The following is a 72089-nucleotide window of genomic DNA, read 5'->3' on the forward strand; positions in this document are numbered from 1 at the left end:
CCATGGCGGTCAAATACCGCCAGGCCCAAAACGACGGGAGCACCACCAACAGGCTGGCGGTGCCTCCCGGCGTATTTGGACCGTGGCGGTAGCGCCGCAGTCGCACCGCCGTGGCCGGCGGTATACCGCCATTTTAGCCCCGGCGGTGATAATCCGCCAGGGCAGCGCTGCAATCAGCGCTGCCCTGGGGATTATGACTCCCCTTTGCACCGCCAGGAATTGGCTGGCGGTAAGGGGACTCAGGGGGCCCCTGCACTGCCCATGCACTTGGCATGGGCAGTGCAGGGGCCTCCAGGCAGAGCCCCGTCGTGCATTTCACTGCCCGAATTTCGGGCAGTGAAATGCGCGACGGGTGCTACTGCACCCGCTGCACATCAGCATTGCCGCCGGCTCAATTACAAGCCGGCGGCAATGTTAATGTGACTTTTCCACTGGCCCAGCAGAAATGTCAAAATAGGGAGCCAGCCATACCGCCAGCAATTGCGGTATTCTGGCGCCCGCAACCTCGAGGTCTGCCATTCAGACCGCCGAGGTTGTAATGACCCCCATAGTCAGTTAGTTATTACCATCTAGCATAACTAGGTCTCTGTGATATTATGATCTATTATGATCTAATATTTTGTCATCTATGAGATAAATGCTATATAGAGAAGTACTTATTTATGTATTTATTTATATTTAATGAGCTTTATTTATTTTGTCTTGAATTATCTCCATACTTGAAAGAGAATATAATATGCAGTCCTGTTTCTATGTTTTTACCTGGTGGGTATTTAAACTTGGTGTACATTGGTTGAATTATACACATGATCAAGGCTGCTTGCCAGCTGAAACGCGTTGTGTTAATAAACACTATTAGCTTTTGTGAATTCCTGAGTGTGCGTCTTTTCTGTGGAAGTTTTTGCATTTTTTATATATATATATATATATATATATATATATATATATATATATGTTTATATATATATATATATATATATATATATATATATATATATATATATATATATATTTATATAAATAAATGTATTATTTTTTTCTGGAAATAACAAGAAAACGCGCACTCATAACTCCAAAAGTGGTGAAAGTTAATTGCCCCAGTTGACGCATCTCAGCCCTTCGGTAACATCTCACCATACATCCATATACGTGTGTTATAAGTGCACTCAGTGTTAACAGAAACAGAGAAAGAACTGACATCCCAGAGTGCTGCTATTGAAGGAAAAATGCTGGCGCCATTTTGACATAAGAATGTGGTAAAGAAAATGCAAACTGCAATAACAACATACCAACCCTCCTAATAGAAAGGATTCCCCACATTTATATTGGATTGTGAATAAAATAAGAAAACATTAATCAAATGTTTCCATATTCATATATGAACTTGTATAGACTAAATTTGTTCAGTGCAGATATCGTTCTTATTGTACAAAGAACAATAAACTAATGATAATTTGACTGTCCTTGGGAATGGAAGAATACAAAAGTAATACTTCCTAGGTTCTAAATATTTGTAAACAGAAAGAAATCAGTGCACATACGATACTTCCATTATCTATTCTGGACTTATGTTAGAATAAAACACAATATTTTTACCATAAGTAGGCATCATACTAACTAACTCTCATCTTAACCTTCAAATAGGCAGTCTTTAGGCAAGATATGTAAATTCCACCAAATTCAAGCAACAAGTTATGTCCCTATGCCCAAAACATAATATATCAGTCAAAATGTACGGACAAATAAATAAAATACTGTCTTAGCTTCTGGTAGCATCAGCATCAGTCCTTTCAAAGAAGAAAAGGGTAGGGGTACTAGAACCGTGGTCCAAGTGAGGGTTAAAAGCAATGGAAGCATTCAACTATGAAGCATACAATGCAAACATCATTAGGAATCACCAAGCTAATTATTCTCCTATGTGTACTTTACGCTCTTCTTCAGTGTTGAAACCTGTTGGATTCTTTTTCTCCCATTTCTATTATATATATGGATTCTATCCTATGTAATTTAAGAGATCTAGGTTTTCATTTAATCTGATCAATATTGAAAAATTCAAGCAAATTCCTATTGCTATAACGGTATTCTGCAAAGTTACAGGCTACCACATAATATTTATCTCTGTTATCAATTGCCCTCATGTGCTCTAAAATACGCTTTTTCACAGGATGAATGGTACTGCCAATGTACTGTTTCCCACAGGGACATTCCAGAACATGTACTACAAAATCAGAGTTACAATTGAAGGACAAATATATAGAATTGACTCCCATCCCAAAGGGGATTAACAATTCTTTCAAGGTGTTACTTTTTCTGCAAGCTTTACATCTCCTGCAGGGAGAAAAAGCTTTTACTTCCTGACCTTTGGGCTCACGGTTGATTTTTAATTTACTGTGCCTAACGAGGTCTTTCAATGATTGTCCCTTTCTGTATCTTATGCTAGGAAAGTCACTGATTACATTCTGAAAAACAGGATCACATTTTAGCATCTGCTAATTTTTTTAAATAAATCTTTTCACTTCTTTAGAAGCTTCCTTAAACATTTTTCCTTCAATAGCAGCAGTCTGGGATTTCAGTCCTTTCCCTGTTTGTATAAACACTGAGTGCACTTATAACATGTATATGGTGAGAGCTTACCACTGTGAACGAAATCGAAGGGTTGAAACTTATCAATTGGGGTGATAAACTTTCACCTCCTTTAGAGTTCTGAGTGTGGGTTTTCTTGTTCTTTCAAGAAATATTTTTATGTCATTCCCGTACCTCCACCGGGAATGAGCCACCCCGTGGGGCAGCAGTCACGGAGCATTTAAGTGGTTGTATATGTGTATATATATTTATACATATGTATATACACACACACACACATGAACACTTGATCTATCATTTTTTCACAAATCTAGTAGTTCCAGATTTTCAGATAAATTAGCTGTAAAGTTTGTTTCATGAGCAAATGAGTAAAAGGACTGCTAACAAGAACCAACATCACTAACACCTCAGCATGTGCTTGTAAAGTTAGCCATTCCAAGCATAATATCAATATGACATGAGTAAAGATGACAGGTGGTTTTGTTTCATCAAATACAAAGATCTTTGAGCATTTGTAATGAACACAATGATATTTCTGAAATATATTGTTCCTTTATAATCTTTTGTTTTGGTAGCAACTTTCATATTATTATATTTAAAGGCTAAGTGAAACAACAGTTTTGTAGCATACTGACAGACCGATTGTGCATTGAACGCCAAGATAACTTGTTGCTGGCTTGAAACTTTTAACTTACTGTTACAACACAACACTCAGACACTCCTACCCATGATCCCTGCATGCCCACAACCACCCCCACAGATAACTATCCAGCCCCCTGTGCACTATCACCAACCCAGGCATGAAATGGCAGGAGCACTACAACACCAATAATCCAACACTCCCCCCTCACTAAATGCTTCCAAAAGAACACAAAGGGCCCCAGCATGCTACCACATGGTAATGGAACCACCAATAACTCCTAAGCAGTGCTGCAAGGGACATGTAAGTGCAGGACACCCACATCTCTATTCCCTCACACACAGGCACCACCATCCATGCCACCCGGATGGGAAAGTCAAGGTGTGCCAGTCCTCCACCTGAAGACAAAGGCCCCACTCAGGAGATTGCAGAGGGGTGCCTGGACACAGACGAAATTCCTGGGCCATCCCACAGTGCTGGTCAGTCACCCTCCAGAAGCACCACCCAGGACACCACTGACACCCCCACCACTCAGTCACCACGAGAAGCTCTGGCATAACGCCCTCCACCAGTGTCTCCAGGCCACGGACTGGCTGCCCACAAGTACAAAGGCCCGAGTCTCCACCCACCACAAGGCAGGACGATGAAGGGCCCAGTTCAAGTAGGACTGGTAGACCAGTGCAGGGGACACAGGTACAGGGGGCTAGGGCCAGTGGGTCAGGGCGGTGGCCCAAGGAGCGATGCTGCTGCCCAGGATGCCATTGCTGAAGTCCTGGGAGCATACCACCATTCCCAGGACTGGATGTCCCAGATCCTGGCCACACTGGAGGAGAATCAGAGGCTGCATGTAGCACACCATTAGGAGGCCATGGAGTGATGAAAACAGCTCACTGCTATCATGGCCTCCATTGCAGGGGTGCTGCAGTGCTAGTACCACAGCCAGCCTGAGTACACCACCCACCTGCAGGCCCTTTCCACTAGCCAGGACAATGCCCTGCCATCCACATCTGCAGCTGCTAGCGGACTGGTGGCACTGCCAGAGGACTCACAGGACACCAGCACCTCTTCCCCTACAGCCTCACTTCCCCCTTGCAAACGTGGCCTCAGAATCTGACATCCCTGTGTCAGATCAAGACCAAGGCCACCGGCAGGAAGTGACTTTGCCCTGAACTGTCTCCCTTGTGTGCCACTGAGCTACCTTGTCGACATGCCACTGCCATAATACCATCTTCCAATGGGCCCATGGATTATGCCCCTGTGCTACCAACAGCTGTGGAAATGTAGCTGGGATATTGTTCGCCATGTGCTCACTCCCTTCCACTGTCCCATCCCTCATGGATGTCTTGTCTGAGAATAAATACACTTGTGCACTCAAAAATCTCTGTCCTTCATTAATATGACCACTCAAATGGAAATGTGAATATATTAGCCAGTTACCATCATAATGCCGTTTTCATTGCATGAGGGAGTCCAACAAACTGCAGTGTTTGAAGTATGTCACACTGTACATTCCATTGCTGTAACACACATCTCCCCCTTCATACACGAATTTTACACATCACTGGTAAGGGACACTTCTGCACTTTGCACCTGAGTCACCATGAAATGCAGTAGACCCACTGGCATCATAGAACAGTACCTGAGAATCACTGGAAGTATAGCCAGATTAGCTGGCTCCTGGAGTTGATGTCTTGGCCCTCCTCTTCCCCATCACTCTCATCCATCCTCTCAGGTGACAGGGGTGGTTTGACAGCATCATCCTCATCCAGTAGTGGGATAGCTTTCCTCAAAGCCAATTTGTGCAGCATGCATCTGGCCACCACTATCTGTCACACCTTGTCAGGGACATAGTAAAAGGATTATCCAGAGAGATGGAGGCAACAAAATCTTGCCTTCAGGAGTCCTAAGGTCCGCTCAATGACCTGTCTAGTGCGCCCATGTGCCTCATTATAATGGATTTCTGCATCTGTTCTAGGATTCCTCACAGGTGTCAGGATCCATTGCATGTTTGGGTAGCCGGATTACCCCGGAAAAGAGGGTGAAAGGGGGTTGAAACACACACTATCTACTTGCATATAGCCTGCCTGTCAGCTATCTAACTGATTTAGTGCCATACCCACTCACATATGAGCCAAGCTCTGTCCCCCTATAGTTGTCCCATCATGTGTGGCACATTGCTGTTTCTCAGGACAAAGGAGTCATGGACTGATCCTGGGAACCTTGTATTGACATGAGTAATGGACTGATCACCAGTACACACTAATTGGACATTCATGGAGTGAAAGCTTTTACAATTTTTGAACACCTGTCCATTTACTCTTTGGGGTATGAGGACTATGTGGGTACCATCAATGGCACCTATCACATGGGGAATATTTGCAAACTCATAGAATCCAGATTTGATGGAAGTGAGATAATCCCTTTGGGGAAACTGGACATAACTTTGCAGGTGTTGCATGAAGGAATTGATAAAATTAGACAGGATGTTTCTGAACATTGGCTGAGATACCACGGCTGCCATGCCCACTGTAACTTGGAATGAGCCTGAGGCCAGAAAATGTAGCACAGATAGTACCTGCACAGTTGTAGGTATGGCATGGGGATTCCTATTAGCCGGCATCAGAACAGACTCCATTTATGCACAGAGTTACAGGATTGTGGCTCAATTGAGGCGGTAAGTGATGATGATGTGACGTTCCTCAATAGTGGCCAGATCAACCAGGGGTCTGTAAACAGATGGGGCCCTCCCTCGCCACATTGGGTCTGCACTTATGGGGGTAGAAGAGAGACACATTGAGTTGCGACAAACACTTCAATGGCATTGTTTCACCATTCATCTTGTGCATGCAACACTATTGCCCCTCACGCAGATGCAGAGAACATGATAATCCTGTCAGGGTAATGTCTGGTGAGGTGTGTATGTGTCATTACACCAAAGTGTCAGCACACTTCCCACTATGATTCTATGAGGAAGATCACTGATCATACCAGTAGTCGACGAATTGGAGAGGGAATGGAACCGTGGATTAGGACCCCGGACAGGCTATGAAGGCGTGGTGGGTGCAAAATGGCAGCCCCCTGTCCTACAGATAGTGTAGTGCAGGAAGTAACTTCAATCCACTGTCATTATTCGTCATAGCAGTAGGCGGTGATCACCACCATAAACATGTTCATTGAATATCATTGGAATCTATGGAGAAGCAGGGCCAATCACGATCACCGCCGGCGGTGACGGTGCACACTGCTGAGGGACATACCACCATTTTGATTTGCCCTTGCCACTTGACTCCTGCACCTCGAGAGGGACGAACTCCACTGCGTGAGCTGCTGTGTCCTGACTCTGGTCCTCAAGATGGCACGTGCTACAGGGAAACAGGCCCCGGCCTTCACCACGGAGGAGCTGGAGAAGCTGGTGGACAGGGTCCTACCCCTGTATGCAAAGCTGTATGGACAATAAGAAGCTCAGGTAAGTTGTTATTTGACATCCAGAAATATGTGTGAATGTGACAGATGCACATAGGTGTTTTTGTTGCCTGTGTGGATGCTTACCCAAAATGTGTCTGGCAGTTGTTTGCTTGGCTATTGTCAATATGTGTGTCTCCATGGGCCATGTCAGGTCGAAATGGCATGGCATTTGTGTATGGGGTACCCACACTGACGTCTGTTGCCTTACTCTGTGTGTCCCATGCAGGTCAGCAACCATCAGAAGAAAGGATTGTCGCAAGCCATCACCAAGAAAGTGTGGACCCTGGGGGTCTGCAACCAGTGGAGCACCCACTGCAGGTAGCGGTGGGAGGACCTGCGGTGCTGGGCCAGGAAGACTGGAGAGGTGAAATGAACCTTCAAGTCAGACAAGTCAGGCTGGGTCGCAGTTGAGGCAAGCCGGCTAGACTTGCTGTGATGGGTAGGTCCCTTTATGGAGCTTTTTCCAAAAAGTTATCTAAACTTCTGTCTCTTCTTCCAGAAGGTCTTTGAGGTGAGGTGTTTTGAGAATATCTGAACATCATTTGAGACATAGAAGCTTTGTGATTTAAAAGCTTCATTTGAGAGACTAGAAATAAAAGGTGGGAGGTGCAGTGTTTCATGGATCTAGTTTATTCATGTGACATAGGCCGATATCATACAAGCAATAGGCACTTAGCCTTTACTGCAGTAGTAAGTAGTCAAGTTGACAGATCTCGCTCATTTAGGTTGAGCTTATTTTAGAGCATAGGTACATAGCCATCTGATGATGTTAAGTAACATATCATGTCATTAATGATGCACAAACACCCTGCCATATGTAAAATGTGGAAATCGTTATAAGTCTCTCAAAAAATATGTGAATTTAGATTTATGTCTACCAATATACATAATAGCACATTTGTAATTTTTTGCGTTTTTTTGTGAATGTCTTTTGTGTGTAATTTCCGTATTGGTAACTACGATGTCGAGAATGCATCATGTTGAGCAGGACGGAATTTTACTATTTAAAGAAAACAGTAGAAGGACTTGCTAGCCGTGAACAAATCTTGCAATAAGTCGAAACACATTGGTGGTTACTGACTGCTTGTAATAAATGTGATACAGGACCCTGTGGAGTGGATTGAATTTCTTTGTATAATAAGTATTCCGAGGGTGGTCTGTTCCGTCACCAGCACCGGCAACAACAGTGCGCGACTGAAAACTGCTTCAGACCCATTACTTTGATAAATTTATTGCATGGCAGCACCCGATACTTCAATCGGTGTGAAGGGCAAACCGGTACAATTTCACGAAGATTTACAGAGTACTGTTCAAAATATCATTGTGGTTTCATTTTTCTGCAACAACGGGAAACACGGGCCCCGTTTGATACAAATTGGATTTTAAAATGCAGAACACTAAATGGATTGAAAGGGAACAGAGGACAAAGGGATTTTTGTTCAGGACGGCTATTACGGTACTGGGGTAGAATACTGCGAAAACACAGCTGAATGACGCTAAGGAATGCGGAAATCCTCCCAGGTAAAAGCCACTTCAAAATTCCCCCTCTCTTATTTCTTGAACTGATTAATGATAAACGAACATGAACTCTGGCGTTTCCTAGAAGTATCGAAGCAGCCTATACATATAAAAGGCCTTAGGCGTCTGTTGAAATGTTATTAAGCACAGTTTCAGTACCTTTTTGAGTTTACTAATTTGAAAATCATACTGCTATGATGGAAGCGAGAGCAGCTAAATGGGCTCAAAAGGCTGAGGTAATATTCTCCACCTCTCAATCAGCAAATGTGGGTGATGATAGAACGAATGAACAAAATAGCTCCACAGCTATACAATCTTTGTTCTTTAAATTGGAAAAATTGTACTAGAAGAAGATCAGTAAGAGTTGGGAGATTTTAATGTTACAAAAGTATGTGGAGATGGGGAGAGTACCGCGAGATCACCGCATTTTCACATTACCTGATCACCCTGACATTAAACCGGAACTATTTCTTGAATGGGGAGAAAATAACATGACCTGCTCATGCAACTTGATGCTTATCTTGATCAAATATCAAAAATAGATATAGAGGAAATAACAGTTGCAGTAAAGGAAATTGAAGATAAATTAATTGTGAAATACCCAAAGGATGAAGCTAGTGAATGGAGACAAAAAATTTAAGAAAAATTGGACAAACATGAGTCAGATATAGAGGCATGGAAACAGAGGAGGTTTCTGAGAGATGAAAATGACTATAAGAATGAAACAATCTTAACGTTTTGTGAAAACAAGTTGATGTGATTAAAAACCTATTCACATCAGGTTCCAAAATCAACATCCCTCTAACACTGGAGGTAAGGAGTGAATCTGACATTGACTAGAGCGAAAATGAAGACAGTAATGAACCGAGGATAAATACGTCTTTATTAGAGGAGGTGCAAATTATGTATAGAGATCAACAATCATCAAAAGGCTGGGGCCAAGGATGCTGTCAATGAAGAGGCCAGCCAAAACCTCCATAACATCACATAGAAACATCTGAAGATGTAGCGGGAAAAATAAACTACCCTCTGCACAGCAGACAAAAGAAGTGAACAATAGTGAAGTAATTGAAGAACATCTAGTAGTGGATCTATCAGATTATACCCCAACAGAGGAGGAATAAAGGGCATTGAATAAAGGCTTGTCCTGCCCAGAATATCACTTTGATAAAGTTGAAACTAAAATTGATATATATACATTTGTAAGAAAAATTAAGCTAATGAACATTTTGCCAGACACTCTACCAAAGATAAAACATCCTTGGTACCACAAAGTGACACTGGACTCACAATTGAACAAATGAAAGATGTGAAAGTGTGCTATGATCTGATTCATAATTTAGAGGATGAAGAGATGACTATGACAGAAGTCAAGGATCAATTGGGCATCTCAATGAATGAGCATGCATATAGTCATTTCAAACCTAAATTGAAGTTTTGCCCTATCTTGAATTCTGGTAATAAAATTGACATATTCTATGATGCGGTGATAGCTGACTTGGAAACTCTGAAAAATCATAGACAACCACAGGGTAATACATACTATGGAATGGTTGGGATAAAGAGTTTGACATGTACTTTGATAAGATCAATAACAATGACTGTGGTCTCCAGTTCACATATAACATAGATGCAATTAGAGTGAGCTTTTTGGACATCCTGGTTTATGTGGAGACTGGCAAGTTACAAACAAGTATGTATAGGAAAGAAACAGCCACTAACAGCATCCTACATAGGACACGTTTCCATCCCAAAGCATTATTAAAAAGCATTACATTTGGTGAATTTTTAAGAACCAGGAGAAATTGTTCAAATGATGAGGAGATGGAAATTCAGTTTGCAGACGTGAGCCAGAGGTTTGTCCGGCAAGGGTACCCTAGAGCACATATAGAACTGGGTGCCACAAAAGCGAGAGACAGGAGTCACCATCAAATCTTAATAAACATATCAATGGACATTCTAAAAGAGGATCATGGATGCCCTTGATTGATGCTCACATATAGCAAGGAAAGAAAGCAATCATGAACATTTTTAAGAAACACTGGAAGATACTGAGGAGTCACCAAGACATTATGTGAACAGTAGGGATCAGACCTCAAATCACTTACAGAAAATCGCATTCAATTAAAGATCTTTTGGTGAGAAGCCACTATACTCCACAGTAAACAAAAACCTGGCTAAATACTAAATGCTAAAAACTGTTTTTTACAAATGCAACAACTGTAAGGCATGTCAAGTGGCCAAAAATATGATAATCTTTACAGACTACAAGGGAAGAGAAGTTAAGATTTCACAGTCAATGTGTAGTTCATTTAACTGAGTGTGATTGTGGATTGCAGTACGTGGGAAGTACAATCTGCCCACTAAAAAAGAGGATATTGGAACACATGAGCTAAACAGAATCGTGATTATAGTTATGCTTTGGCCAAACATCATAACAGACAACATACCAAGGATTGGAAAAGTATTAAGGCCCTCATTACAACATTGGCGGTAAATCCCGCTTACCGCTGTGCAGAAGACTGCCAACACCGCTGTGGCGGTGGAATTTCGCTACAGCTGTTAAGACCCACAGGCCGGAATCCGCCAAAATCCAGACACACACACAAGTGCGCCACACCAAAGGTCAGTGATAAACTGGCGATAACAAAACCGACACCGTCACGCCAACAAGAATACGCCCACACTATCACGAACCACGAATCCACGCAGAGGTCTTTCAACCACGGTATTCCATTGGCGGTACACACCGCCGCACTCAAAATACACACACTCTTACAAAACACAACCACATTGGACAATTCGAAATACACCACTCCCACACATTCACAACACTATAAAACACACCCCCACATCACCCACAAACTCCTACGACAAAAATTGAGAAAGAAGCCCAGAGAGAGACACCAACAGTAACAACACTAGCATCCACAGGCACACAACACCATCACACACGTAACATCCACGCACCTCAGACAATACACACAAACACATCCCCTCACACATCACAACACACACTACCTCACACATCACCCACACCACACCATGGCACCGCAAAGACACCCCAGGTTCTCTGAGGAGGAGCTCAGGGTCATGGTGGAGGAAATCATCCGGATAGAGCCACAGCTATTCGGATCACAGGTGCAGCACACCTCCATAGCTAGGAAGATGGAGCTATGGCGCAGAATCGTAGACAGGGTAAAATCAGTGGGACAGCACCCAAGAACACGGGATGACATCAGGAAGAGGTGGAACGACCTACGGGGGAAGGTGCGTTCTGTGGTCTCAAGACACCGGATTGCAGTTCAGAGGACTGGCGGCGGACCCCCACCTCCTCCCCCACAACTTACAACATGGGAGGAGCAGGTCTTGGCTATGCTGCATCCTGAGAGCCTCGCAGGAGTAGCAGGAGGAATGCCCTTTGGTAAATCAAATCTTAACTATTACATCCCCCACCCTACCTGCATGCTATCACATACCCCACCCTCACCCTCACCCCCATCACTCCAACACCTCACATATGCCCCACTATCACAACCCACACATCCCAATACCAAGCCCTGCATGCAACAACAAATCATGGACACCCATCACCAAAGCATGTCCACTACAGATACCCACACATATCCCCAAACCAAATATCACACAAGGTCCTAGACAAGAATGTAGGCACAGGGATACAGGGTCACCCACCCATTGCACACGATGTCACACACAGATGCAATAATCATGCCTTTACACCCCTGCAGGACCCTTACCCAACGTCACCGGACAGGAGGTTCCGGACATGTCCACTCCCCCCACAGAAGAGGCCAACAGTGATGACAGCAGCTCTGTCCAACTGGATCTAGATGACCAGCCGGCCCATCTGGGACCTCAGGACAGTCGGTTCCCCACGCACTGGCACATGCCACCACAGACCCACCCCTCAGGAAACACCAGCACAGCACCCACCCAGCGGGCCCATATCTCTGTCCCCAGGACACGTCAAGCAGCAGTGTGTCCACCACTACAGGGAACCCAGGCAAACCCACCACTCCAAGAACATCAGGGACCTGCGGGCAGTGGCAGTGGGCACACGGTTCAGGGGATAGAGGAACAAGAAAACCGGGGAACTGGGAGGACTGCTGTGCGACAGGGGGAGGACAGGCCCAGGGAAGCCACTCTCCACGAGGCCCTCTCCAACATCATGGTAGCGTACCATCATTCCCAGGAGACTATGGCAACGGTACTGGTCAAGTTTCAGGAGACCCAGCGGCTGCAGGAGGAACAGTATTTGGGGATCAGGGAGGAACTCAAGTCCATCAACACCACCCTGGTCACCATTGTAGGGGTGCTGAAGGACCTTGTCAACACCAGGAGGGACACTGTGGCACAACAAGGGGCCCCTGACACTAGCCTGGACAATGAACAACCCACCACCTCCGCCGGCACTAGTGGACAGGAGGCACCGCCACAGGACCACAACACCAGCACCCCACCCCCTGCAGATGGAGAACCACCCCGCAAACGGTCCCTGAGATCCAGGCACAAGACAGAGAACAATGCCAAGACCCCCGCCAGGAAATTAGACCACTGTGAATGTCATCCTTTGGTCCCACTTCGTCACCCTGTCCATCCATCAACTGCCCTCGCACCACTTCCTATGCCCCTTTGGACAATGCACCTGTGAAACAAATAGACTGGACTCTGCCATGGACAATCCTCCACCATCACCCCTGACCATTTTACAACCCCCTCCACTAATTTGCACTTAAATAAACACCCTTTAATCACAAAACAATCTGGAGTCAGTCTGTGCTTTCACAAATGTGTATTTGCTATAACTAAGGAAAATAGCAATGTCGATTGTATTGTCAACATACCTATGTCACACAGCTCTAGTCCATGAGGTAATATAGCAGAGGTCACACAGTGGGACCCACATATGTGAAATGGAAATGCAAAGTGACAAGTCAGGGTCCATACACTGGGTGAAAGTAACAGACATATGATAGGTCTAACAATTGTATGAGATGTGGGAGGCAGTGATGTCTTCTTACCTGTGTCTCACTGGAAGTATTCCTGGATAAGATTGTTTCTGTTGTCGATATCCTCTTCTTCTGCCTCATTTTCTTCACTCTCCACAGGCTCCACAGCTGCCACAAGACCTCCTTCTGGACCATCCTCCTGCAGAAAAGGTACCTGTTGTCGTAAAGCCAGGTTGTGCAGCATACAGCAGGCCACGATGTTCTGGCACACCTTCTTTGGTGAGTAGTAGAGAGAACCACCTGTCATGTGGAGGCACCGGAACGCCCATGTGCCTCATTGTAGCGTTCCTCTGTCCTTGTCCTGGGATTTCTCACTGGGGTCAGTAGCCATGACAGGTTGGAGTACCCAGAGTCACCTGCAAATGTTGAGGGACAACTGTTAGACACACACTAACCCTTAGGGACAACCCCAGACCCTGAAAATTATTCACATGGTATAGGGTCCTTGTCTTCACCTATTAGCCACACACGGTGCCTCTGGAGTTGCCCCATCACATAAGGGATGCTGCTATTCCTCAAAATGTAAGCGTCATGCACTGAGCCAGGAAATTTGGCATTCACATGGGAGATGTACTGGTCTGCCAAACACACCATCTGCACATTCATTGAATGGTAGCTTTTCCAGTTTCTGTACACCTGTTCACTCTTGCGGGGGGTACCAATGCCACATGTGTCCCATCAATGGCACCTATTAAAAAAAAAATATATTGCACACATTTGTCAATCCGCAATGTGCCTGTCACTGTGTGTATGCAAGGCCTAGATAGGTGTGACACATTTAAAATTAATGCCATGTGGCCCCCTGAAATGCCGGCTGCCTGACCTGTAATGTGGGACAAGGGGATATGAGGTAACTGTGCTGGTGTTGTACACTGTCGCGGTAGGCGGTCGAAGACTGCGGCGCAATCCTGCAATGGTTAACATTGGACCGTATGGGTCCCAGGAGCCAATGACGATGTACGCCGGCGGTGACGGTATGCACCGCCGCGGACGTGACCGCCATTTTCTGTCTGTTCACTCACTTGATACCTGATCTTCGACAGGAGAGGACATACACTGCAAGTGCTGCTGTGACCTCAGTCTGGAAGCGACAATGGCTCATGTGTCTGGGTAAAGGGCCCCTGCCTTCACTTCGGAGGAGTTGGAGAAGTTAGTGGATGTGGTCCTCCCCCAGTATATGCTAATCTACGGTCCTCCAGACAAACAGGTGAGTACATAGTGAGCATGCTGTATGGGCAATGCCTGTTTGGAGTGGTGTGGATGGAAGATACGGGGGGACTGAGGCCTGCATGAGCGGACGGTGAGTGTATGTGCGTCAGGGCAAGGGTGGGAACGTCGGTCAATGACTGTGACGGTCCGGACCGTTAACGTTTATCCTTTTCCCCTGTACTATTCCTCTAGGTCAGTGCCCACCAGAAGAAGGATATTTGGCATGCCATCGCCAAGGATGTCCAGACCCTGGGGGTCCACCACAAGTGGAGCACCCACTGCCGTAAAAGATGGAAAGACATTCACCGCTGGAGCAAGAAGACGGCAGAGGCCCAACTGGGGATGGCCTCCCAACGTGGGAGGGGTGCCCGTTGCACCATGACCCCCCTGATGTTCCAGATCCTGGCGGTGGCCTGTCCAGAGTTGGATGGGTGCTTGAGGGCATCACAACAGCCACAAGGGGGTAAGTACAGTCACATCCATCTGACTCTGCGCGCATTACGAGGTGTCTGGGTGGAGGAGGTGGGCTGTGGGTTCCCATAGGCCAGGGCGAGTTTTGCAGGCAAGGTCCCTTCGTGAGGCAGGCTATGTGGCACCCCAACCCCACCAGTGGTAAGAGCCAACTACACCTAGTCAGGCTCCTGTGACTTCCACATGTGCAGCAATCAGGCATAGGCATTGTACCCCATGTCCCTGGGATTAATTAGGGAACTCTAAGTGCATGGCGTAGGGCAGAGGGCTGCTGTGTCTGTAGTGTCCGCCAACAGTAGCAGTATTGCATGCACTGAACATGTCTTTCTTCTGCCTCCCCCCCCTTTTTGTGGTGTCCCTGTTCTTGTGTGCATTAGCATCATCAGGCGGAGGAGCAGTGCCACAGGAGCAGGAGGGAGCTGCATCCCACATGGCCCTGGAGGGCGATACAATGGAGTCTGAAGCCACCAGTGGGACGGAGGACGAGGGGAGCTCCACGGCGGGGACAGGAGGTGACATCAGCAACAGCGACTCCTCCTCTGATGGGAGCTCCCTTGCAGTGGCAGCCCCCTCTGTGCCCCCGCATCAACAGGTACAGCCACCACCCCCCCTTCCAGCACCTCCCTCCCAGCAGCCCCTCAGCGTATGTCCCGTGGCCGCTCACCCAGTAGGGTGGGCATCTCCTTCTCCCCAGGCACCTCAGGCTCTGCCCCAGTCAGCCCTGCTGCCCTCAGTGAGGAGGTTATGGACCTCCTGAGATCCCTCACTGTTGGGCAGTCTACCATTGTGAATGCCATCGAGGGTGTCGAGAGGCATTTGCAACAAACAAATGCATACCTGGAGGGCATTCATTCTGGCCAGGCAGCCCAAAAGAGAGCATTTCAGGCTCTGGCCTCTGCACTGATGGCAGCCATTGTCCCTGTGCCCAGCCTCCCCCCTCCAACTTCCTCCACCCAGACCCAATCCCCTGTTCCTCAGCCTATCCCAAGCACACCATCTGACCAGCATGCACACACCTCAACACACAAGGGTGGCTCTGGCAAACATACGCACCACACTTCCCACAGACACTCACACAAGCATCATACCCATGCACACATACCAACATCCACTGCCTCCACTGTGTCCCCCTCCTCCTTGGTCTCCTTCTTCCCTCCCTGTCTCGTCTCCACTCACACCTGCATGCACTACATTTTCAGCCACTACCTCCATCACCAGAACGCCCATAACCACACACCGCTCATGTGCACTCACCACCCCCACTACCATTCACACATCCCGTGTGTCCTCTACCAGTGTGTCTGTGAGCCCTCCTCCCAAAGTACACAAACGCAGCCACAAGCCATCCACCTCACAACAGCCGCCAGCCCATGCACCTTCACCCAAAGTCAGCAAATCTACACCTTCTACATCTACTACCTCCTCCTCCACTCCCAAACCCCCTCCATCTACCCGTCCCAGTGTGTCTAAAAAGCTTTTCCTATCTAATGTTGACCTCTTCCCTACACCTCCCCCCCGTCCGTCCCCTAGGGCCCACCTTTCCAGGTCCCAACCCAGCACCTCAGCCACCACATCACCGGGCACAGTGGTGCCAGCAATTGCGGGCTTCTGGAGTGCGCCAAGCAACAGGGCTACCAGTGTTCTACAAAGCGAGGGCAAGGACATTCCGCCACCTCCAAAAGTCAAAACGTTGCCCACACCCCAGAGGGAGAAGGCGAAAACACCTGCCACCAAGGGCTCGGGCAAAACAAAAGTGGATAGTGGCAAGACAGCTGCGCCACCATCCAAGGTGGGGAAGGGCCAGAAGATCAAGGGCAGGTCCACGTCGATGCCAACCTGCACGGTGGACAAGACCGCCACCAGCACCGCTACCTGCACCGCCACCTGCACTGCCACATTCACTGCCACCAGCACTGCAGTCACTGAGCCCGCCGCCAGCACCGCAGTCACTGAGCCCGCCACCAGAACCGCAGTCACTGAGCCCATCACCAGCACCGCAGTCACTGAGCCCGCCACCAGCACCGCTGCCACAAAGACCGCCACCAGCACCGATTCCATAGAGGCCGCCGCCAGCACCGATTCCACAGAGTCCGCCGCCAGCACCGATGCCACAGAGCCCGCCGCCAGCACCGAGCCACAGAGTCCGCCACAAGCACCGCCGCTACTGACACCGCCGCCAGCACCGATGCCACTGAGGCAGCCGCAAGCATCGCCGTTACTGACACCGCCGCCAGCAGCCCCGCGACATCCTGAGCCAGTGGCACCACCGCAGACATGGCTGCCATCCCCAGTGGTCAGTCGTCCGAGGCTGGTGGTCAGTTCCAGGAGCCTGGGCAGGTTGCATGTTGCACCACCGTCAGGGGAGGTCACATCCACTACCTCAGTCCTTGGCAGGATGAAGCACTCTGGGCACAAAGCCCCCTCCAGAACCCGTGGAGACGACATCCACTACCTCAGTCCTTGGCAGGATGAAGCACTCTGGGCACAAAGTTCCCTCCAGAACCAGTGGTGAAAGACATCCACTACCTCAGTCCTTGCCAGGATGAAGCACTCTGGGCACAAAGCCCCCTCCAGAACCAGTGGAGAAAGACATCCACTACCTCAGTCCTTGGCAGGATGAAGCACTCTGGGCACAAAGCCCCCTCCAGAGCCAGTGGAGAAAGACATCCAATACCTCCGTCCTTGGCAGGATGAAGCACTCTGGGCACAAAGCCCCCTCCAGAACCAGTGGAGACTGTTATCCACTTGAGAGACTGTGGCTTTGTACTCCCCAGGATAAAGCAGTGGGCAAAACACCCACTGGAGAGACTTGAGAGACTGTGGCTTTGCACTCCCCAGGATACATCAACGGGCATGGAGCCCCCTCATGGAGCTGGCGTCGTGCACTCATCCTGCTGAGGTGACCCCCCTTCCCTTCCCCCTGAGGTGCCTGTTTCATTTCGATCTGATGCCTTAGCAGTGTTCTCTCCATTTGGAGTCCGGTATCGAGTGTTGGCCTCACCCATGCATTTTGGGCCCAGTGGTCCACGGACTATGAATGGTTTCACTATCCGGACTTGTATAGTTGGTGAACATAATTGTTTATACTGTATTTCAAGTTTTGACTAATGGATTTGTACTGATTACAATCGTTCAACTAGTTTCCTTTTGTCATTGCGTTCTTCCAGGGGGAGTTGAGGAGGGTAAATGTAATGTTGCAGCATGTATTTGTGTGTATGTTATTATGGGTGAGGGTGGGGGTGGGGGTTTTGCGTGTTGCGTGTCACTCTCTTTTCCCTCCCCCCTCCCCTGTGTTGTAGGTGCAGTACTCACTGTGGTCGTCACCGCCGTCGTTCTTGCTCCTGGTAGAGGAGCAGGTATACTATCGCAGAGAGTATTTTGAGTTCTGGCTCCATGGCGTCATGGTTCCTTGTGGAATGTGTAGAGGTGAGTGTTTTCCCTTCCAAGTTCTGTTTCCGCTGTGTTTTTGTTCGCGTTGGTTCCGCCCCGGAAAAGGTGGCGGATTGGCCTCTCATAATAGTGTGTGCGGTACATTGCAATCCGCCTGTCTGTTGGCAGTGACCGCCATGCTGTTTGTTTCTACCGCCATGGCGGTCAGAGTGTTAAAGTGGCTGTCTATGTTGGCGGTTTCCGCCATGGTCGTGATTCCATTTTTTTTACTGCCGGCCTGTTGGCAGTCTTACCGCCGGTTTAACACCGACGCCAGGGTTGTAATGAGGGCCTAAGTTCTTTGGTCTAGCTATGGTCAACAGAAATGAACGGGTGGGCAATAGGACATTAACATTGCACCAACTCAAGAGCAAATTCCTCATTTGACTCTGAACTAACATCTCTTTGTGGGCTCAATGTTGATGAGGAGCTTTTTGTACATTTATAGGAGATCCCATTGACCAAGGAGGTGTTTTGATAATATCTGAACATTATTTGAAACATAACAAGATTTGTGATATAAAAGCTCCATGTGAGAGACATGAAATTAAAAAGTGGGAGGTACAGTGCTTCATGGATCAGGTTCATTCACGTGACATAGGCGGATACTTTACATGCAATAGGCACTTAGCTGTTACTGCAGTAGTAAGTAGTTGGGTTGACACATATGTTTATGTTAAACTTATTTTAGAGCATAGGCACTTAGCCGTCAGATGATGTTCAGTAACATGTCATGTCATTAATGAGGCAGAAAACACCCTGCCAAATTTAAAATGAGGAAATTGTTCTAAGTCTCTCAAAAAATATGTGATTTTATATTTATGTCTAATTGACCATCATAGCAGATACCAATATACATAATAGCACATTTGTAATTTTTGGTGAATCTTTGTGGATTTGTTTTGTGTGTAATTTCCGTATTGGTAACTACAATGTTCAGAATGCATCATGTTGAGCAGGATGGAACTTTACTATTTAAGGAAAACAGTAGAAGGACTTACTAGCCATGAACAAGACTTGCAATAAGTCGAAACATGTTGGTGGTTACTGACCGCTTGTAATAAATGTGACATACAGGAACCTGTGGAGTGTGGTGAATTTCTTTGTATAATAAGCATTCCGAGGGTGGTCTCCTGCATCGGCAACAAGAGTGCGCCACTGAGAACTGCTTCAGACCCATTGCATTGATATACAGGTATATATATATTTATATATATATACATATATAGCCAGGGATACCATTTCAAACATAGAGATAGATAGATAGATAGATAGATAGATAGATAGATAGATAGATAGATAGATAGATAGATAGATAGATAGATAGATAGATAGAATTGTCATCCTTGGATACTGGGACTATCTGGTCCCGCTTGACCAGGTCAAATCTGAAAAGTCAGGCCGACCGCGATGGAGCATGGGTCTGGTACGGGAGTCAACCTTGTCCCACTGAAAAAGTCCAATGCGTGGAGCAGAGGAGGTATTGCAGCAGTATCGATGATGCTGGATATAGGCAATGCACTGTCGTCAAGCTGCACAGCTGGCAATGAGATGTTTTTGTCCTCAGCGGCAGCGGTGATGCGTCGGCATCGAGGGGAGATGCATTTGTTCCGACCAGCGCAAGAAAGGCGATGCATGGATTTTACAGTTGTACCACTTTATACCTACTTTCAATGGCCCAGGACTGAATTGGCACCACTTGGCAGGGCAAGACTTGCAGCAAGCAAAGTTCAGGTGTTTTTGCATGATGAAGTAAAGTATTTGATGTCCCTGAGACTTCGAAACAGGAGGCAAGCCAGTAAGCCCTTAGAGTCACTTTGGTTGAGGGAATGTAGAGATGCAGGTCCAGTCCTTCTCAATCCCAGGCAATTAGGGCAAAAAGCAGTCATGCAGGCACAACAGAGTAGATGTCAAGCAAAATCCAGCAGAGTGACAGTCCCTTCAGCAACACATCCGTCCTTCTTCCTGGTAGAATGTCCTCAGGTCCAGAAGTGTACTGAGTTGGTAGAGTCAGATGTTCTTATACGCAGTTGTGCCTTTGAAGTAGCGGTGACTTCAAAGAGGGGTCTTTGAAGTGCACAGAGGTACTCCTTTCCTGCTCTGACTTGAAACTCATGGCAGGGGGTTAAGCAGTCCTATCTGTGGGAGCCGGACACTGCCTATTCACGTACAAGTTTCAGCTTCTCTCTCCGCATGTTGATGGCCCATCAACATGCAGAGAGCTAATCAGGCACACCTACCCTCCCTTTGCATGAGGCTGTCTGAAGGGAATGCTGGAAACCAGCTGTCACCCCAGCCCAGGTGTGTATTGAAGACAGGCTGCACACATACAGGGCTTAAAGCAGGAAAATGCCCACTTTTCTAAAAGTGGCATTACAAAATTGTAATAGTAAATCTGACTTTGCCATTAAAGAGGATTTATCATTAAAATTCCATATGCACCAAACATGATAGGTCTACTCCTTCTCAATCAGGAATGAAACTTTGTTAAATGTAATAAGAAATTCCCAATGTTATACTATGAAAGGGATAGGCCTCACAGTAGAGAAAAATGAATTTTAGAGTTTTTCACTACAAGGACATATAAAAATTAAAAGTATAAGCCCTGCCTTTCAATTACATAACACCCTTCTCTATGGGCTACCTAGAGCCTACCTTTGGACTGGTGTTTCTGTAATAAAAAGGTAGCCTAAGGTTTGGCAAGGGGTTTTAATTCTCAAGTTGACATGGCAGTCACACTGAACACAGGCTCTGCAGTGACATACCTGAGACATGTTTAAAGGGCTATTTAAGTTGGAGGCACAATCAGTGCTGCAGGCACACTAGTAGCATTTTTGTAGGCCCTAGGCACATATTTGCACTTTACTAGGGACTTAGAAGCAAATTAAATATGTCAATTGAGGCTACACTAATTTCAACATTTTTTTGGGGGGTAAGCATTCGCACTTCATCACTGGTTAGCAGTGGTAAAGTATCCAGAGTCCTAAGGCCAACAATCACAGATCAACAAAAGTGAGGAAAAGGAAGCAAGAGGTTTTGGGGGAGACCACCCTATGGAGGACAGGTCAAACAAGTGGCTTATACCTAATTGGCATATTTAATTTACTCGTAAGTCTCTACTGTTACCAGGGCCTAGTAATTAAATTCTACTAGTGGGACTGCAGCGCTGTTTGTTCTAACCACTTAGGAAGCAGTTTAAACATGTCTAAGGCCTGCCACTGCAGCTTGTGTGTGTGCAGTTTGAAAATGCCATTTCAACATTGCAAAGTAAAGATTTTGCCAGGCCCAAACCTTCCTTTTTAATACATATGCCACACCTTAGGCAAGTCATAATGTAATTACAGATTAGGACTCTAATTATGATGACGGTGGGATACCCTGTCATCAACCGCACTGACAGTAGACGGAAGACCGCCAGTGTGGCGAAGCCCCTGCCGGCCCTATAATGATGTTCCCACTGGGCCGGTGGGCAGAAACAGTGTTTCCACCTTCCGGCCCAGCAGGAAACAGGACCATTTGGAGCCGGTGCCAATGTGGCAGTATGGCAGGTGCAGCAGCCCCATCACGCATTTCACTGCCTGTAATTCGGGCAGTGAAATACACGATGGGGCTGTGCATGGGGGACCCTGTACTGCCCATGCCAAGTGCATGGGCAGTGCATGGGCCCCCAGGGGTGCCCGAGTCACCAATTTCGCCAGTCTTTCCCTGGCAGTGTAAACCGCCAGGAAAAGGCTGGCAGAATGGGACTCATAATCCTCAGGGCTGCACTGTTTGCAGAGCTGCCCTGTCGGATCTGAAACGCTGCCACCGCCAGGTTGTCTGGTTTCAGGATCCTGCCAGTGGTGGCGTTTCCATGGCAGCGTTTTCACCACAGTCATAATAGGGCGGGCGGACCGTCACTACTGTGGCAGTCCGCCCGCCACTGTGAGTCTGGAAGTCCATGGACCGCCAGATTCATAATGAGGGCCTAGGACATGCACTTTTAGGTTGTACATGTCCTGTTATATTTGTTGTTCACTACTGCAAGGCATAGAACAATATAGGAGATACCTTAATACATTTTATAAGTGTTACTTTCATATGGAAACAGGTACTCAGGTCATGTTTGGTGCCTCAAGAATTGTAATGTAAACACCTACCTTGTGGTAAAGTTGCATTTTAAATTACAATTCCTTTAGAAAATTGACATATTCTTGCTTTAGCAATTTGGTGTCTGCAGCCTGCCTCTGAGTGACATGACTTAGGTGTTGTTGTGTTGGGCCTCGTGTATTTCTCCTAGACAGGCACACACAATGGGGAGCTGAGTTTCCACAATGAGGGATAAAATTGGAAGGAGGAGCTGGTCCCAGCCACACTTGCACTTGAATAGGCTATGTCCTGCCTCCACACAAATGGCTGCATACCCCTTGTAGTTAGTCTGGAACCCGGGCCAGGAAACTATGGCACCTGTGCACTTTAAAGGCATGCCTCTAGAAGCTTCTCCCCACTTCAAAGGCACATCTGGGTATAAAAACTGCACTTCAGATACCAACTCTTCAGTATACTTCTGAACTTGTGGATACTTTTCCAGAAAGCAGGACTGCATGCTGTTGAAAGGACTGCCACTCTGCTGGACTGCTGCTCTGAAGGACTGCTGCTCTACTGTGCTGACCTGTGGCGTTCTGCCCTGTAGCCTGGTTGAGAAGGATTGGACCTACATCTCTTGAGCTGAGAGCCCCAGGGTGGCTCTAAGGGCTAGCTGGCTGGCCTCATGACCTGAAGCCTCAGGGACATAACGAGCTGCTCTGAAGGACTGCTGCCCTGCTGTGCTGACCTGTGGCCTTCTGCCCTGTAGACTGGGTGAGAAGGATTGGACCTACATCCCTTGAGCCGAGAGACCCAGAGTGGCTCTAAGGGCTAGCTGGATGGTCTCATGTTCAGAAGCCTCAGGGAAATAACGAGCTTCCAAAAACCATGCCTCTGCACCTGGACTCTGTCATTTGCAAATCTACCCTGCTAAGTGGTGGCATCCCGGTCCTGGACCCCTGGAAATGGCTTAAGGTACTCTGCCATCCTCTGTGGATCTAGCATAACTGACACATTTCCTCTGCTGTGCGGGGTGCAGCCTGAGTCGAACTGACATATCACCACTGCTGCATGGATCTGAACTGCCGCAAAGACCTGAAATGAATTACAGCATGTTGCAGCATCAGAACCACCCCTGTGCAATGCATTCTTGTTGCAAGCCCTCACATCCCTCATTGAAAGCAGCCTCTACAATGACGCTGACTTCCGAAGGAACTGAAGCACCGCCCTGACTGCACTACACATTCTCAATGCAAGACTTTGGATCACAAGCCCTCATCGACGGGATCCTCAACGGTGACACAGGACCTTGCACCGAGCTTCACCACACCTCAGAACTGACACAATGCCTCAGTTGTACAACGTGTCATTGAAGCCAATCCTTGCAACGTGTCACAAACCAGAGCCACACCCTACTCTCACGGCTCAGCAATGCAGGAATCCGCGACAGAGTCCTGGACTGGGTCACCTCCTTTTTCACTGGCAGAACACAGAGAGGCCACCAAAATCATCTGCAGCATACCCTAGGGTTCGTCCCTCAGCCCGACCCTCTTCAACGTCTACATGGCCCGCTCACTAACACCACCTGTTCCCACAACCTCAACATCATCTCATACGCCGATGACAACCAGATGATCCTCTTCCTCACCAAGGATTCCGCCAAGACCAACCTCCAGGAAGGAATGAAGGCCATCGCCAAAATGGATGAAGAACAGCTGCCTCAATTCTGACAAGACGGAAGTCCTCATCTTCGGCTCCACCCCCTCTGCATGGCATGACTCCCGGTGGCCTGACACTCTCGGAGCCACTCTAACTCCCACCGACCACACATGCAACCTAGGATTCATCTTTGATTCCTCATTATCCATGACCCGGCAAGTCAATGCCATCTCCTCTTCCTGCTTCAACACCCTCTGCATGCTCCGAAAGACCTACAAATGGATCCTCACTGAAACCAGAAGAACAGTCACCCAAGCCCTCAAGCAGCGCTGCCTGCCAGATTATGTACCTTATCCCACCAGCCTTTCCCTGACGGTTTACCCCGCAGTGAAATGCTGGCAGAATGGGTCCCTCGGGCCCCTCTGGGGGCCCGAGGCTGCCCATTTCCTTGTTATGGGCAGTACAGGGGTCCCCGTGCACAGCCCCGTTGCGCATGTCACTGCCCGATTTACGGGCAATGATATGCGCGACGGGTGCTGCTGCACCCGCCACACTGCTACAGTCAATGTACAGGCCCTGCATTCAGCTGGGCCGGCTGGTGGAAACACCAGCCCATCTGAATGATCATAATGTGGCCAGCGGGGTCTTCTACACACTGGTGGTCATTTGATGAGGGCCAGCGCTGAACTCGGAGAGTTCATAATGAGGGCCTATATCTTTAGCTTAAAAAATGACACCAAAACAAATAAAATTGGATCAGGGAAACCGGAGATATGAATTTTTAAAGAATTAGGGGGTCATTACGACCCTGGCGGATGGCAGTATATTGAGGAAAGGTACTGCCAACAGGCTGGCGGTACCTTTCCCCGAATTATGACATTGGCGGTTTGGCTCAAGCCAAATTGCTAATGTACCACTCTGTCCGCCAGCGTAGTAACAGCGGCTGGGCTGGAGACTTCGGTCTCCAGCAAGGCGGCTGTCACAATCTCACCCTCGGGATTATGACCCCGCCTATCACCATGGTTTTCATGGCAATCTTACTGCCACGAAAACCATTGCGGTAGGCATTATCAGTGCAAAGGAATTCCTTCCCTGGCACTGATAGGGGTCGCCCCTCCCCCCTCACTCTTCCCAGAGCCCTCCCCAGCCCCCGCCTCCCTCTCCCGACCCCGCTGACATACACTCACCCACATGCGCACACATACACACACATACACATACACACACGCATACCCACATCCACCCACGCATGCACACATACAATCCCAGACACAGCAAAACACACTAACATACATTGAAGCACACACACATTCACAACACACAACATACAAATACACTCACATTCATTCATTCACACACACATTCCACGTGACTCACACCCGCATGTGAACATACACAAACAGACACACACACCCCCACACATACACACAACACCCCCCAACCCTCTCTCCTGTCGGAGAACCCAACTTACCTGGTTGCAGGGGGGTCCTCCAGCAGGAGACGGGATGCGGCACTGCTGCCAGCAGCAGCTTCCGCCAGTAAAGCACCGCCAGGCTGTATCATGGAACATGATATGGTAGGTGGTGTTTTGCTGGCGTGGTGCTGCTGCTGACAGGAGCTCCACTTTACCGCCGTCCGCTGCCATGACCATCAATGGAATTCCACCAGCCTTCTGGCAGAATTCTGCCTACGGTCATAATGCGGTTGACGGCTGATAGCCACGACGACAGTATGTTAGTGGCTGCCACCGTGGCAGTAGGTGGCATTTGCCGACATTGTCATAATGAGGGCCTTAGTGCTTTTTAGGGCCTAGAAATAAAAAAGCGCCAAGATGGTCATCTGGTCGCACTCAATTGGGGCAAAGTCAAAGTTTAAGGCAGACCGCGATGTAGCCCTGCTCAGCTACAGCAAGCAGGAGGCTTCGGTCAAAAGTATACCTTCAGACTTAGTTGTTTTCTTGAAGATTTTCTTCAGCGGGACAAAGTCGACAGTCCGATCCAACCTCCCTGGAGCCCTTGTTTGGATACGTGTCACGGGAGCCCTCGGTGAAGATTTCTATGTTCGGACTTTTTTGAGATGAAAATCCTTCAACCGGGCCAAACTAGAATCTTGATCCGACATCCCTGGAGACCTCTTCGGATACACTGCTCGGTAGGTCCTGGTCAACTTTCTACGTTCTGACTTAGTCACTTTTTGGGAGATTTTCTTCAGTTGGATGAACCTGTGAATCAGGCCGGGTCGAGGCAAGCCGGCTGGAGTTGCGGCCGCAGGTTGGTCCCTTTATGGAGCTTTTTCCAAAAATTTCTCCAATCTTCTCCAAACTTCTGGATCTTCTTGCAGGTCTTTTAAGGTTCTTTTGGAGTCCACAGCTGACCCCAAGGTTCCAGAAGCTCTGAGTTGCTCCTTGAGGGTGCGGACTACAACTCCCAGTATGCGCCTGGCTCAAGTTCCAAAACGGCCACTGAACAGTGGTCAGCTGGTCAGTTTCTTCAGGATTTGATGCAGGGGCCTCTGGTTAGCTATGTTTTACCTGTAGTAAACAGGGAGTCCCTCCTTGAACCAGTTGAAGCCAGGCAAAGTCCTTCTTGTGGTGAAGCCCAACTGTGCAGTGGTGCAGTCCTTCAGAGTGCAGTGTCCAGTTGCAGGTCAGGGGTCCAGCAGTGCAGTCCTTCTTCTCCTGATGTTCTTCCTTGTAGGGATCTGAGATGTGGGTGCAGCTCTGCCATACTTATCCTTGCTCATGGGTGAAAATCAGGGGGTCCTGGTTCTCCAATCAGATGCAGGGTCCTTCCCCTTGTGATGACCACTTCCTGGGAAGTCTTGCAAAGATCAACCCCAGGGAGCAAAATTCTTTAAAAATCCATCATGCGCGAAACTAATTTTTGGAGGTTATATCTGGCTGAGCCCACCCACTGGTAAACACACCCCTCTCCTAATCTATTCAAGAGAACACCTAATTGTCTGGGGTTGCAGGTAGTGAGGGAGGTGCTGGGTTACTCCAATTGTCCTTCCTACCTTTAGAGACCAGTTTGGCAGCCCTCCCCCATTCCTGCTTCCCCATCTGCTGAGGCAGTTCTCCTCCCCCAGGCACATCCTTTGTGTTCAGCGCAGGCTACGTCACACCTCATAAAAGCAGCCTGGCCAGGCTGCGAAAGGCTGGCCAATCAGAGAAGGGCACCACGGAATCGAAGTTGGCAACTTTTCAGGTAGAGTTTAAAACTCTTTTCCTGAACTAGTTATATTAAATCCAACAATTGTAAGTTGTGGGATATATTATAACAATTAATTTGATACCAAACTCGAGGTATTTGACACTTAAGGGAACTTTGTTAATCAAAATAAAGTCTTTCCATTTTAGTCTATGGAGACCATTCACTACAGTGAGGGAAAAACAAATTTGGCTATTTTACCTCACCAGTGCTTATAAAACTATTTTATAAGGTTCCTGCTTATAGTTACATGGTACCCAACTCTAGGGGCACATAGGGCACTCCTTAGGGGTGACTTATATGTAAAAATAAGGTAGTTTAAGACTTCGGAAGTACTTTTAATTCCAAAGTCGTATTTGCATATAACTTTAGTTTTAAAGCAGCCAGCAAGGCAGGCCTGCCTTTAAAATGACACTGGTTGCCTCAGCAGTGCACCTATGGGTGCACTATTTATGCTGGGGTCCCTAAACCTACATGCCCTACCATATACTAGGGACTTTTAGGTAGGTTGATACTGTCAATTATAAATAGCCTAATTTGCATACTCATTTTGCACAGTGCACAGGCCCTAGCAGTACCCAGGGCACCGTCAGTCAGGAAAACGCCAGCAAAAAGTAAATAACGGGGGCGAAACATTAGGGGGGCTCTGCAATCAGCCCTGTTTTTTCATAGTCATGGTGGATGAAATCATTAGAGTAGAGCCACAATTGTTTGGAGGCCAAGTACAAAATACAACCATATCTCAGGAAAGACAAATGTGGTCCAGAATAGTTGACAGAGTAAATGCTGTAGTAAACAATCTGCACACATAGGAGAAAATTAGGAAGAGTTAGAATGACCTGTAGGGTAGAGTGCATTCCCTGGCTTCAAAGTGTCACCTGGAGGCTCTGAGGACTGGTGGTGGTTCTCCAGACCCCCATTACAACTTTTTGCCTGGGAGAAGAAGGTCTTGCAGATTGTACATCCTGAAGGCATGACAGGAATCCCTGGTGAGTGGAGATTGCTAAGTTAAACATATATATATCTCACTGTACATAAATGTAGGGTTTGCTCTTAGGTTAGCTGTGCATAATGTGTTTTCCACCTTTGTAAGAGATATAACTACAATTTTAAAAATCACAAATCTGTTTTCATCAAAGTATTAGCATAATGGTGCTATCAGTCCTTTTACTACTGGTCAATATGTATGTTGTTCTTCATTGCTCATTTCTTGTATTTGATTGTTTGTTTGAATGCATTTTGTTGTAGCTAAGATAAGAGATTCAAACTCCCGTCCACCATATCTTGACGGTACAGTGCTGGTAAATCTTTTTTCACCTTTTTATAAAATTCATATATGTTATCATTTAGTAAATGTGTGTATATCTTCACTGCATATATTTTACTAGAATGTTCAATTTACAGTTTTCCAAGTGTTGGCAATGTCAAATTGAAAAGGCTAGAGCTACCATGATATCTTGTTTTAATATCTGGAAAATATGTTTGCAATCTGATGTTGGTCCTTTTCTCTGTTTCTATACATGCACATGTCAAAATGTCAGACATTTCTTAAACCACACTTTCTGCGATGAATAAAAAGTGGATTATTTCATGTAATTTTGATTATTGTTACTTTGTTGTCATTTCACTGAAGTGATATAATTGGTTTCACATCTCAAAGTATGCTGAATTAAAGATTTTATATCATGTAATGTACGCAGATTATAAGTAGTAACGACAATAACTTTCCTTAGCAAAGTTCATATGATGACCACTGCCAATAATCACACTGAGTTATATAATAGTGTGAATTGTAGCCTGCTAGGTCTTGAAATGGGTAAATTCTATTTTTTCCTCCACACAGAGTTGGGTTGAATAAGTTGATTCACTCACGTAAACTTCCTAAATAATCTTTTTCTTTTCAGGGCATCTCTTCACATTCCTTTTTCTGAAGTTTGTATGTATGTAATTTATATTATTTGCATAGTTACCCAAAAAATAGTAAAAGGTCTAAACATGCCATAAATACCAAGTTATTAAGTTTAGTTTGCTTCATTTGTAGCTCAAATCACATTGATGCAGAATCCAGATTCTTACACATTTTTTCTTGCAGTTCATATTAGGTCCTGCATCCTGAGTATGTGGACAACCATCTGTTACTGAGGATACCTCCACTCCAGACCAGGAACAAGCCTTCAGTGAGGACTTCACTCATGCACGTCTGGATGATATGAAGCAGCTGGTTCCATCTGGTCTGTCTGAGCAGACAGATCCAGTGAGTCTCACTCAGCCCACACCTACAACTCCCACTCCAGCTGTTACAACACCTTAGCCAATGGACACTTCCACTTCCTGTGTCCAAAGAAACATCACCTCAAACATGTGCCCCCCCCCCCAGTCCTGGCTGCTGTTGAGCCAACACCACCACCTCCACCACCAACTTCAGTTCAGCCACAGCCCTGTTTGATGGTGCACACTGGCTTAAGGGCACAGGGCAGTGGGGGTAGGGTACATGGGAGTGGCTCTGTGGGCCAACAAAGAATGCCCACTGGGTTCACTGTCACCCAGGCCACCATTCAGCAAGTCTTGGGATCCCTATATGAATGAATAAATGATGAATGAATTATGGGTATTTATAAAGCACAACTGTCACTCTAAGGAGCATCCTGGCACTGTGCTAAAAGCTACTGCAAATCCAGAAGTGTCAGCAGGTGACCCGAAATTAACAAATGGCATAGCAAGTCTGGAGCTTGAAATAACCACATTTTATTCTTTTTTAAAGTTTGCTTGAGCTTCAATGAAATGCATGCTATGTAGAAGAAGGATTCAGGTTCAGACTCTAGTACTAGGAAAGACTTTCTACCTCTAGATTTTAGTCTGAAAGAGGGAGGTTTCAAAAGATTCTATGAGGATGATCTTAAAGTACATTGAGGCAAATAATGGCAGAACGGGTCCTATATTTTTAGATGTCCTGTAAATGAGCAGTGCAGGATCCTTTTATGACTCGGAAGCCAGTGCAAAGTATGAAGAGTGCCTTGTGCAGAGCTCCATCTGGGGAGCTGTAGAACTAGTCTGGCTGCTGCATTCTGTACCATCTGCAATTTATAGATGAGAAGTTTGGTACAGCCAGCATAAAGACTATTGCAGTAATTGAGTCTTGTAGAAATAAGGGCAACAGCCACTGTTTTCCTAGCTGCTAAAGGTACGAGATTAAAAACAAAATCAAAACTTTTATGAGGCTAAAAATCATACTTGCATCGGCCGAGGCTTGAGGCATGAAAGAAAGGTTAGTGTCAAATTTGACCCCCAGATTTGTTGCAATGCTTACAGTGGCTGGGAGACGAGGGGCTATACTTGGCAACCGCTGTACAGAGGAAAAACAATTAGATTTCCCAACCAAAAGTATTTATGTTTTCTCAGAGTTACATTTGAGGTGGTTATCTTGCATCCAAAAAATCTCAGCTAAACAGTTCTGAAAATTAATTTCTGAAATTGGATGACTTTTTGTCCAAAGACAGGATTCAGTGAGTGTCATTGGCATGTGACATAGGCCCTCATTACAACCCTTGCGGTAAATCACGCTTACCGCTGTGCCGACGGCCGCCAACATACGGTGACCGTGGCGGTAATCCGCCAAGGGTATTATGACCCACACAGAGAACACTGCCACAATACAGACACCCACATAAGCTCGCCAGACCAAAGGTGAGTGATAAACTGGCAGTACCAAAACCAACACCGTTACGCCAACAGGAATATGCCCACAGTATCACGTCCCACGAATAAACACGGCGGTCTTTCAAACGCGGTAAACCATTGGCGGTACATACCGCCATGCTCAAAATACACACACACTTACAAAACACCACCACATTGGACAATTCAAACTACACACACCTGACACACATACACACACCACACCCACACACCCACACCACTATAAAACACACACCTACAATACCCACAACCCTTTCAACAAAAAAAAGAGACCAAGCACAGAGAGACAAGCAAACAGCACACACCCAACAGAGGCACAGAACACCATCACTCAAACACCATCCACGCACATCACAGTATACACCCCAACACATCACCCCACACATCACTTCACACATATCATTCACAGCACCTCAAAGACACCACAGGTTTTCAGAGGAGGAGCTAAGGGTCATGGTGGAGGAAATTATTGGGGTAGAGCCACAGCTATTCGGATCACAGGTGCAGCAGGCGTCCATTGCAAGGAAGATGGAGTTATGGCAGAGAATCGTCGACAGGGTCAACGCCGTGGGACAGCATCCAAGAACCAGGGATGACATCAGGAAGAGGTGGAATGACCTACGGGGGAAGGTGCGTTCCGTGGTATCAAGACACCAGATTGCTGTACAGAGGACTGGCGGTGGACCTCCAGCTCCTCCCCCACAACTAACAACATGGGAGGAGCACGTCTTGGTGATCATGCATCCTGAGGGCCTCGCAGGAGTAGCAGGAGGACAGGATTCTGGTAAGTCAAGCCTTAACTACTTCAACCCCCCCTACCTGCATGCCATCACATATCCCCACCCTCACTCTCACTCCCATCACTCCGTCACCTCACATGTACCCCGCTATCACAACCCACGCATCCCAATACCAAGCCCTGCATGTAACACCAATGCATGGACACCCATCACCCCAGCATGCCCAGTAGAGAGACTCACCCAGCCCACACAATCAGCAATCACACAAGGCCAATGTGACAGGGACACTGCTATTATATAAGGGAAACACAACCATCACACAAGATGGCACACACAGGTACAATAAAAATGCATTTGCATCCCAACAGGACGAGCTACATCCAGTCCCCCCACCCCCAGAAGAGGCCCACACTGATGACAGCAGCTCTGCCCGCCTGGATCACAATGACTAACCTGGCCCATCAGGGCCCTCTGGACAGTCGGTTTCCCTGCCACAGTCCCATACCACTACAGAGCCTCCTCCCTCAGGAAACACCAGCACATCACCCACCCAGAGGGCCCATGCAACTGTCCCCAGGACACGTCAATCAGCAGTGTGTCCACCACTACAGGGACCCCAGGTAACCCCACAAACACAGGACGAGCGGGGACTTGGGGTCAGTGGCAGTGGGCACACGGTTCAGGGGACAGAGGCACAGGACAACAAGGAAGCTTGGAAGACTGCTGTGCAACAGGGGGGGGACAGGCCAAGGGATTCAACACTCCATGAGGCACTCTCAAACATCATGGGAGCATACCACCACTCCCAGGAGACCATGGGCACGGTACTGGCCAAGTTGCAGGAGACACAGCGGCTGCAGGAGGGACAGTACCTGGGGATCAGGGGTGACCTAAAAAACATTTACACCATCCTGGTCACCATAGCAGGGGTGCTGGCTGACATGGGCAAGACCATGAGGGAGGCAGTGGCACAACAAAGGGCCCCTGACACTAGACAAACTGAGGAACAGCCTTCCACCTCTGCTGGCGCTAGTGGACAGGAGGCCCCGCCACAGGAACAACAGGCAACCAGCACCCCACCCCCTGAAGAAGGAGAACCACCCCGCAAACAGTCCCTGCAATCCAGGCAGAAGACAGAGAACATTGACAAGACTCCCGCCAGGAAATAGGACTCTCCTGATTGTCACCCTTCTGTCCCACTCTGTTCCCCTGTTCACCTTGAACTGCCATTACTCCTCTTCCTATGCCCCATTGGACAATGCACTTGTGATACCAGGAGACTGGACTCTACCATGGACCGTCCTCCACCATCACCCCAGCCCCTTCCCGTACCCCCATACTATTTAGCACAAAAAATAAACACCATGGAAATATAAACCATACTGGAGTCAGTGTAATGATTGGAAAGATGTATTCTTACAACATTCTCAAAGCATTGCAACATCCATGTTCATTGAATCATAGCAATGTATGAAACTTGGTGGGCATCAGTAAACAGCAAAAGCCAGAATGGGGTACACAGATCTGAAAAAAGGAAACCCAAAGGGAACAGTCAGTGGCCATACACAGAGAGTAAGAGGATGCCATGTACAACGTCCTAAACTAAACTGAAATGTGAAGAGGAGTTACAGTCTTTTACCTGTGTGTCACTGAAAGTACTGCTGGATAATGTCTGTTCTGTTGTCCAGATCTTCTTCATCTGCCTCCTCTTCCTCACTGTCCACACGCTCCAGCGCTGCCACAAGACCATCACTAGGCTCATCCTGTAGCAGGAAAGGCATCTGGCATCTCAAAGCCAGGTTGTGCAACATACAGCACGCCACAATGATCTGGCACACCTTCTTCGGTGAGAAGTACAGTACCTGTTAGATGGAGGCACCGGAACATGGCCTTCAGGAGGCCGAAGGTCCGCTCAGTTATCCTCCTTGTTCGCCCATGTGCCTCATTTTAACGTTCCTCTGCTCTTGTCCTGGGATTCCTCACTGGGGTCAGTAGCCATGACAGGTTGGGGTTACCAGAGTCACCTGTAAATATCGAGGGACAATTATGAGACACACACTAACCCTTAGTGACAATCCCATACCCAGATACCTCCATACACTGAATGGGGACCTTGGCCTCACCTATTAGCCACACCCGATGTCTCTGGAGTCGGGCCATCACATAAGGGATGCTGTTATTTCCCAAGATATAGGTGTCATGCACAGAGGCAGGATATTTGGCATTCACATGGGAGATGTACTGGTCCGCCAAACACACCATTTGCACATTCATCTAATGATAGCTTTTTCTATTTCTGTAAACCTGTTCATTTCTCCTGGGGGGGACAAATGCCACATGTGTATTATCAATGGCACCAATGATGTTGGGGATATGTCCCAGGGCATAGAAGTCACCTTTCACTGTGGCCAAATCCTCGACCTGGGGGAACACGATGTAGCTGCGCATGTGTTTCAGCAGGGCTGACAACACTCTGGTCAACACGTTGGAGAACATGGGCTGAGACATTCCTGATACCATGGCCACTGTAGTTTGAAAGGAGCCACTTGCCAGGATATGGGGGACTGACAGGACCTGCACGAGAGGGGGTATTCCGGTGTGGTGGCGGACAGCTGACATCAGGTCTGGCTCCAATTGGGCACACAGTTCTTGGATTGTGGCACAATCAAGTCTGTATGTGATTATGACGTGTCTGTCCTCCATTGTCGACCGGTCCACCAGGGGTCTGTATAACGGAGGATGCCGCCATCTCATCATCTGCCTCAGCAGTTGTAGCCTATGGAAGAGGACGGTGAGCAGAAGTTCATTTCCCACAGAGATAGCAAAACTGTGTATGCATGAATGTCACAGAAGCAGCGTGTGTGAACTAGACTTCTAGAGTGTATGAACATATATGTGCCAATATGTGCTGTGAAGCAGTTAGGTGCCATACCATGTGCCCCCATGAAATGGTGTCTGCCTGACCTGTGAGGAGGGACAAGGGGAAATGAGGTTACTGCACTGGCGTTGTGCAGCGTTGCGGTAGGTGGTCGAAGACCGCTGCACAACTCTGCATTGGTTATCATTGGGCCTTATGGGTTCCAGGAGCCAATGGTGATGTACGCCGACGGTGACGGTACTCACCCCGCGGACATCACCGCCATTTTATAGCTATTCACTCACTTGCTACCGAACCATCAACAGGAGAGGACCTACACTGCAAGTGCTGCTGTGACCTGAGTCTGGAAGCGACAATGGCTAGAGTGACTGGGGAAAGGGCCCCTGCCTTCACTGCGGAGGAGATGGACAAAAACTGGTGGATGGGGTCCTCCCCCAGTACACTTTACTCTATGGTCCTCCAGACAAATAGGTGAGTACACTGTGAGCATGATGTGCGGGCCATGAATGTAGGGAGTGCTGTTTATGTAAGCCACATGTATGGGGGTGCTGATGCGTCCTGGCCTGAATGATGACGCAGTGTGCAATATTGGAATAAGTGCCCTGATGAAGGTGGCTGTGAGTATCATGGACATATTTAAAAACATAAGTCCACCGAAACGCGCGTCGGCAATTCTGGCAGTTCCGACATCTTTGAGGATTCATGAGATCCAATGCAGTTCCGGCATCTCGGATAATTCATTAAGTCAAAAAGGACCATCTATCATTCGGCAACTAGGAAGATTTATTAATTGATGAAGCCATCTTGTTTATAAGAACTTGTATTTGAGAAGCACCGGATGGAGCAACTATTGACTTATTGAAGGAGGAGTTTGGTCTATGAGAAGCTGCATCTAAGAACTTTGTGGATGTAGCCACAAGAGTTTGAATTGATATACGAATTATGCTAATTGTGCATTGTATTGATTTAGGGTTTATCATTGGAGGGACATTATGAAGTATATATATATATATATATATGGGTGTGATGTCTTAATTTATCATTTATCTGACATGTAAAATTTATTGATATTTTGCTGGTGTGAATTTTCACTGTGGTTGTAATTGTTTGTCTTTCCGGCATCTTGTCCCTGTTTATATGTTATATGTAGTTTTTATTTGTAGTCATTATTAGTCTATATTGTAGTTAATCGCCCATGGTCGTCTGTGTTTTTTAGTTTTTATGTTTATGTGTGAAGGTCGTCTGTGGTAGAGTTGTTGAGCAGATAGGGGTTGTTGATTTATGTTAGAAAAAATGATGTATATATATATATATAAATATATATATATATATATACACATATACTTGTGTTTGGATTAATAAATGTTTGATTATTATTTAGGCTGTTGTCGAGAGGAATTTGCTTGATTGAATCAGTAGGAGAGTGGTGTACTGCTTACTTATCCCTCAGTGTTGGGCCATCAACCATTCTGAATGCCATCCAGGGTGTTGAGAGGCATTTGCAACAAACAAATGGATACCTGGAGGGCATTCATTCTGGCGTGGAGGCCCAACAGAGAGCATTTCAGGCTCTGGCCTCAGCACTGATGGCAGCCATTGTCCCTGTGTCCAGCCACCCCCCTACAACTTCCACTACCTAGACCCAATCCCCTCTACCTCAGCCTATCCCAAGCACACCTTCAGATCAGCATATACACACATCAACACACAAAAGTGGCTCAGGAAAACATAAGCACCCCACATCTTCACACAAGCACCATACCCATGCACACATACCAACATCCACTTCCTCCACTGTGTCCCTCTCCTCCTCTTCGTCCACCTCCCTCCCAGTAGTGTCTCCACTCACACCTGCATGCACTATATCATCAGCCACTGCCTCCATCACCAGCACGCCCATCACAACACACCCCTCACGAGCAATCACCACCCCCACAACCATGCACACATCCCCTGTGTCCTCTCCCAGTGTGTGTGTGAGCCCTCCTCCTAAACTACACAAACACAGGCACATACCCACCCAACAGCTATCCACCTCACAACAGCCTCCAGCCCATGCACCTTCACCAAAACTCAGCAGACGTACACCTCCTACAACCACTACCTCTTCCTCCACTCCCACACCCCCTCCATCTTCCTGTCCCAGTGTGTCAAAGAAACTTTTCCTTGCTACCATTGACCTCTTCCTACACCTCCCCCAGTCCTGCCCTGAGGGCCAGGATGTCTAGATCACAGGCCAGCACCTCAGCCACCAAATCGGCATCCGCTGTGGTCCCTGCAAGTCCGAAAGGATCAAAGGGGGCACCCGTCAGGGCTGCCAGTGTGCTTCCTTCCGAAGCTAAGGACCACCCGATTCCGCCACCTGCCAAGGTAAAGAAGGTACCGGCATGCAGAAGGGAAAAAACGCACCATCCATCCAGCAAGGCCTCATCCAGAACCAAAGAGGACAGTGCCGAGGTCCCAGCAGCGACTACCAAGGTGGGGCAGGGACACAAAAGCAAGGGAAAGTCACCTCAGGGCACGGAGCCTCCTGGTGAGGGACTGGTGACCCCCATTTCTCATGACAGGCCAGCAACATGTACCATGGTGAGCACCGTCGCAATGACTGCCACCTGCACCGCCACCTGCACCACCCACTGCACTGCAGCTGCCACAACTACAGTCACCAGCATCATCCGCAGTGGGCAGCCGTCCTAGGCTGCTGGAGGTGGCCAGGTGTCTCCCTCCACAACAGACACCTGCACCATGGGCAGCACCTCTGCCGCAAACACCGCCACACACACCACCACCTGCACCGCCATTTGCACCGCCATGTGTCCATCCAGTGCCATTACAGCGGACATCAGCAGCATCCCCAGTGGGCAGCTGTCCGAGGCTAGAGGAGACACCCTGGACCCTGCACACACTACATGAGGCACCACCACCAGCACTGTCACTACCAGCAATTTGCAGCCTAAGTCGCCGCAGAGAGGAGTGTGGCTGTGCCTCCATGGAGTATCATGCTACCTGTTCCCTGAAAATCTCGTGCTTCAGACACCCAGGTGAGGGAAAGGGAACTGCCACACCCCAGGTGCTTCACTGGGCACAAAGCCCCCTCCAGAACCAGTGGAGAAAGGCATCCACTCACCCAATCCTTGGCAGGATGAAGCACACTGGGCACAAAGTCCCCTCCAGAACCAGTGGAGAGATGCATCCACTCACCCAATCCTTGGCACGATGAAGCACACTGTGCACATAGCCCCCTCAAGAACCAGTGGAGAAAGGCATCCACTCACCCAATCCTTGGCAGGATGAGGCACACTGGGCACAAAGCCCCCTCCAGAACCAGTGGAGAGATGCATCCACTCACCCAATCCTTGGCAGGATGAAGCACACTGGGCACAAAGCCCCCTTCAGAACCAGTGGAGAAAGGCATCCATTTGAGAGACTGTAGCTTTGCACCCCCCAGGACCAATGCGTGGGCAAACCACCCACTTGAGAGACTGTGGCTTTGCACTCCCCAGGACCAAGCAGTGAGCAAACCACCCACTTGAGAGACTGTGGCTTTGCACTCCCCAGGACCTATGCGTGGGCAAACCACCTACTTGAGAGACTGTGGCTTTGCACTACCCAGGTCCAAGCAGTGGGCAAACTGCCCACTTGAGAGACTGTGGCTTTGCACTCCCCAGGACCAATGGGTGGGAAACTACCCACTTGAGAGACTATGGCTTTGCACTCCCTGGGACCAAGCAGTGGGCAAACCACCCACTTGAGAGACTGTGGCTTTGTACTCCCCAGGACCAATGCGTGGGCAAACCACCCACTTGAGAGACTGTGGCTTTGTACTCCCCAGGACCAAGCAGTGGGCAAACCACCCACTTGAGAGACTGTGGCTTTGCACTCCCCAGGACCAATGTGTGGGCAAACCACCCACTTGAGAGACTGTGGCTTTGCACTCCCCAGGACCAAGCAGTGGGCAAAGCACCCACTTGAGAGACTGTGGCTTTCCACTCCCCGGACATCGCTATGGCCATGTTGCCCCCTCGAGGAGCAGCTGCGTAGTACCATCTTCCGGCTGAGGTGCCCCCCCTCCCCTTCCCAGTGACGTGCCTGTGGGTTTTTGACCTGATGCCCCTGCAGTGTTCTCTCCGTTTTGAAGCAGGAGTCAACTGAGGGCTTCACCCAAGGTTTTTGGACCCACTGGTCCAAGGACATTTACAAGGGACAGTGTACGGCCTTCTGTACATAATGTAAATATTTGTATATACTGATTTTTTGATACTCATTTGCTATATCTGCATGTTCCAAAATATCACTGAATTTCCGTTTGTCCTTGCGTTCTTCCAGGGGTTTACGGGGTGTATCTGTAATGTTGCTGGATGTGTTATTGTGTATGGTGCTGTGGGTGACGGTGGGGGTGTTGCGTGTCACGTGTGTGTGTCACTCTCTTTTACCTCCCCCTCCCCCGTGTGCTAGGTGCAGCACTCACCGTCATCGTCATCACCTTCTTTGCTGTTCCTGATAGATGAGGAGGGAGACCAGCATTGGCAGGACCTGCAGCTCGGGCTCCATGGCATCCTGGTTCCTCGTTGAATTTTGAAAGGTTAGTGGTTCCCCTTCAGTGTATTGTTTCTGCCGTGCTTTTGATGTCATTGGTACCGCCCCGGAAAAGCTAGCGGATTGGCCTGTCATAATACTGTGGGCGGTACATTGTCTTCCACCTGTCTGTTGGCGGTGACCACTGCGGTGTTTGTTGCTACCGCCCTGGCGGTTGGAGTGTTAAAGTGGCTGTCTATGTTGGCGGTTTCAGCCGTGGTCGTAATCCCATTTTTTTTTACCACCGGCCTGTTGGCGGTGTTACCGCCACTTTAACATCGACCGCCAGGGTTGTAATGAGGGCCATAGTGTCAATTCCATATGAGACAAGAATGACATACGTGGGATCATATAAATGTTACACAAAGCTAGGCTTAATGAAGAGCCCTAAAACACACCCACTCAAACCTTTTTTCTTGAGATTTTTTTTTTCCAAGTTATACTGATTGTCTTTTGTTAGTCTGAAAAGATTTTATCCAAGCTAAAGCATTATCAGATATTCTGACATTCCTAACCTGTTGCAGTAAGATGGCATGTGAGAAGATGAATGGACAATTGAATATTTTAAGTCACTTGTATTTTGAATATGGGAAACCTGTTTATAAATGTGGTGAATGAGTTTTTTTTTTTTTTTATCTATCGTGTTGTGGGTTCCATTTTGCTTGGACACCTTCCCTTATTAATTTTTTCGCACTTCAATGTTTTGATGTCTTTATATTTTGTCAAATTATGAGTGAATATCAAAAAGATAATATTTTTTTAAATCAAAAATGTGTTTTTCTTTTCAAAAAGTTTTTAAACAAAAATATTTATATTTAGGTACTGTTTTTCTCATGTTAAAAAAGTAAAATATAACAAACATTATAAATCTTAGGGCCTCATTACGAGTTTGGCGGTCTCAAGACGATCATGTTGGCGGTGGCGATCGCACTGTCATCAGGCTGGTGGAGAATATTGACAAATTATGAGCATGGGAGTATTCCCAACAGAATACAGCCAAAGCACCTCTGGCACCGCCACTGCGGTCAAACTACAATGGGCGACGGAAGGCACCTACAGGCCGGCAGATGCCTTGTTGCCGCCGTACAGATTATGAGGCAGCACATCGCTAGGGTTTTCGCCACTGTCGCTCCACCATGGAAACCCAGGCGGAAACAAATTGCATAAAAGGAGCCACTCACCTTCAGAAAGCCATACTCGTCTGCAGCAGCCATCGAACAAGAACTACACGTCATTCCGCTGCTCCTGCTCCACAAAGACAATGTAATCTTCACTGATGACAACAACAGCAACAGTAACACACATACCTGTAAATGCTGTATATTGTCAATGTATGTACAATCACACAATATACCATTCAGAAAGGAGTGCAAGGGCATCAACCATACGCTACTACACAGTGACACACACACTCACATACAGACACACACCCGCACACACACAGTACACACTACAGCCAACACACACACACACATCAAAAACACAGACTTATGCATGGAAACACAGCACAGGTCCAGTTACACACAATAACACACAACAACACAACACGTCACAACAACCCCACAATCATAACATTGTCAATACGTTGGCAAGCACTCACTATAGACACTATCCAGGGACACATTACACATACAACACAACCTACAACCAACAGGCAATGCCCATACACAATCACTCAGCCTTACAACTTATCCATCAACATACACTCACGCGCAGCACATCCATCACACACAGCACATTATATCTATCATACCATGTACTAAATACGCACACTGTCGAAACACACCAAGCCACACAAAACAGCAACAAACACATCAACACAAACACCACTCAATAGCATGACAGCAAAATGTTTTGAACAGACACATGCCCATCACACAACGCACACACTATCACTGTGGGACCAAAGCACAACACACAAACCCACATACTGCCCAAACAATACAGGTAGCACAAGCACCACACACGCACAAGTATTGACACACAGCCAATATCAGCCAGTAACAACTCCATACTAGGAAAGCAAATGCATGACAAAGATGTAACCAATAAACCAATAACAGGTTGGCTTAAAATATAATTACATTTCTGAATTTTGAAAATCAAAGGCCATGGGCCCGTCCTTTAACAAGAGTCTGAATGCATACAGTGCACATATGTATGCCGCAAACTTGACTCCTGACTGCCATGTAACCTCCATAGGTAGGAGCATCAAGGGGGCAGGCAGGCACCTCAGGGATTATCAGGGGGTTGGGAGAGGGGGGTTTGGGTTTAGGTTTTGGAGAGGGGCCTTTGGGATGTGCTTAAGGGAGGGTTGACTATTATTGGGAGGGGTAGACTTCTTGGCAGGGTGAGGGGCATGGGTAAGTGCAGGGGGCAGGGGAGGCCTTGGAGGTGGAAGGGACAGACTTGGGGAGGGAAACAAAACATTTACGGGTCTCACAGGAGGGAGAGGAGTAGGGAAAAGGGCAAACTCTGAAAGGAAGGCTTTTTTGACACAAGGGGATGGTCATAACAAAAGGGTTCGGGTGTGGGGGTGGGGGGGTTGTAAGAGGTGTTAGTGTGGATGTCCTGGGTGCATGTTTGTGCGTGGTATGCTTGTGGATGCTGGATGTCTGTTGGGTGGGTGAGTGAGGGCATTTATGTGTCTTGGGATGAGGGGGGTGGAGGTGTTGGGGGATGCCGCGGTGGGTGGGTGACTGTTGGGTGGTGACTGCGGGGATAGTGGATGTGCTGCATGTAGGAGTGTCAGTGGTTGTAGTGTCTGTGGGGGTGGTGACTGGGGTGGATGTCTAGGGTCAGCTGTGGTGCTGTCTGTGGGTAGGATAGGTGTAGTGGCTGGATCTGTGAATGTTGGTATGGTATTTACAGGTATGTCAGGTGTGATGTCTGTAATGCTAGAGGTGATGTCAGGGCAGATTGTGACTGTTGCTGTGTGTACATCTGAATTTTGCTTGTGTGCATTCTGGTGGTGTGTCTTGTGGTGCTTATGCCTGTCTGAGCTACCCTTGGATGCTGAGGTGGATGCCTGCCTGTTTGTTTGTGTGCTTTGGCTGGGTCTGGGAAGAGGGGTTTGGGATTGGGAAGAGGAAGGTGGAGTGGGGACGGTAGACAAAGGGTGACTGGCTGCCATTAGTGTGGAGGCCAGAGCCTGAAAGTATCTCTGTAGGCCAGCCGGTGCACCGTGAATGTCCTCCAGGAATGTGTTGGATTTGAGTTGCCAGTCCCTGGATGGCATTCACGATGGTCAAATGACCCACAGAGATGGACCTCAGGAGGTGAATAGCCTCCTCTGTGACAGCAGCAGGGCTAACAGGAGCTGGGGCAGAAGTGCCTGTGACAAAGGAGACACCCACCTCTTTGGTGAGCGGACACGGCCAACTGGGTAGAGAGCCACAGTGAGGGTGGTGGTAGAAAGGGGGGTGGTGGTCAGAGATGGTGTTAGGGTGATCCCAGATGGGTCCGCCACTGCCAAGGAGTGTCTCCTGGAGGAGGATTCCGATGATGAACTGGACCCTGTCTGCCCCTTGGCACTCCCTTCACCCTTTAGAACACTGGGCCCCTCGGTGTTGGTGGTATCATGACTTGAGGTCCCATGGCCAGCAACTTCCTTACTCGGCTGTGCCCCATCTCCTTCGTCTGCCGATGCTGATGCTGGAAAACACAAAGACAGGTAGGGTCATCATATTCTTTTCAAACACTAACATCACACTGTATACTTCAATCACATTACAGCCACTTGTACTACGCTCCCAGGTAGAACCAGGTTAGTTCCAACATCAAGTCACAACTAGATACCACCTACACCCCCCTACATTTCAACAATGTTACACACCAGCTATGCCACTTATCTCACACCTACAATACCATCACATCAGTAGAGCAATCACAATAACCATTCCATGAGATCCTGACTTGCCAACATGAATCTGAGTCCCTATCCACAACAAAATAGTCAACCAACAACCAAGAAATGGGAAATAGTGGTAACATTCATTTCAACATATCACATACACACAATCTACATATACCTACATGTTTAGCTCATGTAATGTACCAGGAAAGGAACCACATTATGTGTCAAAGACAAGACAGCATGTTGCATACAAGTCAAAACCATTTCATGTCACAGAGTCCACAACCTTCAGAAATGATATTTGCAAACATGCAACAACTATAATTGCCTTTTCAATAATTGGAATATGATAGGGTCTAAACACATGCCACCAACACACATCCCAATAGTCATATAGGAAAGGGTAATGCATACTTTGTGGAGCTGCTCATCTAAGTCATTCTCTATCTGTAAACAAAGTCATGTACACTTATAGGGGCCAACTTGGCCCACAGGATTTCCAGCAGAAAAGCCCACGTACCATACCAATACCTTAAATACAATGTGCACCTGCCATGTGCATGAAGGCCACATAAGGTGTAACTAATCATGATGAGTGGCAACATCAATAGCCCATCATTCAAGTGGAAACATCACCATTCAAACTTCAGACATGAGGAATCTTACTTCTGCATATGAACACTACAGTGCCACAACACACTTCTGAGATTAACCTGATAGAGACATACACCTCGAGGCAAGCCAAATGACTGACTGCACATACCATTCCAACATGTGAAGGTGAAATACCACAATTGCAACACAATTCAGTCAGTATAAACTATATGATTCCATACCAAAAGCCTTCAAAACATATCCACAATGGCAAAATTAAGTATATTGAAGTTGCATCACAATGTTATGTGGCTGAACCTAACAATGTACATATGATGTTGGCAAAAACCAGTTTAGATTCTAACTATTACTAAGATGTTGTGGCCTTTTTAGCATGCCCACAACACATTGGAATGAGAAATTGCTGTCTAGCCACTTACATCCAAAGAACATGTACATGGTACTAATATTATGAGCTCTTATATTAATGACATGGGTTGCACTAGGAGTTTCGTTATACCACCATGGTTTAGTACATGCAGGATGTCCATTTTGATGAAATATCACATGTGCCAATGATTAGTCTTCACTTACCATAGGGGACACCTCTTAACAGATCTGAATATGTGCAGCAAGTTTGGCATGTGAAATGTCAGATTGAGATTAAAGCCTCACAATAAGTTGACACTCATTGCAAACCTCAGGAATAGTAGGCATGTACTCAACTTGTCAGACTCAATGTTGTACATAGAGATGGATCAAGGACAATGAAATGGACAGAGGGCAAAGACCAGAACAACTTACCATCAGGATATTGGGAGTATGGGTCTGTAGGTGGCAAGGAACAACCAGCAGGGTACTAAGAGCAGTATAGTGGTACACATATGACACAGTCACATGTGCATCATCACATGCTACTGTACAGAAGGAATGACATAGGTGAGTAATTTGTCCCTACACACAATGCAATGTGCACACGTATGTAACAATGTTGAGGACTCTACATCTAGGTGTTCCTAGGAGAGATTTTACCTTTTGCATTTACCACATTGTCACAGCTTAGAGTCTTTCACATCATATACTGAACTTGCAGAGGATTGTAAATGAGTATAGTCATTACACACTCCCTTGTGGCTGCTGTGCTTCCCTCAAACAGCCATCCAACTCACGTTATGGCCACCGCCAATATGCGGGCCATTAGAGGATCAAGTTCTGACAGGCACCTCTTCATCCTTAGAAGGACAGCCCCAGCTGGGCCTCAACAGTCTTACGGGCCCAGCATCTCAGGTCCTCCCTCTGCTTTCCACAGTGGGTGCTCCATTGGCTATGGAACCCCAGGGTCTGCACTTTCTTGGTGATGGCACGCCAGATCCTCTTTTTCTGATGGGCGTTGACCTTCATGGATGACACAGACAAGAGGACAAAGTCATGTACACATGCTCCATTCTAAAATAAGTATGGTGAATAATCAAATTAGTGTAAGTAGCCAAACGTACCCTTCCTCACACTTCAAACTCTTTTGCAAGTCACCCTCTGCAGTCAGGCCATGTGTGAAGTGGAGTCAGGGATACAACATGCATACATAGTAACAGATCAGGTTTTGCCTAGAAACATATGACCAGACCACCAATATGTCCTTAAAATGGTACATCTCTACAACTATTTGTCACACCAACATTGATTTAAATGCTGTAATGTACATACGTGGATCAGGTTACATACATCACACACTACCTACTATGTATCAGGGATAACAGTCTTTCTATGCATATATGCACATAACCATTGTGAGAGAACAGGGCTGATTGCAGAGGCCCCTAACTTTTTGCCCCCATTTTCCACTTTTTGCTGGTGTTTTCCTGACTCTGATGGTGCCCTGGGTACTGCTAACCAGTCCCAGGGCCTGTGCTCTGTGTAAAATCAGTATGCAAATTAGGCTAATTATAATTGGCAAAATTAATTTACCTATAAGTCCCTAGTATATGGAAGGGCATGGAGGTTAGGGACCTCAGCATAGGTAGTGCCCCCATAGGTAAACTGCTGAGGTGCCCATTGTCATTTTAAAGGCAGGCCTGCCTTGCTGGCTGCTTTTAAATTAAAGTTATATGCAAATTCGACTTTGGAATTAAAAGTAGTTCCAAAGCCTTAAACTACCTTATTTTTACATATACGACACCCCCAAGGTGTGCCCTATGTGCCCCTAGGGCTGGGTGGTATGTAACTATAAGCAGGGACCTTATAAAAATAGTTTGATATGCTCTGGTGAGGTAAAACAGCCAAATTTGTTTTTCACTCATTGTAGTGAATGGCCTCCATAGGCTAGAATGGGGAGACTTTATTTTAATTTTTAAAGTCCCCTTAAGTAACAGATACCATAAGTTTGGTATCAAATTAATTTGTATAATAAATCCCAGTTGTTGGATTTAAAATAACTTTTTCAGGTAAAGAGTTTTGAACTTTACTTGAAAAGTTGCCAACTTCAGCCCTGCAGTGTTTTTGCTGCTGTGTTCTGATTGGCCAGCCTCTGGCAGCCTGGCCAGGCTACCTTGATGAGGTGTGAAGTGGCCTGGCTCCACAAAAAGAGATGTGCCTGGGGGAGGAGATCTCCCCTCAACAGATGGTGAAGCAGGAAAGGGGAGGGCTGCCATACTGGTCTTCAGGCAGGGAAGGACAATTGGAGCAACCCAGCAACACCCTCACATCCTGCAAACGCATACAATTAGGTGCCCCCTTGATTAGATTAGGAGAGGGCAGGAGAGGAGTGTGTTTATGATTTTTAGCCACACCAGTGGGTGGGCTCAGCCACATGTAACCTCCAAAAATCACTTTCAGCCATGATGGATTCTTGAGGAATGTTGCTCCCTGGGATAGATTTTTGCCACACTTCCCAGGAAGTGGTCATCACAGGGGGAAGGACCCTGCACCTGATTGGAGAACCAGGACCCCACTGCTTTTCACCCAGGAGCAGGGATAAAACTGGCAGACCTGCACCCACACCTTAGATCTCCATCAGATTCCAACAAGGAAGAACTACAGGAGAAGAAGGACTGCCCTGCTGGACCCCTGGCCTGCAACCGGACCCTGCACTCTGGAGGGCTACACCAGCTGCACACTTGGGCTTCACCACTAAAAGGACTTTAACTGTCTTCTACTGCTTCAAGAAGGGACTCCCTATTTGCTACAGGTACAAAGGAGCTGCCCAGAGTCCCTTGCATCAAGTCCTGCAAGCAGAGGCAAACTGACCAGCGTCCAGTGGCCATTTGAGGATTCTGACCAGGTGCATTCTGGAAATTGTAATCCCAACTCCCAAGGAGCAACACAGAGCTTCTGGAACCTTGGGTCAAGTTGTGGACACCTCAGGGACACAATAAGGACCTCTGGAAGAGATCCAGAAGTTTGGAGACGTTTGGAGCAACTCCATAAGTTGAAGAGATGCATTGTGGGAGTTGAAGTCCCAGACCCCAATGGGCGCACCAGAGCCTTTGAACCCTTGGCTGGTGCTGTGGACCACTTTCCTGAATCAAACACTTCCAAAAGTAAGTGTGACAGTGTTTCCTCATGGGTGGCCTGAACTCTGGATTTTGTTCCTTTCCACTGTGACCTTTTTTAACCCTTTGAGCGCTAGTTGCTTCTATGCGCTAGAAAGCATTAATTCTTTAAAAATTCATATCTCCGGTTCCCCTTACCAATAACCCATTGGTGACTTCGTCACTGACGCAAGTCCGCTAAAGGCAGCAATGGGTTGCAATGGCAATGTCCACTGCGTTTGTACATGCCTACCGCCATGACGACATCCGCCAGTGATGTCAGTTCACTTCCTGATGTCCAGTACAGTAGGTCAGGCAGCTGCCATTTTAGGGCTCAAATATGTATGAAAAAGTTATGGAAGTTTGCGTTATTCACTGAAAACTCATATCTATGACAATGTGTAAAGTGCAGGCTTACTGTTTACAAGTATTAATGTGCATATCATTGGGAGATGAAGTGAAAAGAGGTATTTTGTGTTATGTACATGAAACAGTGGTGTCACCATACAAATGACACTCTGAAGATGGCAGAGGTGTAATATGTATAACATGTTAACAGAGTTGATGTAACTTTCACTGTTAGTGACAAAAGGGTTTACGGGATTTTTATCCAGTACACTTTCATATTTAGCCCACTATGTGCTGGATACCACATATTCACTATTTTATGTGACGTGATTTATATATTTGTGTGACATTGTTGTGGTCATACTTCTGATGTATAGATTGACTCATTCACATACATTCTCGTGTTGTCCCCCATAGTTACCCTGACCTAAGGAGAGCAAGAAACCTCCAGTGTACTGTCCACTAGCAGACCTGCAGACCAAGGAGGCGAGACATGTAATCCAAATATATCGCCTGGATAGGCATACAATTATGGATCTCTGTTGTCAGTTGGAGACAGATCTTATGCCTCCCATTCACAAGCCCAATAGCATACCTCCTATTGTTCAAGTAATGTCAGTGCTGCACTTCCCGGCTACTGGGTCCTTTCAGAATATAGTGGCTTTAACTGCAAGGATGTCTCAACCCATTTTCAGTCTCGTTTTGAAGGCTGTACTGTCTGCATTGTTAAAACACCTGGACAGCTACATCAGATTTCCCCAACTTGAGGATTTGGCCCTGTGAAGGCAGATTTCTATGCTTTGGGACACATTCTGCATGTGGTTGGAGCCACAGATGACACCCATGTAGCCTTGGTACCCCTAAGTGCTAATGAACAGGTATCTAGGAACAGGAAAAACTTCCACTCCATAAACCTCTAAGTGGTCTGTTTGGCTTACCTATACATTTCACAAGTTTGTGCAAGGTATCCAGGATCAGTCCATGATTCCTTCATCATGTGGAACAGCAATATCCCACTGTTGATGACACAACTATACACAGAGAGGGTCTGGCTGGTTGGCAAGTCATATTTGTCATGTGTGTCTGTACCTTTTTTCCTGCTACCTTATATAAGGATGTCCAAGATAAAAGTTTGTTTCGGTGTTACTGTACCTTACAGGGGACTCTGGCTACTCAAACCTTCCTTGGTTATCGACACCAGTGAGGTACCCAACCATACCAAGGGAAGTCCACTTCAATGAGGCCCACGGAAGGACATGGCATGTTGTGGAGCAGACTTTTGGGTTCCTGAAGGCAAGATTTTGCAGCATAGACAAACCTGAAAGAGCCTTCCTCTACTCACCCTACAAGGTGTATCAAATAATTGTTGCCTGCAGCATGCTCCGCAACCTTGCTCTGAGACTTCAGATACCATTCATACCAGATGAGGGGGAGCCAGCAGATCTTGTGGGTGGAAATGCAGATTTGCTCAGTGAGGGTGAGCATGATGAGGATACAGCTGGAGACATCAGGGCAGATGTCATCAATCAGAACTTCAACTGACTCAAGATATGTGATGTGATGTTACAGTACAGATTCCATGGGGTATTGTTGAGGTGATGCATTCAATGGAATTCTCTTTTTACCCCCATCAGTGTGGTCTTAAGTGGCTTCAAAGCCCATGACTCAGCTGTGCATACAGAATGTTACGTGTAGTTGTGTACAGAACTGTTATGTGTAGTCTAGTGTTTAGAAAATGCACAATAATCGTCACATTTGGAGATATGAATGGACAATGTGATGTTTGTGTTCCACTCTGGCCTATACCTTTTCTTTGTCACTAACAGATTTGCAGATTGACTGTTTGGCTCATCCACAATTAGACAATCGCAGACAGTGTCACTGGCAGATGGGATCTGAGGACTGACATGTGAATTGGACATGGATTTAACCACGTACTGTTTAGCATGAGATTTGTAGTATGTGAAGTCTATGCCCAAACTGTCGGGACAGTGGTTTGGAAGTGTTCTTTTCCACCAAAAATACCTGTTTGGTATTGGAGGTGGCTCAAATGGTGCCATGTGTGTGTCCATTTGTGTCTAACACATGTCATATTGTGGTATCCAGACACTCTATCATCATTATGGTTTGTGTTGTATGGGGCCTAACGTGTGCATAGCTGTCAGTGTGTTTCCTCATTACAGACCAATGTGCATGTGTCTGAAGACTGACATGGGTGAGTGGCAAGCCTACAGATACCAGACCATGGTAAGTGGAAAGTTCCATGACTGGTGAGATTGGGTGTTTCATGGGGTATGGTCATTTGGGATGATAAGGTGTGGGTAAGTGATAAGGCTCTAGCTGATGATACATTGACCAATCTGTCTACCTGCTGGGATGGTGATAGACTGACATGTCCCTAACTTCTGTATTATGTGGGTTGGTAGTGAATGACACCTAAGCTGAAACACTGAAGTCCACTGCATGACTTCACCATGTGCTGATTGCCATTCTCCAAATAAATATATGGAGATGTTCAATACAGGTGACTTGTGTCATGTGTATGTTACAATTCCAATGCAATATGTATCCTGGTTGTCGACTACATGTGTGGTGACCATAACAAAGGTATAACATTGGAGAGGAACATTTTGGTACAATAGTTGTCATACATGTCAGTTGTATATGATTGATACATCACACTTACACATGATCAAATGTTATTTATTGGGGAGTGCACAACACAATCTGTGAATTGAAACAGAAATGAAATAAAGTTAACAGTGAAGAATTCAGTAATGGTGAATGAAATCATTAGAGTAGCTGCTACATCATATAGAAACACAAGCCAAGTGTCCTTGCACCATAGAAAAAAGTTTGTTATCAGAATAGTCAACAGGGCTTCTCAGTCACACACAAGGGGAACCAATCAGGAAAGGTTCACTTCCTCGCAGTGGGTTTAGTCTTGGCATCTGCTCCTCCTGGATGTCTGGGTGGATGTCCACATTTGCGGGGGTTTTGTCTGCTACAGAGAGAGTGGGGTGTCCAGGGCATTCCCTTCCCCTGGCAGGGCCTCAATTCTACTAGCAGCCACAGATGTCGAGGGGCCTGATGTCTCATGGCTAGTGGAAGAGGCCTGATGTTGGGTGCCAGGATAATGTCCATGTCCCTCAGCACCCTAGAAATGGAAGCCATGATGGAATTTTGGGCCTGCCACTGCTGCATGGCTTCCTGGTGGTTGTCCCTCTGCAGCTGTCTGATCTTCCCCATCATGGTCAGTACCTGGCCCGTCATGCCTTGGGAATTTTGGTAGGCTCCCAAGACTTGAACGATGGTCTCCTGGTCAGTTGTGTCCCTTTGGAGACCACATCCTCTGGCTTACACCATCCCTCCCATGTACTCTAACCCCACAGACCTATGCCCTTGGCACAGTGTGCCCACACCCACTGGTGGCAGCACCATCATTGTCAGAGGTGACATTAGGAGAAGTATCACTTAAAATAGGCAAACAATACTTTGATAATAAACACACGTCTCATATATTTGTAAAATCCTATATGTTTTTGTGATGTGTATGTACAAATAATTTTTTTGTGATGCTGTAACTTAAAATAACATATTTTTACATGGATGATGTTTTAAAAAATAATGTGCAAATAATACTTTCTAAGTTTATTATTCACACATCAATTTTTGCTTTTTCCCAAAGTTCAGTCAACCGAAGTATAAAATAAGTCACATCGATATTGCATTTAAACACAGTGACGCATTAGATAATACTTTTTCAAATTGATCAAAAAACAGTAATCTATGCATTTTGCATATGTAAACACCCTAGACACAATTTGAGTTGTGATAACGCACTTAACATTTAAAAATAGACTGGTTCACATTCTAAAATGGGAGTCGCCTGATGTTATCGTCAGGACATTTCCACCCAACTTCCGGAAGTTGCCCACATACTGTGTGTATAAATCCACAACAGACACAGCCATAGGCATGCAAAAATAAAACTTGCTTGCCTCCTAACACTGCAGCCAATCACACCTACTCGTCCACTTTTGCTGCTGTTACCTACCGTTGGGAGCCAGGATGCTGGGCCAAGCAGGTGACTGGGCCCCTAACTTCTCAGCTGAAGAGTTAAAACTGCTGACCACGGAGGTCCTGCTCCTGTACAGCCAGCTGCATGGGAACCCAGAGAAGCCATACATGTTTGAATCGAAAATGTATTTCTAACTAACTTGTTTTTTTTAAACACAGGCTAAATTGTCCCTTTTAGTTCATGAGTGAAGTGTTGTGATTAGAGTGTAGTCAACTCAATAATTTTGCTAGAAACAAAATAATGGTTTTACAAAGTTTTTAAATGTCTGTGAATTGAAATGAAAAATTATCTGGATGAATACGGTGACTTTTCATTTCAATTTACTTACAGTTCAAATTTTTTGATTTACAAATTGCATGCCCCTTACTTCCAGTGGCCAGTAGAAACTCTGCCAAAAGTATAATTGAAATGTACAGTCATATGTCAAAATGAGAGAAATGTAAAGTGAAGGAAAAAAATGCCAAGCTATGAAATTTTCTGAATGTATTTTTTGCACTTTAAATTTAACTCATTTTCTGAGTAATGAGTATCTGTATGCATTATACATGTAATGATGCCACATATAGGGAAAGGTATGTCCTGTGCTGCAAATAGATATGACACAGGGTCTTAGTCACCCATATAAATATGTCTCATACCTACACACACATGTTCATCATCAAAAACCATGCTTTCACTGACACACATGGCAGCCCTTCCATACTGCCCCTAGTCATAATATGTGGTTTTAACCATAGTATATGGATCTAAAAACATTATGCATTATGCCAATGTATCTCGGTGTGGTGGTGTGTGGTAATAATGTACAAGTTGTTCAGTCTTCAGTAGCTCACAATTATTACCCCGGCCTAGATGATGTTTGTGGCCTGGATTTGTAAAATGAGGACATGAAAAGTGATGAGGGTACTCAACAGGTCACTACAAATTAGAATTTCCTAGGATATAATGCATTTTAGAAAATAATCTGTATTAATGTTTGAAAAATACTTGTGATATATTTTGCTAACAAAAAAAAAAAAACTTACAAAACTTTTCTCTTTTCTTTCGTATCCTTTCAGGTCAACACCCATCAGAACAAGGCAATGTGGAAGGCCATCGCCGAGAAGGCATGTACTCTGGGGATCTACAAGTTGTGCAGCAGTCATTGCAGAAAGAGGTGGGAGGATCTATGAAGCTGAACCTGAAAGTCATCTAAAGTACAACCTGGACAGTCCTCCCAACGGAGGAAATGTGTGTGTCGCAACCCTGACCCCCCGAATGGCCCTGCATACATGTGGTGGCCTATACGGACCTTGATGGGCAGTTGTGAGCCAACAGCAGCATCAAGGGGGTAAGTTATTTTTTGAGTTCTTATTGTTAGTTAACTATTTTTTGTTACAGCAATAAACACTTTGGCATAAACATAAAGGTTGACACGCATCCAAGGCAGAAAAAGAGTTCTGGAAGGTGTACGTTTTGCACAAAGTGCACAATGATGTTTTTTGTGCATTGATTTGTCTTAAAGGTTGCTGCTAGATTCTTAATCACTACCAAAGGATTGCCTAAGAAAAAAGAGGTACCTGGATTTTGTCTACATTATGTCTACATTATGTGGGTCAGTTGTGCCAAAAAGGCCACAAATAATGATTCTGTCAGTTTTGATGCTTCATCACAGTTGTGAGGAGTTTATGTTGGCTCTATTACAGATGACATAGCATACAATTCACTTATGATAATGTGGATGTTTCTGACTTCACATTGGTGAGTTGGTATAATGACCAAACAATATTATGCATCTGATCCAAAATGATTAGGAACATGAGACCAACTGTAACATTTCAAAGGCAAAAACATGTAATAAATATATTTTCACTGCAAAATTCAAGTCAATTCATGTTAACAGTTGCAGATTGGCATCAAGCCTTACTCCTTCACAAATGTGCATGTAAGCCAGTTTGTTTCAACAAATATGGATTTAGAAGGCAAACATTAATAATTGAAACAGAAAGGAATGTGCACAAATTGGTGACAGAGTAACGCACACCCAAAACAAAATTTTTGTGTTCTTTGTTGTGGCCAGATGATAAATTATTGATGAAGCAAAGGGAGTTACTGAAAGGGACTTTTGTATATGGACAATGTACGTGTTACAAAGGTTTCTTGCTAGATATTTATTTTTGTGACATGATTTCACTAGTCAAATAAACCAATCTGTACCATTTAAAGGTGCTAAACAATTCCATGAGAAATTTGAAGTGTTTAAGAGAAATAATCTAAAATAAAATGGGACTATTGATGGTAATGTATAATACTGTGAGCCAATTGGTCCATAATATTAGACTTTTCATCATATATTAGACATAATATTAGACTTTTCATAATATGTTAAACTTTTCATCCTTGGCGTGGTCTCCCTTAACTTTTTGCCTCTCGTCCCCAGGTTGTTGATGTGTGCTGGACTCTGATTTTACTGTTTTTGTTACTCTGGGCACTTTACCAATGCTAACCAGTGCTAAAGTGCAAGTGCTCCTGTTTAAAATGTGTACGTAATTGGTTCTCCATTATTGGCATATTTGTTTTACTGTTAAGTCCCTAGTAAAGTGCACTAGAGGTGCCCAGGGCCTGTAAATCAAATGTTACTAGTGGGCCTGCAGCACTGATTGTGCCACCCACACAAGTGACCCTGTAATCATGTCTCAGACCTGCCACTGCAGTGTCTGTGTGTGTATTTTTACACTGTAAATTCGACTTGGCAAGTGTACCCACTTGCCAGGCCTAAACCTTCCCTTTTCTTACATGTAAGGCACCCCTAAGGTAGGCCCTACGTAGCCCCAAGGGCAGGGTGCAGTGTATGGATAAGGTAGGACATATAGGGGGTCATTCCGACCCCGGGTCGGCGGGAGCACCGCCAACAGGCTGGCGGTGCCCCGCAGGGCATTCTGAACGCGGCGGTTTGGCCGCGGTCAGAAGAGGAAAACCAGCGGTCTCCCGCCGGTTTTCCGCTGCCCGACGGAATCCTCCATGGCGGCGCAGCTTGCTGCGCCGCAATGGGGATTCCGACACCCCATACCGCCATCCTGGATGGCGGTATGGGGTGTCGTGGGGCCCCTGGGGGCCCCTGCAGTGCCCATGCCAATGGCATGGGCACTGCAGGGGCCCCCGTAAGAGGGCCCCACTTTGAATTTCAGTGTCTGCTGTGCAGACACTGAAATTTGCGATGGGTGCAACTGCACCCGTCGCACCTTCCCACTCCGCCGGCTGGCGGGCGGCCTTCTGGCGGTCGCCCGCCAGCCCAGTGGGAAAACCAGAATGGCCTCCGCGGTCTTTCGACCGCGGAGCGGCCATTTGGCGGTTCCCGCCAGGCGGGCGGCTACCTAGCCCGCCAGCCTCAGAATGAGGCCCATAGTAATGTGGTTTATATGTCCTGACAGTGAAATATTGCCAACTTCGTTTTTCACTGTTGCAAGGCCTGTCTCTCTCATAGGATAATATGGGGGCTACCTTTAAATATGATTAAAGTGTAGATTCCCCTAGAGAGTAGATGGACATGTGGAGTTTGGGGTCCCTGAAATCACAATTTAAAAATACATCTTTTAGTAAAGTTGATTTTGAGATTGCGCGTTTGAAAATGCCACTTTTAGAAAGTGAGCATTTTCTTGCTTAAACCATTCTGTGACTCTGCGGTGTTTGTGGATTCCATGTCTGGGTCAGTTTGACAGTTTGGTTGTTTTTCACCTCACACTAGACAGTGACACAAAGGGAGCTGTGGTGTAACCTGCATTTCCTGATTAGCCATCTCTGCTAGGAGGGAGGGGTGGAGTGGTCACTCTCATCTGAAAGGACTGTGCCTGCCTCTGACAATGCCGGCTCCAACCCCCTGCTGTGTGTCTGAGGCCTTGCCTGGGCAAGGCAGGATTTCACAAGTAGGTGTGAGTCCCCTTTGAAGAAAGGTGACTTCAAAGACTAAAATGGGTATAAGAAGGGCACCCAAATCTACAGACTTTAGAAACACTTCTGGAACCAAGAGGAACCTCTGCCTGGAGAAGAGCTGATAGCTGAGGAAGGAGTGCTGCCCTGCCTGAGACTGTGATTTGAGGAGCTTTCCTGCAGTGCTGCTTCTGCCATAGTAAGAGGGCAAAGACTGTACTTTGTGTACCTTCCATCTTGTGAAGAAATCTCCAAGGGCTTGATTTAGAGCTTGCCTCCTGTTGTTTGAAGTCTCAGGGACAGCAACGACTTCTCTCTGCCAGCACCTGGAGTCTCTGGAGAGACTCCTGCTCTGACAAGTGGTGCCCTATCCAGTCCCTGGGCCCTTGAACAGAAAGCTGGTGGAAATCCAAGGAAATCGACTTCGGACGACTCCGGATCGCCGCCGCTGCTGAATCCGGTGGCGCCGCCTGCACCCGACGCTGTGACCTTCGCTGGAACGCGACGCTCTTCGCAGGCCCGACGCTGCAGCAGCCCCACTGAAGTCCGCGACTCCGTGGAAGTCGCCGCACCACGTCGTGACCGATGACGCTCGAAGTGCACAGATTCAACGTTTCGCACAGACGCCGCGATCCCCGACTTCGCGCATCGGCTTGTTTTCACTCTTCACCAAAGGTACTGTACTTGGGGGTCTACACGACTCCATGTCCGGCACCGCTGGTGTCGGCTTGTTGGGAACAACTCCGTCACGATGCCGTGTTAACATCTCATCGAAGCATTTTTGTTTCTAAGCGCTATTTTTGAGTTTAATCTTTAAAAATTCATAACTTGACTTGTGTATGTTGGATTTTTGTCGTTTTGGTCTTGTTTTGTTTAGATAAATATTTCCTATTTTTCTAAACTGGTGTTGTGTCATTTTGTAGTGTTTTTCATTAAGTTACTGTGTGTGTTGGTACAAATACTTTACACCTAGCGCTCTGAAGTTAAGCCTACTGCTCTGCCAAGCTACAAAGGGGGTAAGCAGGGGTTAGCTGAGGGTGATTCTCTTTTACCCTGACTAGAGTGAGGGTCCTTGCTTGAACAGGGGGTAACCTGACTATCAACCAAAGACCCCATTTCTAACAGTACCCTACATGCATGTGGTAATGGTAAGGTGTACCTAAGTTTTAAAGCCTTGAAGCAGGTGAAAAGTTGATCTTAGGAATTGTTTTGTTAAATAACCTTGTGATCATTCAGATTTGGACAGATAGAATAAAAATATTGTATTCGTCTTTTCAGCATCTTCAGGTGCAGGCGAAGGAGATATTGTCCAGGAAGGTAGAAAAGTAGCTGGCTGCTATGTGTCAGGTGGAGAAATATCGGACACCGATGAACACAGTGGCATGTAGGGTGAGGGGACTGGTACGGAGGCCACCAGCTCGACATCTTCTTCAGAGGCTTCCACAAACACCCAGCTGCTAGTGGTGGCAGACCCGACAGGACCTGCTCCATCTGCATCCTTGTCCACCACCCAGATTCCCATCTCCACCGTGCTTCTTGCTCCCCCCCCCAGTTGGTCATAGTTGCCCCCCTAAAAGGGCTGGGTTCTCATTTGCCACAGGCACCTCCCCTCCAGCCCCTGTCCCCCTCAGCTGCGCTCAGTGAAGAGGCTACTGAGCTCTTATGCACTATCTATGTAGGCCAGAAAGTGACCATGAATGGCATCCAGGGGCTTAGTTCCCAAATAAAACAGTTGGTTGCATTTCTGGATGCCATTCATAGTTCAATGTCTGGCATGCAGAGATCGCTAGCGCAAATATCCTCTGTACTGACTGCAGCCCCCCAACCAGCCCAAACTTTTGCCCCTACTCCGGTCCTGTCCTCATCTCATATCCCAACTCCCACCCCAAACCCAAGCACGCTCACTTCCTTTTGCGCATCCACTCCAACAGACAAAAGCTGTTGAGGCCGAGAAACACAAACATACACCCATCCAACACGCACTACTGACACTACACCCACAGGCACCACAATAACCACCATAATCGCAACATCCACCACCACACCCACAAGCCCCACAACTATACTCACAAGTTCAACCACCACACCCACAACCACAACACCCACCACAACAGATACGTCCACCACCATCACAACCAAAACAACACCTACACCTATAACCACCAGTACACCGACAAGCACTACTACCAGAACATCCACCTCAACATCACACTCATCCAAACACACACAGTCACACACACACACACGTACATGCAAAACAACACCAACCAAACCCACATGCTCACAATCACCTGAATACAAAACACCAACAAAACTACACACATTCACACATGCACCAGAAAGACATGCACCACAACCACACCAACCACCTCAACATCACACTCATCCAAATAAACACACTCACAGAAAAGTACACACACCAACACCCACCAAACACACTCACACACTCACCCAAACACCACACAGCTTCAAAGAAACACATACCCAAACTTAGACCATAAGCACTAGACCCACATGCACCTGCAGAACAGACTGACACACACATACAACACCCACTCCAGCTCCCTCTACCTCCTTAACCCATTCCTCTCCCACCCCTTCTATCCCTTTTCCTCCACCTGCTTTTACTGCTTACCTATCTCTGACCCCTAAGAAACCAAAACCCACCCCTCCCAAGAAAGATCATTGAGGTGGATGCTCTGCCCACTAGATGCCCCTTACTGAGGAGGTTGTCCCATGGCAGTGTTATTAGGAGGTAAGTTCTGGCCAGACCCCCACATTTTGAAGCTAAATATTTTATGGCCAATTTTTATTTTTTGACTACATTGATCTTGAGAGAAGTACCTCATTTGTTGAATAATTTATCCTTTATTTTCACAATATTTGTCCTGACAACATTTTTTAATTAATGTATTGATGACAGTGTTATTTATGCAAATGTGAATAACATGAACTTAATTTTATTTATGACAGTGAACAAAACGGGTTTTATATTTTAGATGTTTGTATAGTGCTTACATGAGTGATAAACATTTGTAATGGACATGTTAATTTTGGTGCAAGTATTCACCATGATAATGGACACGTGCACCAAAATGAAAATATTTATATTTTTGTAACTTGTGAATGCCGGTGTGTGTATTAAAAAATGATGTGTTAATAATAAACACATATGCATTACATATAAAAAACACTTTTCAATTAAATGAAATCTAGTGATTAACAGAAAATGCACTAGACAAAGGGAAATGTGACATTAATACATATATGACATGTTTTAAGGTTAGAGGTGAAAGTGAATGTAGATTTCTTGTAAACCCCCTTGTTGCATTGTGTAGTGCAATTACTACATTTTATTTGATTTACGTAGTGGCAATAAAGTGTAATGTATATGCATCTGATTTGGTAGTTTAGGGAAAATGATTAAAGGCACCTGTATGGGCACATTTCAAATTTGGGATTAATGTGACTTTTTGTGTAGGTGCCCATTAGCATGATGGCAGTTTGGACCAAATTGGTAAATGAAATAAAATATAGAGGTGTGTCCCTTTAAATTTCTTAAACTACACACATATGCATTGGACATTATTGTACTATTGCTTGCAAGTTTTTTTTAAAAATGCACATGCCACAGCTAATGTACACAGAGAATTCCGATGGTAAGACGTAAAACATTCACTTACCTTTGGCTCCAGAGACAACACGGTTAATTTTCATTGCGGTCCAGTAGCAGCAGTAAAGATAAGACTTGTACGATTGGGTTCATGGTGGCAAGGAAAGTGAAAAGTAGAAAAAATTTAAGGATCGTCCTTATATGCCTTTGATTCCGCCAACTCAGGTGTGGAGGTTTAGCCACCACAGTTATGTTAGCTGGAAGGCACATATTGATTGGCCCGGTGGTAAAACTGGCTGTGGTTCCGCAACACGCTGCTTTTGCCTATGGTGGCATTGAAGCAGGAGTAAAATTATAGTGGTGACGGCGGTTCACTTGGGGACTTTCGTCTATGGGCCTGCCAGCATCTAAATAGAGCGGGCAAACTGCCTAGTCGACGGATGGATTATCCAATGGAAAGAAGATGATGGGACCGACTCCACCAAGATCTAAATCAGGCACTTTGTTCTGCGATACAGAAAAATAGTTGAACATAATTACACAAAATTTGGAAGAAACTTAGAACTTTACTCAGAAATTATGCTTTTTGTGACTTGGCAAAATCAGTCCAGCCATTTTTAAGAAATTTGCTTTTTAAAAGTTGCTTGGTTTGGACATAATAAAATTAAAAAGGTAGGTATATTTGGACTGGTGGTGTCCAGAAATGCTCAGACTGGCTAATTTAAAGGGGACTTGTCAATTCTGATTGACTTTTCACAACATGAACAATATAAACAATATGTTATTGTAGCCATTACAGGACTCAGGAACATGGTTCATGTGCCATTAAAATGAATAAAAAAACAACAGTTGATTACCAGGGATCTAACTGACAAACTGCTGCTGGTGCTGGAAATACGTTTCACTTTGCATGCATGGCAGAATGTTTTACTGAAATGGATGAGGAAGATATGTGAGAACTTGTGACGTTATAACTTTCTAAAGCACTAACAATAATTTATATGACAAAAAAGAACCCCTCATATTCTGCATTTCTAAAGGAAATACTTTAATTTTTACAGCTTTGGTCAATGAAGATGTAGACGGTTTCAAGTGTACAACAGTTTTCTGATAAATACAGACTTTTACTGCTCTAGTTGTTCATTAGAAAACTGTGAGATGCTGCTGTAGAAAACTGGGATTCTTCTGCTTTTGTTGTGAATGCTTTACTCAGAATATCAGACTTTTTTCTCACATGGCTGAGGAAGATAGTGTGAACTGATAGGAAATGCCAATTTTTATGTGGTCACTTCGTATTTTTAACCTTTTGCTGGATCTTTATTTCTGGTATTAGAACTCTGAGCACTTTCAGAGCTCCTCTTTTCAATATGATGGAATAAGATGAAATTGGTATACTCCTTGTTGGTAGATTTAACTTGCATAAAGATCTATAGCATACAATACAACATGTAAGTTAAATATCACCTGTGGACTGCAGAACTTATTTTGCCATCCACTCAAGAGAAGGGATAAAACATAGCTTCAGGCCTACAATTGTAGCCTGATTTTGGCAACTTAAACATTGCAGTCAAAATAAACCATTTTGTTAGATCAAACCTCCCTTTTAAATATTAGTAAGTGAACCCTATGTAGGCCGTATAGTCAATAAGGCAGTGCACATTGCATTTAAAAGTAGAACATGCAGACATTTTATGTTAACATGTCTTTACAATGATTAGCACCCAAAAACTATTTTTCACTGTGTCAGTCCTACATGTACGGTGTAAAAAACCATAGTACAGATTGTAATGCTAATACTGTATCTGAGGCATAGGACTATCTAGGTAAATAATCAAAAAATATTTTTGGATAGCCATTAAAGTTCCAATTAAATTGTAAAGTCATCTTTAGATAGTGATCAAAAATAGATTTTAGAAAGTTACTTTTTCTCTGCCTGAAGTTCCTGGAGGCTAATTTGCATTTGATCTGAAACTTCTCCCAGCCAGGGATTAGCATTCAAACAGGTATAAAAAAAGTAAGAAATGCTTCCCAGATGCAAACAATAGGCATTGAATGGGTAGAGATGGCACCTGTGAAACACACCAAATATGCAAGGTGGGGCTTGTGAGCATCGTCTGTGACATTACAGTGTCAAATCCTATTTGAATATCAAATCTTGCTTGACAGATCTGCTAGGTGTACATGTAGCACTTTGGGTCACACTTGAAAGGCAGACAAAAGGATGGCAAGGTAATTCTTGCGTATCCAGTTTCTTCCTGCTGATAAACCCTGCTTTCTTCTACCACACGGCTGTCTGTGGAATTTACATTTAACACAGGGTGCACTTGAAAGGAGCTCCAGGAAGTCCAGCTCAGTGTCCAATTGAGAACAAGAAAGCACCTTCAAATTTTACTCGTAAGTTAGCCAGGTTTTAAAAGTGCCAAATTGAAGCATCAGGCTCCAAGACAAGACCAGGGCCATCCACTCCTGTATGCGAACCCTGCTCCATCACAATTGGCGTTAACTTTTGACTTTGAGCCGGTTTTGCGGGACCAGATCTTACAGTTGGCTCTTTGATGCTTTAGGTGCTAAATTTTATTAAAAACTTTAAAAGTTCATAAATCCAGTTCTACTGTTTGGATTTGATATCATTTTATTCATTAAAACATACTCTATGATTCTAGATTGGTTTGTGATTTTTCTTCTGTTGTGTGAGTGCTTTTGTGCCAAGCTTCCAGAGGGTGAGACGCAGGTTGACTGCCTGAGTGGGGTTCCACACCATTCAACCAATAACCCAATTTCTCATATGCAACATACAGGCCCTAATTATGACATTAGCAGTAAATCCCGCTTACCGCCATGCTGACTGCCGCCAACATACCGCCGCGGTGGCAGATATCTGTTCACCATATTATGACACACACACACTAATCCGACAGAATACTGCCACATACACAAATCCGCCAGCCCCAAGGTCAGTGCCAAAGTGGCGGTACCAACACCCATACCGTTACACCAACAAAACAACGTCCATTACATTATGACCCACGAATCTCCACGGCAGACATTCAGCGGTGGTAAACCACTGGCGGTACATAACGTCGCTCTCAGAATGAACACCCACATAAAAAACAACACAACATTGGCCAATACTAAAAACACACACCTGACACCCAGACACACACCACACCCACACCACTATAAAACACACACCCACAACCCCTTACAAACACCAATTGCTACCAGGAGACTGAGAAGAAGAACACAGAGACAACTAGACACACACACCACTCACACCCATACACCCCTCACGCACTCCACATCACACACCTCACCACATTACCCAACTCATCCTTACCAACACACATCCCACAACACCCATGGCACCACAAAGGCACCCTCATTTCACTGAGGAGGAGTTAAGGGTCATGGTGGAGGAAATTGTCAGGGTAGAGCCACAGCTCTTTGGAGCACAGGTACAGCAGATTTCCATTGCAAGAAAGATGGAACTATGGCAGAGAATCGTGGACAGGGTCAACACCATGGGACAGCACCCAAAAATAAGGGATGACATCAGGAAGAGGTGGAAGGACCTATGGGGGAAGGTACGTTCTATAGCAGCAAGGCACCAGCTCGCCATACAGAGGACTGGCAGTGGACCCCCGCCCCCACCCCTACAGCTCACAGCATGGGAGGAGCAAATACTGGCAATACTGCATCCTGAGGGATTCGCTGGAGTAGCCAGAGGACTGGACACTGGTAAGCAACATTTACTGCCTATCACCCCCCCAATAACTGCATGCCATCTCACACCCACACCCTCACTCCCATCACTCCACTCCAAGCCACACACTGCACCTACACATCTGACTAACCCCAATGGCAAGCCCTACATGCCATACCAATACATGGACACCCCTCCCAGCCCTGAATGGACACCCATCACTAAAGCATGCACAGCATAGGGAAACTAACATACCCACAATACATCACCATACACAAGCAAAAGCTGGCAGGGCACCACCAATGCTAGAGGGGAAGCCAGGGATGTACAAATGTCATACACTTGAAGCATAATACATCACTTACATCCCCACAGGTACCCCAGCGAATGTCAATGTAGAGGAGGTGCCACCACTATCCAGTCCCCCAACAGAAAATGCCCCTAGTGATGACAGTAACTCTGGACTTCAGGATCTGGAGGACCTGCCTGACCCATCAGGGAACCACTGTACAGCCGGTCACCTCAGCACATTTACAGACCACCACAGTGCCTCCCCCATCAGGATCCAACACCACAGTACCCACCCAGCGTACCCAAACCTCTGTCCCAAGGACACGTCAATCAGCAGTGTGCCCACCTCTCCAGGGACCCCAGGCCACACATCGTCCCCAAGACAATCAGAGACCTGGGGTCAGTGGCAGTGAGCATACCATTCAGGGCACAGGGACACAGGACAACAGGGAAACTGGGAGGACTGTTGTGCGCCAGGGGGAGGACAGGACCAGGTAACTGAATCTTCAGGAGGTACTCTCCAAGATCCTGGGAGCCTACAAACATTCCCAGGACACGATGGGCCAGATCCTGACAATGTGCAGGAGAACAGGCGGCTGCAGGAGGGACAGTATCAGGGGATCAGGGAGGACTTGCAGGCCATTACCACCACCCTGATCTCCATCACAGGGGTGCTGGCAGACATGGCCAACATCATGAGGGAGGCAACAGCACACCAGCAGGCCCCTACCACTAGCCAGTCAACTGAACAGCCCTCCACTTCCGCTGCTGCTAGTGGGCAGGAGGCCCCGCCACAGGACCCATAGGCCACCAGCACCCCTCCACCTGCAGAAGGTGAACCACCCCACAAACGTTCCCTGCGACCCAGACAGAAGCCAGAGACACTTGCCAAGACCACCGCCAGGAAATGAGACTCCTGATTGTCCCCCTTTTGTCCCACTCAGTCACCTTGTCCACCTTGAACTGCCATTGCTCCCCTTCCTATGGCCCCTTGTGCTACAAACATACTGGAACCGTATCCTGGACTTTCCTCCATCATCACCCCATTCTATTGCACTTTTCCGTCAATTTCTCAGCACTACAATAAACACCCTTGAACACAACACAAATACTTGTATTTCATGTTTTAAACAGTGTATTAATGGAAACAGTTATATCCATTGCAAATGAACTGTACAGTGTGAGAGCATAGAAATAATGACCTGTAGCTGGCTGTAGTCAGCACATCAAAACACAGATATCATTGCACTAGCACCTGTAAACTGAGAATCTATATGCCACATTAAGTAGAGGTACAAAGTGGGTAATGCCATAGCCACACAGAATATACCAATATTCATAGAAATGTTATTTTGCACTGTCTCACCTGTGTGTCATTGGAAGTACTGACAGATAACTGATGTTCTGTTGTCCTCATCCTCATCCTCAGCCTCTTCATCTTCACTGTCATCAGGGTCTACTGCTGCCACAGGGGCATCTCCAGTCTCTTCCTCCTGCAGAAAAGCACATGCCATCTGAGGGCCAGGTTGTGCAACATACATCATGCCACTAATATCTGGCAGACCTTCTCTGGTGAGTAGCACAGGGATCCACCTGTCAGATGGAGGCACCTGAACCTGGCCTTCAGGAGGCCGAAGGTCCTCTCAATGATCCTTCTGGTTGGCCCATGTGCCTCATTATAACGTTCCTCAGCCCTTGTCCTGGCATACCTCACAGGGGTCAGCAGCCACAATAGATTTGGGTAGCCAGAGTCACCAGCAAATAGTGAGGGACAACATTTAGCCACACACTATCCTATGAGGTTAACATCAGAGACATACACTAATATACACTGGGAGGGGACCAAGGCTCACCTATAAGCCACACCCTTTGCCTCTGTAGTTGAGCCATCACATTTGGGATGCTGCTGCTCCTCAGGACAAAGGCATCATGCACCGACCCGGGATATTTAGCATTGACGTGGGAGATGTACTGGTCCGCCAGGCACACCATCTGCACATCCATGGAGTGAAAACTCTTACGATTCCTGTACACCTGTTCATTCTGGCGGGGTGGACAAATGCAATATGTGTCCCGTCAATCACCCCAATAATATTGGGGAAATGTCCCATTGCATAGAATCAGGCCTTCACAGTGGCCAAATCTTCCACCTGGGGGAAAGCTATGTAGTTGCACATGTGTTTTACCAGGGCAGACAACACTCTTGCCAGCACAATTGAGAACATTGGCTGTGACATTCTTGCTGCCTAGCCCATTGTCACTTGAAAAGAACCAGTTGCCAGGAAATGGAGTACTGATAGCACTTGCACAAGAGGGGGGATCCCAGTGAGATGACGATAGATGAGATCAGGTCTGGCTCCAACTGGGCACACAGCTCTGTGATTGTGGCCCTGTCCAGTCTATAGGTGAGTATAATGTGCCTGTCCTCCAGTGTAGCTAAGTACACCAAGGGTCTGTTCACGGGGTATGTCTCCATCTCCTATTCATCGGCAGTGGTAGGTATCTAAGGGACACAAGAGTGAGTAGTCTGTCACAATCTGAACTACTAAACCACAGCAGCAGTCCACATTATGCAGTTATGTACTGGGACAGTGTAAATTTTAAAGTATATGCCTATTTATACTGTGACTCAGGAATTCTCGATAGGCCTGTTCACTCCCCTGACAGGTGGAAGTGAGGTAATTCCGCCGACGTTGGGTGTCATGGCGGTAGACGGTCGTGCACCGCCGTGCACTTCCTCATTGGATAATATAGGGCCCTATGGAGTACAGTGGCCAATGAAGATGTACGCCAGCGGTGATGGTGTACACCGCCTCGGACGTGACCACCATTTTCTAAATCAATCCTCACTTGTTTCCTGACCTTCAACAGGAGAAGACCCACACTGCATGTGCTGCTGTGACCTGTGTCTGGAACCTACCATGGCTCGTGTGACTGGGGAAAGGGCCCCAGCTTTCACTTCGGAGGAGATGGAGCGAGTGGTGGATGGGGTCCTACCCCAGTACAGACTGCTATATGGGCCTCCAGACCAACAGGTGAGTACACTGTGGGCACGATGCATGTGGCATGGATGCATGGAGATGTGTGTAAATGCATTGTGTAAGGGGGGATTATCTGTTTGGGGTTTACATGTTGTGGGCTGGGCTATGTGTGTGCCAATGGTGATGGAAACGGGTATGGTGGGCCATGTGTGTGGCAGGTGGGACTGTTAGTTTAATGGAGTTCTCCTGTCTGTATCACTTCTGCAGGTCAGCGCCCATCAAAAGAAAGGATTATGGCATGCCATCACCAAGGAGGTGCAGACCCTGGGGGTCTAAGGCAGGCAGAACACCCACTGTCAGAAACAGTGGGAGGACCTGAGATGCTGGGCACGGAAGACCCCGGAGACCCAGCTGGGGATGGCCTCCCAATGAGGAAGGGTTGCCCATCGGACTCTGACCCCTCTGATGGCCCGCATACTGGCGGTGGCCTACCCTGAGCTGGATGGGCGCTTGAGGGAATCACAGCAGCCACAACGGGTGAGTACAGTGGGTATCATTACATCTTTTGGCTGCGGGGGTGGTATTCGGGTGGTGGTTTTGTGTTAGTGGGCCCCCCTAAGGCCAGGCCAGACATTGTAGCGTGGGTCATCTCTAGGGTAATGGTTGCATGTCAAAAATAGGTAACCTAGCTTGTTAGTAGTTACTTTCAGGCAGGGCATTGTGGGTCCCAGGTGTGAGGGTGCTGTGTACGCCAACGGTGGTGTTGGTGCAGTAATTGACCCGGTGTTTCGTTTTTCTCTCTCCCCCCCTTTTTATGGGAGAGTGCAAAGCGTCCCATTTTGTAACCTATCTTTGGGCTTCAAACCACACCCATGTCATGTCAGTCACTTTTTAAAATCCGCTTGCTTTCATTTGTGAAAGGCATGTGTTAGACCTGACAGCCTTAGGGTGGTCACCCCTAACATTTTGCCTGCCTCCCTCCACTTTTTGGACACTGTTTTCGCTGGCTTTTAGACTCTGCGCACTTTACCACTGCTAACCAGTGCTAAAGTGCATATGCTCTCTCCCTTTAAACATGGTAACCTTGGATCATACCTGATTGGACTATTTAATCTACTTATAAGTCCCTAGTAATGTGCACTATAGGTGCCCAGGGCCTGTAGATTAAATGCTACTAGTGGGCCTGCAGCACTGGTTGTGCCACCCACTTAAGTAGCCCCTTTTCCTTGTCTCAGGCCTGCCATTGCAAGGCCTGTGTGGACAGTTTCACTGTCACCTCGACTTGGCATTTAAAAGTACTTGCCAAGCCTAAACCTCCCCTTTCTCTACATATAAGTCACCTCTAATGTGTGCCCTAGGTAACCCCGAGAGCAAGGTGCAGTGTGGGTGAAAGGCAGGACATGTACCTGTGTAGTTTACATGTCCTGGTAGTGTAAAACTCCTAAATTCATTGTTACACTACTGTGAGGCCTTCTCCATTCATAGGCTTACATTGGGGCTGCCCTCATACAGTATTGAAGTGGTAGCTGCTGATCTGAAAGGAGTAGGAAGGTCATATTTAGTATGGCCAGAATGGTAATACAAAATCCTGCTGACTGGTGAAGTTGGATTTAATATTATTATTCTAGAAATGCCACTTTTAGAAAGTGAGCATTTCTTTGCACTTAAATCTTTCTGTGCCTTACAATCCACGTCTGGCTGGGTTTAGTTGACAGCTCCTTGTGCATTCACTCAGACACACCCCAAACACAGGGTACTCAGCCTCACTAGCATACATCTGCATTTTGAATAGGTCTTCCTGGGCTGGGAGGATGGAGGGCCTGCTCTCACACAAAGGACTGCCACACCCCCTACTGGGACCCTGGCAGACAGGATTGAACTGAAAGGGGACCTGGTGCACTTCTTAGCCACTCTTTGAAGTCTCCCCCACTTCAAAGGCACATTTGGGTATAAAACAGGGCCTCTGCCCTACCTCATCAGACACTTGCTGGAGAAGAAACCTGAACTAGAACCTGCATCCTGCCAAGAAGAACTGCCTGGCTGCCTAAAGGACTCACCTGACTTCCTTCTACAAAGGACTGCTGCCTTGCTGTTGCCCTGTTGCCTTGCTGAACTCTTGCCTTGCTGCTGAAGTGCTCTCCAAAGGCTTGGATAGAGCTTGCCCCCTGTTCCCTGAAGTCTCAGGACCAAAAAGACTTCTCTTTTTCATTTGGATGCCTTGTGCGGCGAACAATTCGACGCACAGCTTGCTCCGCGGTGAAAAATTCACCGCACGCCGATCCGGAAAGACGCCGCTCGTCGCGACGCCTGCGGTGCGACCGGAACTTTGACGCACAGCCTCGCCTGGACAACGCCGCCCGACTTCAGAGAGGAAATCGATGCGACGCCTGCCGTGAGGGAGAAGATTCCACGCACAGCCCACCGGAACGACGCGCAGCCGGAAAACAAGCCTAGAATTCCACGCACAGACCCCGGGACATCTGGTAATCCCGCGAACCACAGAAGGAGACTGTCCGCGCGCCGGAAAACAACGCACGACTTCCCCGCATGAAAAATAACGACACAAGTCTGTGTGTGAAGGGGCGAAACCGACGCACACACCATTTTTCCACGTATCTCCTCTGCGGCCCTTTGCAGAGATTTTCCACTTTAAACCAGGTACTTTGTGCTTGAAAGAGACTTTGTTTGCTTTTTAAAGACTTAAGTCACTTTATATCACTTTTCAGTGATATCTCTACAATTTCATATTGCACCTTTATTTGTTTTGACCTGCAAATATCCAGATAAATATTATATATTTTTCTAAACACTGTGTGGTGTATTTTTGTCATGCTATATTGTGTTATTGTATGATTTATTGCACAAATACTTTACACATTGCCTTCTAAATTAAGCCTGACTGCTCGTGCCAAGCTACCAGAGGGTGGGCACAGGATAATTTGGATTGTGTGTGACTTACCCTGACTAGAGTGAGCGTTCTTGCTTGGACAGAGGGTAACCTGACTGCCAACCAAAAACCCCATTTCTAACAGCATGCATACATCATGCCTTTTCCAGTGTTTAGCCCACCTGCACAGCACCGGTAAACTACTAAAAACATACGAGGCTCGATGTTTTCAGCATGGTGTTTGGGCAACATTATTTGTTTATTTTCCACGCAGCGCGATTGCGCTGCATTTTACATAGTGCGATCGCACCGCATTTTTTTTTCTTATAATTTGTGTGGCAAGAAAATTCCAGTTAGGAGTTTACAACGCTAATAGCTGTAACACGAGCAAATGCGAGACCCGTTGCATTGAAAATGCTTGTTTGTTCTGTCATCCTGTCCTTGTATGCATTAGCACCATCTGGTAGAAGAGTAGGGGCACGGGCAACAGAGGGAGCAGCATCCCACATGACCCTTGAGGCAGAGTTCACCAACATCGAGGGAACCAGTGGGATATAGGGCGAGGAGAGCGCCACGGTGGAGACAGTAGGAGACAACACAGACTCTGATACCTCCTACGATGGGAACTCCCTTGTGATGGCGGACACCTCTGTGGCCACCCCAGCTACAGGTACAGCCGCCACCCCCGTACAAGCACCACCCTCCCAGTAGCCCCTCAGCGAGTGGCATGTGCCCGCTCACCCAGGAGGGTGGGCATCTCCTTCACCCCAGGCACCTCAGGCCCTGCACCAGTGAGCCCTGCTGCCCAGAGTGAGGAGGATATTGACCTCCTGCGATCCATCTCTGTAGGGCAATCAACCATTGTGAATGCCATCCAGGGATCGATTCAGGCTCTTGCCCCCTCTCTGATGGCAGCCATTGTCCCTGTTTCTACCGCCCCCCCTCCAACTACCACTTCCCAGTCCCACTCCTCTCAGCCCCAACCCATCCCAGGCACACATACAGATGAGCAAGCACAAAAGGCAACACACTAGAGTGGCACAGGCAAACACAAGTACCACACTTCATCCCACAGGAACTCACACAAACACCATACAGTTGCAGACACACCAACATCCACTGCCTCCATTGGCTCCCCCTCCTCCTCCTCCACCTCACTGCCAGTCATGTCCAAACTCATACCTGCATGCACTACATCAACATCCACCACCAGCATCACCACACCAAGCAGAACACACATCTCACTGGCAGACACCTCCACAACAGCCATTCATGTGTCTCCTCTGTCCTCTCCCACCCTGTCTGTCCCCCCTCCTAAAGAACACAAACGCAAAGCATTCACACACCCAGCAGCCACCCACCTCACATCAACATACAGCTCATGCACCTGCACCCAAGTCCAGCAGACATACACCTCCAACAACCACTCCCTCATCCTCCACTTCCATTACTCCTCCCTCATCCCACCCCACCTTTCCTAAAAAGCTTTTCCTTTCCCAATTTGACCTCTTCCCAATCCCTCCCCCATCCTGCACATATGTGCAGGGTACCAACAACACAGCCTAGCACCTCAGCCAAACAGTCCTCGGGGACAGTTGTAGCACCACCTACTTATGGTGGTAAGGATACCCAGCCTCCATCACAGAAAGGGAAGGAGCCAGCACCACCATAGAAGAAGGGGAAGGGGCCTGCACCACCAGGGAAGAGTGTGAAGCGGTCTGCACCACCAGGGAAGAGTGTGAAGGAGCCTGCACCACCAGGGAAGTGTGTAAAGGGGCCTGCACCACCTGTGAGGAAGGGGAAGGGGCCTGCACCACCTGTGAAGAAGGGGAAGGAGCCTGCACCACCAGGCAGAGAGGGGAAGAGCCCATCCACTCCTGCCAGGAAGGGTAAGGGACCCACAACCCATATTCACGAGGAGACGAGGCACTCTATGCCAGCGGACGCTGACAGGCTGACACCGCCACCACCACCAGCTGTCATGGACCCCCAACGCTAGCTGTGGAAGTGCAGCCATCAGTGAGTGCAGAGGCTGCCCAGGAGGCTCCTCCAACCACCACCAGAGTTCAGCCATCGGACATTGCAGAGGCTGCCCAGCAGGCTCCTCCAAACACCACCACAGTGCTGCCATCACCGCCAGCGGACACCATGCAGGCCACCTTCCAGGGGCTGCTGTGTGGGCTGCCTCCTCCAGAACCAGGTGGCAAGTCACCCAATTCAGAGAATGTGGCCTTGCATTCCCCAGGACAAAGCAATGGGCATGTTGCCCCCTCCAGAACAAGGGGGCAAGTCAGCCACTTCAGAGACTGCGGCCTTGCATTCCTCAGGACAAAGGACTGGGCATGGAGACCCCTCCAAAACCAGTGGGCCAATCACCCACTTCAGAGACTGTGGCCTTGTACTCCCCAGGACAAAGCAATCAGCATGTTGTCCCCCCAGAACCAGTGGGCAAGTCATCCACTTCAGAGACTGTGGCCTTGCACTCCCCAGGACAAAGCAATCAGCGTGTTGTCCTCTCCAGAACCAGTGGGCAAGTCACCCACTTCAGAGACCATTGCCTTGCACTTCCCCGGACAAAGCAATGAGCATGGAGCCCCATACAGAACCAGTGGGGATGTTCCCATATCGGCTGAGGTGCCCCCACACCCTCTGAGGTGCCTTCCCACTTGCAAAATGATGCCCCTGCAGTGTTCTCTCCGGATGTGTCAGGATACAGGTTGGGCCTTGGACTGTGCCCTGTGGACTTGTGTGCCCTTGTGACTTTGGACTGGGCATTGGCCCTTTGTGAATATTTGTATACATTTGGTTTGTGTGGTGGGTTTTGCTGTGCTAATACATTGTTGGTACTCCAGCATTTTGATCTTTGTTTAATTATGCTGTGTGTCATGTGCCATTGGTTTACGTGTGCAGCTAGTTGTGTGTATGGTGTGTGTGTGTCGGGTGTGTGTTGTGCATGTGTGTGTCACTCTCATTTTCCTCCCACCCTCCCTTGTGTGCTAGGTGGCTGTACTCACCATCATCATCTTTGTTGGCGTTGGTTTTCCAGGTGGAGCATGACACAGAAGATCATCGGGAAAACTTGCAGTTCAGGTTCCATAGCGGTGTGGTTCTTCCCTGTGTCTCCGATGGTGAGTC

The sequence above is a fragment of the Pleurodeles waltl genome, chromosome 6 (genome assembly GCF_031143425.1).
Source record: "Pleurodeles waltl isolate 20211129_DDA chromosome 6, aPleWal1.hap1.20221129, whole genome shotgun sequence".
NCBI classification, from domain to species: Eukaryota; Metazoa; Chordata; class Amphibia; order Caudata; family Salamandridae; genus Pleurodeles; species Pleurodeles waltl.